Source organism: Momordica charantia (genome assembly GCF_013281855.1).
Source record: "Momordica charantia cultivar OHB3-1 chromosome 9 unlocalized genomic scaffold, Mcharantia_2.0 BLBB01000009.1, whole genome shotgun sequence".
Classification (NCBI taxonomy): Eukaryota; Viridiplantae; Streptophyta; class Magnoliopsida; order Cucurbitales; family Cucurbitaceae; genus Momordica; species Momordica charantia.
In genome coordinates, this window is record NW_028275167.1 from 24,269,340 (window position 1) to 24,321,616 (window position 52,277).

A 52,277-nucleotide genomic window follows, 5' to 3' on the forward strand; every position below is an offset into this window, starting at 1 on the left:
TATGATATATATTAATATAAATGTTGTTGTTACTATGGTTTGTATTAAGAGTAAAATAGAAGTAGAAAAAAAAAAGGTAAATAGAAGATTCAAGAGGTCTCTAATGATCCGTATAGTCATCTCCACCCCCTTACATCAATCCCGCGAGTCTCTTATCCATTTCATTCGATCACAGGAATTTTCCTTCATTTTATTGCATTTCGCTTAAGTCAAATTTTAAATGGAGGAGTTTCAAGATATTTAGAACTTGAGAAATCTTGACAAATTTAGTTAATTTTTTTATGTGTTGTACTGTTTGCGAAAATATCATTTCTTTTGATGAAGAAGAGAATATTTTTCTTCTTATATTTCTACATCTAGGTGTTCTAGAAATATCTGGGATCGAGTAAATAGTTCGATGGACGAATGGGTTCGATCCTCAAAAAAGAGGATTTGATTGCGTATCGAGGTAGCTACGTGCTCTAATCCTCTTAGCCACAGGCCACACCCCATCTACACTAGATATGTTGCTCGGATGGCCTAAAAAAAGATTTATTGCTGGCAATCCATGACAATTTGCAAAAGCAAAAATTTGGAAGTTTAACCGACGAAGAAAAAAGTAAAAGTCTAATATACTAATAATGAACCACCCAAATAATTATATACTTGATATACCAATGTGATACATATTATTTGATATAGGTATACCTGAAGTTTGGAAAGGGTAAAATTGGAATAAATAAAAAAATTGAAAATTAGATTTCAAATATTTTGCCAAATGTTTATACCAAATTTTGAGAGGACGAGTAAGGCAGATCTAGCCGATCGAGCTGTTCGAAGCAAGCTATATTGTGAGGAAAGATTTGCACAAAAGAAACAGACACACCGAAACTCAAGTCAATAAGAATTCGATCTATGCTTCTGAAGATGAGGAATCAAATAAGTGCGTATCATGTCTTCGTTTTGTTAGACCGTTTGTAGAGTTTGTTACATGGTTATAGATGGTTTAGCACGGTACCTCAATGTCTAACCTTTTTGAGGCTATCTGTAGTTTGGCCAAGCAATTAGGTACCACTATGGTCTAGCTTAATTGGTCAGCCACTGATTATTTTCAAAGTAACAAAAGAAGCTCACTTTGAGATGATCTTTCCTTATATTCTCTACTGGTAGTCGTATTTTGCCTTTAATCATTAAAGTTGTTGTTATATTTGCAAATATTTTAGTTACCCATTACATATTTTAGTTACCATAGATATAGCTGATGTAGTTAAGACATCTAAATATTTCGCCAATTTGAATATATAGCTTAGTACTTAAGACACCAATACGTTTTTCTCTGGTTGAAATTTCAAATCTCCACTCACATATTTATTTGTTGAATTAATATATACCATTTATAAAGTTAAATGTTGAAAGTTTGATGCTACCACTTGTGGAACTAAAAGAAATAATAAAATTTGGTTATAATGAGAGCTACAAGAGGGAACCTAAAAAAGAAAGGTAACATTAATAATGGTTGTTAGTATCTCTTTGGGGAAGAAAACCTGAGTGCCACGTGGTGGACAGTGATTCGCCAAAGGGAATATCCCCATATGAATTTCCAGGCAGGTCCATCTCGGCACCTTCCGAGGTGGAGGACTTGGCCATTAATTTTCTCATCAAGATCACCAATATTAAAGATAAATTATCCAGGTTCGATATACTCAACCCAACAAGTTCGACTGTTAGCTTTATGACTTCAATCAAACCAAATATTTTGATGATCACAAACCAAGTATAAACTAACAATTTGAGTATTTCAAAGTGTCCATAGCGTAGAGCTCGAAAAGACAAAGCCAATGCCTGTCAAATCACTCAAATTGGAGTTTAAACGAAGAAGTTATGGTAAAAAAAAAGTCAAGAAAAAAATCCTAAGTGGAGGTGACATGGACAAGTGGACAAATCTTACGTGGTGGGTGACATGGACAAGTGGACCACTCAGAAGTTGACATGTGGCATCAAGAGGATATATTTAGCTGACATCCAACAATCGAACAAATCAGAAGATGACATGTGACATTTTCAATTTCTAACAAATCCATTTCCACAAATTTCTCTCAATCTCCTCAATCACTCTCAATCTCCTCAATCACTCCCAATCTCAATAATTTCTCCATCTCCACCAATTTCTTTTAATCACCATAATTATGTTTTCATTTCATTTCCTTACTTCACTTCTTAATCTACATCATTCATCCTTTGTTGCCCTAAATCCAATGGCCAAAATTCATCATCGAAATTCTATTTAAAGCCACCAAATTCTACTATTCAACACACCAACTATCAAAGCAAAATCCTTTATTTTCAAATTCTCCTCTCAACCTTTGCAAAATCATCATTCTCTCCTACACATAACTTGTCTATCTTTTTGTGAGAGATTTATTAGAGTGTGGTTTTTTAGCCATTATTTGGTGCAAAATTTGTATAATCCACTTGTATTTTTGAATTATTTATTTTCAAATTGGGTTTTGTATTAAGGTGTGTGTACACCTTGGGTTGTGAAAAATTAAATTGGTTAGATCCTGAACCAGTAAAAAGGATATTGGATTTCCCTTTAGCTTAGGACAAAAAGAAGGTCGATTGGTTTGGTTCTCACCCGTAAGAGGGCCACTGCAGTAAAATACCCAAGAAGGAGTCTTGGGGAGTGGAGTAGGAATTTCCGAACCACTATAAAGATTCTCGGTGTCACCACTCTCTTCTCTTCTCTCTTTTAAATTCAGTATTTATCTACTTTGAATCTTGGTAGATTGGATATAGGTTTTCTTTAATATTTTGTTCAATATTTCCTCTTCTTGTTAATCTTCTTTTATTGATTGCATAATTGTTCATTACCTTGAATTTATTTTTAATTTTTAAAAAATGGTAAGCAACCCTATTCACCCCTCTCTAGTGTTGTCATTCGATCCTACAACAACCGATGTCGGAGCCTAAACCTATAAATAGAGGGCCTCATTTTACCATTAGGTATTGAATTTCTCCTCGAACTTAATATTGAGTCAGACCTGCTTACTGACTTGAGCGTCAGAGATTTTGCCCTCTTGTGCAGGTCTTCCCGTTGTATTCCAAGTTGGAGCTAGGACTGAGTTCGAGCTTGAATAAGGTTTGACATTGTGCAAATTCTCTGCGTAAACAGTGTCCATCTGATTGGTTTATAAGAGAGTCAGACACGATCAAATTGAATAGATCTTGTTGTGTCTAAGTCAAATTTGCATGCTTTGATAGAGGAATATAAATTATTAGAAGTGAAAAATAAAGATATATCATCTACTATTTTAAAGTTTACATACGGTAAAAAGAACTTAGACATGATGATGGGCAAACAACAAGCTATCTTTGATAAAAGTGGTTTAGGCTATAAACCTCATAAAAAACAAAAGAAATTTGTAAACTACTTTGTTAAAGAAAGCTCAATGTCTACTATTGTTTGCAATGCATGCGAAAAACTTGGTCATAAAATTTATGCTTGTAACTTGAGGAAAAATGATGCATTAAATAAAAAGAGATGGATTCCTAAATTTTTGCTTACTAACCCTCAAGGACCCAAACAAGCTTGAGTACCTAAAGTTACATCTTGAGTATCATCTTTCTTCTAGGTATGTTTGAGATCAATAAAGAACAAGTGGTACTTGGATAGTGGGTGTTCAAAGCACATGACCGGAAACCACACAAAATTCACACACCTAGAAATGAAAGATGGAGGGTACGTTAATTACGTTTGGCGATAATAAAAAAGGTAAAATCATTGGGAAAGGTAACATAGGTAATGGTTCAAAATTTATGATTGAGAATGTGTTGCTTGTTGATGGCTTAAAGCATGATCTTTTAAGTATTAGTCAATTATATGATAAAAGTTATAAAGTAGTATTTAATGATAAAAATTGCATAATTGAAAATGCTTGTGATGGAAAAATGTTGTTTGTAGGAAATAGAGATAAAAATGTTTATACTATTGAATTGAATGACTGCCCAGTTGATAATAAATGTTTGTCTGCTATGCATGATGATTCTTGGTTGTGGCATAGAAGATTAAGTCATGTTAGCATGTATTTGATTTCAAATATTTCCAAGAAATCTCTTGTTCGAGGTCTTCCAAAATTAAATTTTGAAAAAGACAAAGTTTGTGATACATGTCAAATGGGTAAACAAACTAAGTCATCCTATAAAGCAAAGAAAATGGTTTCTACTTCTAGGCCTTTGCAACTATTACATATGGATCTATTTGGACCTACTAGAGTTGCAAGTCTAAGTGGAAAACATTATGCTTGTGTTATAGTTGATGATTTTTCAAGGTTTACTTGGGTTTTATTTTTATCTCATAAAGATGACGCCTTAAAAGCATTTATTAGTTTTTCAAAGAAAATTAAAAATGAAAAAGGTTTTATGATTTAAAAAATTAGAAGTGATCATGGAGCAGAATTTGACAATGCAGCTTCTGAAAAGTTTTGTGATGAAAATGGTTTTTCTCATGATTTTTCTTCTCGAAGAACACCACAACAAAATGATGTTGTAGAAAAGAAAAATCGCTCTTTGCAAGAATTAGCTACTTCTTTGTTAAATGAGTATAATCTACCAAAATATTTTTGGGCTGAAGCTGTTAATACTGCCTCTTATGTGATGAACTGTGTTTTAATAAGGCCAATTTGAATAAAAATCCTTATGAGCTTTTTAATGATAAAACTCCTAATATCAGTTATTTCAAAGTTTTTTGTTGCAAATGTTTTATTTTGAAAAGTAAAGAGAAACTTGGAAAGTTTGAGTTAAAAACTGATATTGGCATATTTTTAGGATACTCGGCATGTAGTAAAGCATATAAAGTTTTTAATAAAAGAACCCTTGTAGTTGAAGAGTCAATGAATGTTGTTTTTGATGAATCTCATATTACTGCTAATCAAGTTTCAGCTAGTGATGAGTTAGAAATGCTTTTTGAGAATTTGAATTTAAAGATAATAACTCGGAAGCTGTAGTAAATGAGACTCAACAAGTGCCAGAGGAAACCCTTCCTAAGGATTGAAGTTTCTTAACTCACCATTCGAAGGAGTTAATTATAGGTGATATATCCCCAAAGGTAAGAACTCGATCTTCTTTAAATGCATTAAATAATGTTGCTTTTGTATCTCAAATCGAACCAAAGTCTTTTAAAGAAGCTGAAGTTGATGAATTCTGGTTAATTGCTATGCAAGATGAGTTAAATCAGTTTGAAAGAAACAATGTTTGGGAATTAGTCACACGTCCTAATGATCATCCTGTTATTGGTACTAAATGAGTTTGTAGAAATAAAATGGATGAGTCTGGTAATATTGTTAAAAATAAAGCTAGGCTAGTTGCACAAGGATATAGTCAGGAAGAATGAATAGATTATGAGGAAACTTTTGCTCCTGTTGCTAGACTTGAATCAATTAGAATGTTGCTTGCATTTGCATCTCATAAGAACTTTACTTTATATCAAATGGATATGAAAAGTGCTTTCTTAAATGGTTTTATAATGGAAGAAGTATATGTTGAATAACCTCCTCGTTTTGAAAGTGTTGAAAATCCAAATCATGTTTTTAAATTAAAGAAAGCTCTTTATGGTCTTAAACAAGCTTCTAGAGCTTGGAACGACCGTTTGAGTAAATTTTTGCTTGAACAAGGTTTTAAAATGGGACTTATTGACACTACACTTTTTTATTAAAACCAAAGAAAATGATATTTTGTTAGTGCAAATTTATGTAGATGACATTATTTTTTGTGCCACTAACACTTCATTATGTGAAGAATTCTCTAAGTGTATGCATAGTGAGTTTGAGATGAGCATGATGGGAGAACTCAAGTTCTTCCTTGGGCTTCAAATCAAACAACTTAGAGAGGGAATCATCATCAATCAAGAAAAATATACAAGAGATCTGCTCAAGAAGTTTAAGTTCGATAACGCCAAAATAGCAAAGACTCCGATGGGCACTACCACAAAGCTTGATAAAGATGAAAAAGGTAAAAATGTAGATATAAAAGCTTATAGAGGTATGATCGGATCTTTGTTTTACTTAACTGAGAGTTGACCGAATATTATGTTCAGTGTATGCGTGTGTGCTAGATTTCAATCATGTCCTAAAGAATCACACTTTCATGCTATTAAAAGAATTTTTAAATACTTGCTTGGAACTATTGACTTAGGTGTATGGTATCCTAAGAATGCATCTCTTGATTTAATTGCCTGTTTCGATGGTGATTTTGCTGGTAGTTTAACTGATAGGAAGAATACTAGTGGAATTTGCCAGTTTTTGGGTAGTTTTTTAGTGTCTTGGTTTAGTAAAAAGCAAAATTCTGTTGCATTATCTACTACTGAGGCTGAATATATTGCTGCTGCTAACTGTTCTTCTCAAGTTTTATGGATGAAACAAACATTGCGTGATTTTCGTTTAAATTTTGAACATGTTCCAATCTTTTGTGATAATACTAGTTGAATTAATTTAACCAAGAATCTCATTCAGCATTCTAGGACAAAACATATAGATATCTGACATCATTTTCATAGAGAACATATGCAAAATGGAAATATTGTACTTAATTATGTTTACACTGAAAAACAAGTAGCAGATATTCTTACTAAACCATTAAATGAAGAAGCATTTTGTATGAATAGACTTGCACTTGGTATCATTCGCATTTAATTGTCTAAACGTATTTGTTAGGGAGATAATTTTTCTGTATGTATAATTGAGGGGGAGAATTTTTTTTACCATGCAATAATTACCTTATTAAGGGAGAGCTGAATTTCATGGAAATTATTTTTGATAATAACAACAGGGGGAGAATAAGCCACTTTGAAAAATGTACTTTCTTGAGTGGTTTGTCATCATAAAAAAGAGGAAGATTGTTAGCTTTATGGCTTCAATCAAACTAAATATTTTGATGATCACAAACCAAGTATAATCTAACAATTTGAGTATTTCAAAGTGTCCATGGTGTAGAGCTCGAAAAGACAAAACCAACACCTGTCAAATCACTTAAATCGGAGTTTAAACGAAAAAGTTATAGTCAAAACAAGTCAAGAGAAAAATCACTCTCAATCTTCTCAATCACTCCCAATCTCAATAATTTCTCAATCTCCACCAATTTCTTTTAATCACATAATTATGTTCTCATTTCATTTCCTTACCTCACCTCTTAATCTACATCATTCATCCTTTGTTGCCCTAAATCCAATGGCCAAAATTCATCATCGAAATTCTATTTAATGCCACCAAATTCTACCATTCAACACACCAACTATTAAAGCAAAGTCCTTTGTTTTCAAATTCTTCTTTCAACTTTTGCAAAATCTTCATTCTCTCCTACACATAACTTGTCTATCTTTTTGTGAGAAATTCATTAGAGTGTGGTTTCTTAGCCCTTACTTTGGTGCAAAATTTTTGTAATCCACTTGTGCTTTTGAATTCTTTATTTTCAAATTGGGTTTTGTATTAAGGTGTGTGTACACCTTAGGTTGTGAGAAAGGTAAATTGGTTAGATCCTGAACACACATACTGATCTTGGGTTTCTCTTTAGTCAAGGACAAAAAGAGAGTCGATCGGTTTGGTTCTCACCCGTAAGAGGGTCACTGCAGTAAAATACCGAAAAAGGAAACTTGGGGAGTGGAGTAGGAATTTTTGAACCACTATAAAAATTCTCGGTGTCACCACTCTCTTCTCTTCTCTCTTTTAAATTCAGTATTTATCTACTTTGAATCTTGGTAGATTGCATATAGGTTTGTTCAATATTTCCTCTTCTTGTTAATCTTCTTTTATTGATTGCATAATTGTTTATTACCTTGAATTTATTTTTAATTTTTAAAAAGTAGTAAGCAACCCTATTCACCCCCCTCTAGTGTTGTCATTCGATCCTACAACAACCGTTGTCGGAGCCTAAACCTATAAATAGAGGGCCTCATTTTACCATTAGGTATCGAATTTCTCCTCGAACTTAATATTGAGTCAGAGCTACTTACTGACTTGAGCGTCGAAGATTTTGCCCTCTTGTGCAGGTTTTCCCGTTGCATTCCAAGTTGGAGCTAGGACCGAGTTTGAACTTGACTGAGGTTTGACATTGTGCAAATTCTCTGCATAAACAGTGTCCCTCTGATTGGTTTACAAGAGAGCCAGACACAATCAATACATTTTTTATTTAAATCTCATTTTGGTTCTTGAACTTTTACATAATTTCATTTTAGCCACTAAATCTTAAAATTGACCTGAATCGAGGGCGTTGAATGGTCCAATATAAGGTGACAAAATAATAGTAGGTAGAAAATAATTATTTTTCATATTCTAACCTTTTTTTTTTAGTTTAGTTAGGGGTGTGGTGGGGTGGGTTTCCGACCCTTCTACTTTTTAAAAGCTAATTTTTGTATTAACTAGTTAAGTTATGCTCAAATTAGCTTATACTTGTTGGAAAATAAAGGACAAAATTGGAACCAGAAGGTAAAAACGTTGTGTCGTGGGAGGAACCACTGCCGTGAAAGCAAAATCGGCACGACCTTGGTGCTAAATCATTTTACTACCGGTATGCTCCCCAATGTTAAAACAATCTCCAATTCAGACGTGCACTCGTCGGAATGGGAGTAGAATCAATCTTGTGCTCAGTTAAGATAATTGAAAGAGGTGGAAAAGTGAAGGAATAGAGTGGAGATTAAGATGAATGGGATGAAATGAAATGGCAGGGGAGTGAGCTTTTTATAGTGACGGGGTGACTCAAAATAGAATTGAATTTTTAAAAAATAAAAATTCAAAAATTATTTTGGCCACCCATGTGTCCTTTGACTGGTCATTTTAATCTCTAAACTTGACACGTTTGCTTGACTTTCTCATTCAACGTTAATCTATCTACATATCCAACAATTCCTCTGAGTTTGCCACGTGTCTTTGACTTTGTTGAAGAAATTTGTTCCAAAAGGAAAACTAGGCCCAAGCTGGACGGCGGCGGCGCGCGTGTGGGCCTTAATCTTGGATTGCCTCACACCAAGTTTATAAGCCCAATACTGAGTCTATGCTTATAAACCAATTTCCCAAAGGTTATTCTTCTGATGTGGGACAACAACAGGTTTTAATATTTGTCATTCCAAACAACCCCCATGAATGACAACATAGTAAAAGTAATGAGTAAGAAAAAGGATGTAGTAACTGAGCAAAGGATAAATAACTTAAGCATTAATATCTTTCGATTTGAATTAATGCATAGTGAAGTAGAACAATAACCTAAGTAATGAAAGTGAGTTACCTCTTAAACTTTCAGTATTTATAGTTGAGACCCCCACAACGCGTGTGAATCCTCGATTTTGATTCTGCGATAGTTGTCAAGTGCTTTTAATGGCCATGCACATACACCTTGAGTCATCCTGAAAGCTCTAGAAAGAGACTACTCAACTCTACTCTTTCATAGAAGGCGGCCTTACCTTCACAGTCACGTTTGTCACTTCATCAAGTCTATCATAGATAAACCACTCAAAACTGAGATATGAAGACTTTGAATATTATCCATCAAGTCCACGCATGGACCACCCAAAAAAGACTATGGATTCATAGTGTTTCACCATATTCATCAAGTCCATTCATGAACCACCCAAAGAAGGGCTATGGATTCACATATGCTTCACTACATCCATCAGTCCATACATGGACCACCCAAAAGAAGAGCTATGGATTCATGCTAGTGAGAAAACATCATGGCTTGAGTCTCATGCATCCTAAGGACTCTAGAATTACTCTCCTTGTTTGGCCTTTAGTGAGAGGATCTGCTAAGTTCCTCTCAGACCTCACATACTCCAAGGATATAATTCCATCTTTCAGCAACTATTTCACAACTCTATGTCTTAGACGAATGTGACGTCTCTTGCCATTGTACACAATATTTTTTGCAATCCCTATGGCAGCTTGTGAGTCACAATGTATAGATACATGTACAGACTTCTCCCACAGTGGCACATCTTCAAGAAGACTTCTCAGTCATTCCGCCTCTCGACCTGCCAGTTCAAGTGCTATGAACTCAGATTCCATGGTAGAGCGAGCAATACATGTATGTTTTGCTGATTTCCATGAGATAGCTCCACCGCCAAAAGTAAACACATACCTGCTGGTGGAACTCACTTCATCATTATCTGTAACCTAGTTTGTATCACAATATCCTTCTAGCACAGCAGGAAACTCGTTAAAATGCAAACAATAATCCATTGTACCCCTAAGATACCTTAGCAATCAATGTAGAGCAGTCCAATGATCTTTACCTGGGTTATGAGTGTATCTACTTAGTCTACTCACCACATATGCAATATCAGGTCTAGTATAATTCATTAGAAACATAACACTACATATAATCTTTGCATATTCGAATTGAGATACACTATCACCCTTATTCTTTTTAAGACTCATGCTGGCATCATAAGGTGTTCTTACAGATAAACTATCAAAGTGATCAAATTTTTTCAGCATTCTCTCAATGTAGTGTGATTGACATAAAGAATATTCATGATCATTTTTCCTTATTTTTACACCAAGTATTACATCAGCCTTTCCTAAATCTTTCATTTCAAAATGTGAAGAAAGGAGTAACTTGGTCTCATTAATGATATCTAAGTTCGAACAAAAAATGAGCATGTCATCAACAAACAGGCATATTATCACACAATCAGTTCCAAACAACTTTGACTAAATACATGTATCAGATCAATTTACTTTATAACCATTGTTTACCAAAGTGTCATTAAATTTTTCATACCATTGTTTAGGAGCTTGTTTTAGGCCATAGAGATTTTTTTAGCTTGCAAACTTTATTTTCTTGACCAGTAGCTAGAAAACCATTAGATTGTGTCATGTAGATCTCCTTTTCTAAATCATCATTGAGAAAAGCTGTTTTTGCATTCATTTGATATATTACTAAACTTTGAATAGCAGCCAAGGCTATCAAAAATCTAATCGTAGCAATCTTGGTTACAAGAGAGTACGTATCGAAGTAATCAATGCCATACTTTTGTGTGTAACCTACAACTACTAGTCTAGCTTTATATTTTTCTATTGTACCATCTGGTCTCATTTTTCTTTTAAAGATCCATTTACACTTAATAGGTTCGTTTCTTACAGGTAAATCTACCAATTTCCAGGTTTGATTAATAACTATGGAGTCTAGCTCACTTTTAATAGCTTCTTTCCATAGGCTAGAATCTAAGACATTTATAGCTTCTTGGTTGGTTTTAGGATCTTCATCTATCAAATACATGCAAGCGAACTGATCATCTATCTTGTCAAAGTTTTCTACCAGATAGGAAGTTAGAAAGTCAGGTCAAAAACTTTGACTAGCCTTTTGCTTTTTACTTCTCCTAGGTTCAAAATCTATTGTATCATTAGATCTAAGTTCAGAGTCTAGCATATCAACAGAAGTGGTGGGCAACGATATGCATGCAGTTTTTGATGTCTCACCAGATTCACCATCAGTTCTAATCATATGGAAGATATTTTCAAAAAATATAGCATCTCTATATTCACATATTGATTTGTCATTCAAGCTCATGAACCTATATGCAAAACTATTTTGAGCATAACCAATGAAAACACAATCAAAAGTTTTAGATCCAATCGTACGTTTTTTGAATGCTAGATATGCCACCTTTGCTAAGCACCCTCACACCTTCAAGTAGCTCCGATTTGGTGAATACCCTTTCTAGAGCTCGTATGGTGTCTTATCTAGCCTTTTGTGAGGGACCCTGTTAAGAATAAAACATGCAGAAAGTGAAACTTTCCCCCACATATCATCAGATAGACCAAAACTTAATAGCATGGCATTTATCATTTATTTTAAAGTTCTATTTTTCCGTTAAGCTATTCCATACTGTTGAGGTGAATATGGAGCAGTAAATTCATGTATAATTCCACTTGATTCATAAAAATCTTTAAGCGAATTATCACTATATTCACCTATCTGATCTTATCCTTTTTATTTTCCTATCTAATTGGTTTTTCTACTTCAGTTTTGAATTTCAAAAACATACTACTAGCTTCATCTTTAGATTTTAGGAGATATATTTTCGTATGTCGAGAAAAATCATCAACAAAAGAAATATAGTATTTTTTTCCACCTCTGCTAGTTGTGTTTTTGAAATCAGCTAAATCAGAATGAATTAATTCTAGGAGTTCAGTACACCTTGCAGTGACATGTTTAAAAGGTTTTTTTTTTAGCAAACTTTGCTTCTACACAGACATGACATATTTTAATTTCAGGCATATCGGAAGCAGTAATTAAATTTAGAGTCCTAAGCCTTTTAAATGATGCAATATTCACATGCCCTAATCTACCATGTCACACATCAAGAGACTCAACGATGTAAGCAGAACTAGAATTAATTTCATTTGAAGAAGTAGTGTTGAGAACAAACAAACCATCTGCTAAATAGCCCTTACCAACAAAGTCACCATTTTTGGTGATAATAACCTTGTTGGCCTCAAACACAATCCTAAGTCCGGCTCAGTTCAATAGACCTTCTGGCACCAGATTCCTATGCAGGGAAGGAACATACAACATATTACTTAATGGTAAAGTTTTGCCAGATGTGAGTTTCATGAGAACATTCTCTTTCCCAAGTACTCCAGTGTGACAGAGTTTCCCATGAAAACACATTCACCGTCGGCAGAGTCCTGGAAGTCATGGAAGAGGTCACGGTTCGAGCAGAAATGTCTGGATGCTCCTGTGTCAAGAATCCAGTCGGATTTGTTATCTACTAGATTCGCTTCCACAACCACAGCGGTAATGATGTCATCTGTCTCTGTAAGCTTGGCTTGTGGAGTAGTCATTTGATCTTTCCTATCTTTCCTCTGAGTGCACTGATAGGATTTGTGCCTGGGTTTTCCACAGACATAGTAGACCAGTTTAGTTTTCTCAATTCTTCCACCAGTATTTTTAGGTTGGAGACCTTTGTTCTTTTCAGCTCTATCCTTTGCAATTGTCTTCCCTTTATTTTTGAACCTGTCTTTGGAAGCACTAGAAGATTCAACCAAATTAGCTTTAACTGAATTTGAGGATTGAGAAGAGAGCTTATCCTTTAGCCTGTTGGCTTCCTCCGTGCGCACGTGACTGATCAGCTCTTGCAGAGTCAGGTCCTTCTTCTTATGTTTCAAGTGGTTGCGATAATCACTCAAGGAAGGAGGTAATTTCTCGAGCAACACATTGGCTTGAAAAATCTCACACATCTTTATGCCTTCAAACAACACACTTGCCACCAGGTTTTCGTACTCATGAACCTGGTCCATCACCGGTTTGTCGTCCGACATTTGACATTGAAGTCATTTACCAACGACGTACTTCCTTCTGCCTGTATCGTCTCCACCATATCTAGACTCTAACATGTCCCAAATGACCTTTGCAAATTTTTGGACTACAAAGAGATCAAAGAGAGAGTCGTTCATATGGTTGAGAAGATGCCTACGGACCGTTTTGTTGTCTTTCTCGAATTTGTCAGCTTCGACGGCAGTAGACGTCCCAGGAACAGCAGCAGCAACTGAAATGGTGGCAGCAGCAACGGCAGGCGGATCAGTGATGGTTGCGGTGACGGTAGCGGCAGTTGCAACAGCTGCGGCGGTAGTGGTGGCAACAGTAGTAACGACGACGGGCTAAGCAGCAATGAGAATGTAGTCGATCTTCTACTGCTCAAAGAAGATCAATAACTTTTGTTACCGTTGGCGATAGTTGGATTCGTCGAGTGGTTCCAATTTTGACAAGTCCGGCAGGACCTTCCCAGATCGGATAGTAGCCATTAGTAGAATTTTGCTTTCAACTGTTGGAAATTAAAGGACAAAATTGAAACCAGGAGGTAAAAACGTTGTGTCGTGGGTGGAACACTGCCTTGGAAGCAAAATCGGCACGATCTTGGTGCTAAATCGTTTTACTACCGGTATGCTCTCCAAGGTTAACACGACGTCCAATTCAGACGTGCACTCATCGGAATGGGAGTGAAATCAATCTCGTGCTCAGTTAAGATAGTTGAAAGAGGTGGAAAAGTGAAAGAATAGAGTGAAGATTGAGACGAATGGGATGAAATGAAATGGCAAGGAGTGAGTCTTTTATAGTGACGGGGTGGCCCACAATAGAATTGGATTTTTAAAAAATAAAAATTCAAAAATTATTTTGGCCACCTATGTGTCCTTTGACTAGCCATTTTAATCTCTAAACTTGAACCAAGCCCGAGCCCCAGCCTGATGGTGGCGGCGCGCGTGTGGGTCTTGGTCTTGGCTTGCCTCACACCAAGTTTATAAGTTCAATACTGAGTCAATGCTTATAAACCAACTTCCCAAAAGTTATTCTTCCGATCTGATGTTGGACAACAACAGGTTTTAATATTTATCATTTCCAACAATACTCCCTCGCGAGCTTTTTTTAGTGAAATTTTTAAATGGAAAACGAGGTGAATGTATAGAAGGGTTGTGAAATATTGAACTGTTTGGCTTTTGGGAAGCTGAGGGGAAAAGGTGGCAGAAAGAGGGGGCTGATATGAACTCAGTACCAACCAACACAGTTTACAGAAGAATAAATATAAGGAGATAGTAAATATAGCTACCTATATCATGTATTATTATTTATATAAATCCAAACACAGCTGTATAAAAGAGAGAATATAGGTAGCTCAGTTCTAAGTTAATTGTATTTGAGAGTTTCTATCGTGTCTGTTTAGTCTATATAATTTAAGAAAAAAATTTAGAAAGTTATTAACCCATTTCGAAGTTTCTATCGTGTCTATTTAGTCCATACAATTTAAAAAATTTTATAAAGTGATTAACCCTCGAATATTGAGTATAATAAGTCTTTATTTTGTTGGTCAATACGAGAGCATAGCGCAATAGATGAAAAAACGTATTACTATTCTAAAGGTGGATGGTTGGATTCCTCACCCCGTATATTGTTGATTGAACTAGAAAAAGAGGTCTTTGTTTGTTGGCTCCATTATTGTAGTTAACGGTTGCTAAACTTGCTTCAAATCAACTCTTCACCTAATCAGTAAATAATACAATTAGTGTGACGTAAACACTAGAACTAACGACATAGACTTATTAGATTCGAAATCAAAAGTTTAGACTTATTAGATTTGAAATCAAAAGTTTAAGGACCTATTAAAGAAAATTTTGAAGTACAAAAGAGTAGATAAACATAATCTCAAAAGTTTATAAGAAGCTATCAAATTGAGCTACATAATTGCTCAAACGATTGCAACAGAAAAATGAGATGAAATTTAATATTCGTCGTGCAACCTCTCAGATCTTGGCTAAATGATAAGGTCAATTTTGTGATATTTGTAATTTATTTTATCATCATATCTGATAACCATAAATTAAACCGGGTTAAATTACAAATTTGGTCATTGAATTATAATGATCATATATATAGTTTTTGTCATTAATTAATATGACATGTCTATGATTTATTCATATAAGTGACAAAAAGTAGTAGACAATTGAAAAATATAAAAGTAGCAGGCACTTAAAAATATACCCTCCTCTTAGAGCAACATATACAAAGTTTTTTTTAATGGACATTTATACATTTTGAGAATATTTCTAAAAAATAGAAATAATAAACCTAAATAGTTGTCAAATATTTAAGTTTCTTAACAAAATTGGAAACGAAAAATAGAAACGTTATTAAATGGATCCTTAGTACTTTGAAAATTTCTTCCATATAAATTCTTAGACTCGAGAGAAAAAAATCAATTGTCCATTTTTTATTTTTACGATGTCCTAATACTTTTGAACAATTTTCAAAACTACCTAAATTTTTCTTTATTCCTGCCATTAGCCTGATATATTAGGCAGTCAACCCTCATGATTCCAAATTGGACTCGAAATCGTCTCAAATTTCACTAATTTTCTTTCTTCCTCTCCCACACGCCACTCTCCCTCTCCAAATTCCACCAATTTTCTCCACCATCGCTCTTAATTTTCAAATATTTTTTTTCACACATTTATAAATTCCACTTTTGTCGAATAATTTTCTTTTTCTAAAAGATTTCTCTTCGAGTAATTTCATTATTTTTCTTCCTCCGTTCACTTTTATACTTCTTTTTTTTCTCCACTCATCCAAATTCCTTACTCAAATTATTATTTATTTAAATTTATTTGAAAATTGTAAAGATTGAGAGAAAAAACTAGAAAAAATTAGAGGAATGGGAAACAAGGGAGAGAAAAATTTGTAAAGATTCACAGATAGTATTTAGAAGGAGAGATAAAATTAGAGAAATTAAAAGAGATAAAGTGGATGATAAAACTGTTCCTAGACTAATAGTAATAAAATGATAAATTACACGTACATTGCACGTGATATTCATGAGTCCTACTAAATACATCAAAATCAAAACGTGGTACAACGAGCTGGTAATTGATATATATCTCGGAACTCCTTCGAAAACAGAAATCGGACTTCAATCGAAAATAGAATTTGTACTTTTTCTTTTAATATTTTCAGATATATGTTCAGCGTCATATTTGAAAATTGAATGAATGGCTTGTTTGAAAATTGCAGGTTCGCTGTTCAGCAGAGTATCACAACCAAAATCCCTCACCTTCTCTCCAAATTTCTCGTCTTCTTCTCATTTCCAGCGATCAAGAGCAAGAATTTTGGCCGCCTCAATGTCGAATGGAGCGGGCAATGGAGTGGTTCGCTTCAAAATCTCTCCCTCAACCGATTTCGTTATTCAGAAGGGGGATATCACGCACTGGTTCATCGACGGTTCCTCTGATGCCATTGTTGGTGACACACTCTCTCCCCCTTTCATTTTGCAAATCTCTATCTAAAGAATCGCCAATTTTACTGAAGGGTTTTTATTGATTTGCTTACTGGAGAGGATGGTAGGAACTGGTAAATTGAAACGATCTCTGCGTTGATTAATGATCAGAATGATCTTCAGTTCAGATGAGGGGTAGTGGAATTAAAAAATGTCGAGATGCTGTATTGTGGGATTTCTTCCTTTGTTTTAGTCATTTGCGACCTGGAGGTATCTAGACTTATCAATCAATCTACTGAGAACTATTTTGTAGAATTGTGATTGGGGTATTGTATAGATTAAGGTTACTGTGTACTCAAATTCATTGGAAGACCAATTTAGTGGTTCTAAGAAATAGGTCATTGGTGAGTACAAATTTTCCTCAGTAGTTTTTTGCTTTAAACTACAAAAGATAGTTGTTAAGCTGAACTTTGAAATGGCTCTCGATACTTCTTGGGATGATTGTTTATATCTGATGATTGAATACCTCTATTAACTTATTGTGTAACTGTAAGTGATGCAACCAAGCATCAAGGAGAGAAATCTCCAAAACTCTCAACCATTAGTTTTTTTTTTTTGTTACTTAAGGGATTGCTAATACAAGAGATTAACCTTTATATTTATTTAAGATTTAAGCCCACTAAGTAAGTAAACTAACCAACCAACCAACAAACTCAAACCCTTTTTTTTCTCTTTTTTATGAGAAAAATTACATATATTTTGTCATGTATTTTCTGATTTTTAGGATTCTCCAATACCTTGAAATCTATTATTAAGCTTTGGTTGCTTTTCTTTGGCTTGAATCTTGTGTAGGTTAATCCAGCAAATGAAGTAATGCTTGGAGGTGGTGGTGCTGATGGAGGTGTGGAGTTAAAAGCATTATTTTTAATTTTATAACTTGTAAGGTGAATTTGCAACCTTGAATTTTCTATACTCCTTGTTATGTAGCCATACACAATGCTGCTGGTCCAGATCTCGTACAAGCATGCTATGCTGTCCCAGAAGTCCAGCCTGGAATCCGTTGTCCAACTGGAGAAGCAAGGATTACTCCGTAGGCTGTTCTAGTTCAGTAATTGATCATGACCAACTGTTTCATTTGCAAATACTAATGTGACTTAAAAATGCAGAGGTTTTGGGTTGCCCGCATCTCATGTTATACATACTGTTGGACCCATCTATTACAAGAGTAGTAACCCCCAGGCTTTACTGAGAAGTGCATATAGGTTCTTGTTATGTATTTGCCCTTTCCTTTTCAGTTTGATTTACAATTCCGGACTTTAACATTTTCTGTTCCCATATTGATATAGAAATTCCTTGGCTGTGGCAAAGGAGAATAACATTCAATATATTGCCTTTCCTGCCATATCCTGTGGTGTGTTTAGGTAAGTTGACATGAAATGATTTCATTTTTTGCTGTAATTTCCTTTTAAGAGACAAAACAGTAGATATTTGACTTTATTTATGGGTATATTTTTTGCTTGGATAATGAGGTTGAATGTAATGGAATTTTACGTCTTTATATGTAGAGTTCTGTTTTAATCAGTTCCTTCGTGATTAATGCCGACAGAGCTTGGCTTGTCCACTGTTTTCTTTTTTTTCCTTTTATTTGTACTTGCTTCTCTTTAATGTAGCTATCTGTGATGGTTGATTGATCCAGATTCCTCATGCAAATATTTGTTTATTGATCTTTATTATACACTTGCAGATATCCTTATGATGAAGCTGCCACAATAGCCATATCTACCATTAAAGAGTTCTCCAGGGCCTTGAAAGAGGTAATGCATTACTCTATGGTGCTTGGGAAATGTATCCTTCTTTTGGTCACAATATTTTCTATTTTTGGACGTTTTTGGATTATTTTCCATTCTAAGTAAGTTTATAAAGGGGCTTTTGCCCTTTCCAGTATATTATTCTTTGGCCAAAAGCCTGAAACCTCCATGTCTTTGATACTCAGTACCCTCCCTACTTGCAAGTATTTTAGCAGCTGTTGTCGAAGTCTTCAAATTTTGTGGGTTCTCTCAACCTAGACTTCTTCTATCTCGTTATCCTTCTAGTCTCCATGTCAAGTGGGAATTTTAACTCCTCATTGCAGGTCTCATCTTCAAGTCAGGATGGTAAGGCTTTGGATTACTAACAAGTAACATGGATGATAGGTTGAATCTATATCTACGATTTATGAGAACTGAGAAGTTTTACCAACTTTTTGGATGATCTCTTCGGGCCCCCATATTTCCTTGTCATATGTTAGTTTTTACTTCCTCGAACAACTCTGTTGCTCTGGTGTTAGCTTTAGCTTGAGTAGCACTTGGTCTCCAGATCAGAACTTTAAAGGTTGTCGCTTCTGATCTGTCCATTTCTTTTATGTGTCTTGAATCTTTTTTTTGGGTAGGCTTGGACCACTTTGAAATTTGCTTACACTCTTTCCAGCATATGAGTGATCAATAAGATGTCACATTATAGGCTGCCGACTGCAAGTAATCTAAAGGGACCCCTTTCAAGTTGGGGAAATCTTTTGGCAATTAAAACAGGACCGTGCCACATCAAGCATGGACTCGGTTCTTTCGTCATGCATCAACAGCTTAGACAGCTTGGTCTAGAAGGTACTTGTAAATTTCCCATCTCTATCGTGGACAATCTTTTCTAGGATTCCCTAAAGCTTCACAACAAGAATAGTTGGGCTATCGTCTCAGTATAGACTACTTGATTGTGGGAATAAACGTGGTACACTTTGAAATTTGGTCACTAAATCTTGGATGTCACTCTTCTTGCTTCCAAATTGGTAGGAGAGTGTAAATCTCTAAAGAAAAGAGGTTTCAACCTGAAAGCATATTTTGAAAAAGCCTATGAGGTAGATTGGTCTTACCTTGACTTGACCTAGAGCAGTCCTTAGACCTAGATGGTAAAAGTAGATTCAAGTTTGTGGCTCTTCACCAACATTATTAAAGAACAAAGGAGACTGAAGAATTGAAAATAGCAGGGCTCTCCTCTTCACCAACATTCTTATCAACGAGAAATCAAGAGGTAAAATTTTGCTAGTAGTAGCCTTAGGTAGCGGACACCCCTCTCCCTTGTTATTCGTGCTGCTGCGAGTTTTCCTTTAGTTGCCTTATTTATCATTGTCGTGATAAGATCCTTAAAGGATTCGAGTAAGGAAAGTAGAAAACAGAGGTTTTTCATTTTCAATACGCATATGACACCATTAATTATTGTCATCTCTGAAGATGGTTTGTTGGAAAATTAGTTGTTAATTCTCGATCTCTTCCTTAAAACTTCTAGCTTCTCTATCATCCTGTCCATATCCACTATCATAGGCCTCGATGTATTGTCAGTTATGAGGAAGCTGCTTCTAGAGAGCCTGGTCTTGGTTGTAAGGTAGATCCTTTGTTGTTTAACTATCTCGGTTTTCCTCTTGGGGGTAACTCTAGATGTGTCTTTTATTGGGATCTAAGCTAGCCAAGTGGAGGAACATCTCAATCGCTACTCACTTTAGTGCAGTCAGTTCTTTCAAGTTTCCCACTCTGTTTCTTCTCCTCTTCCAAAATTCCTCGTGGAAAGAAAAATTGCTCTTCCACCGTGGAGGTTTATCCATGAGGATAATGCCCTTGAAGGTGACCAGTAACAAATCTGGGTCTTCAAGTTGAAGGTTGGCTAACCCAGATTCGTCAAGGCAGTAAATGTTGTCTTTAGCACCCAGGACAATCATGGCCACGTTGCATGAAGCTTACATCATTAAACAATATCTAAAAGAAACACAATTTCATTGGAGGTTCTTTCTGTGAAGAATTTACATCAAGGGAATCGAGTTCATTATTTTTCCTTGCCATTTTGAAAAAGAAAGTATGGGAGAAGTTCTAAGATGGTAACTTGTGTTACTGTTACTACTAATTCATACAATTTATCAGCAACTTGCAGTTACTTTATGGGAAAAATTCTTAGATTTTCACTGATCTTTGATGTAAACTTTTACACTCTTCTTTATCTCAATACAACATATATATATATATATATCAAATCCCACCTTTCGTGGGGTCTTTTTATCCAAGGGTTTTAGTAACCAGGTTTTAAAAAATGAGAACTCATATACAAATATGGATATATAATATTCATCACACAACCCACCTCTATGAAACAGATAGAGTCACAGATATCGTTATGATTCTAGTTTCTTATTGATCTCCTCAAATCTTGAATACATGTGCTATTATTTGCAGGTGCACTTTGTTCTTTTTTCATCTGATATTTATGATGTTTGGTTGAACAAGGCAAATGAATTGCTCAAGAACTAGCACAGGTTGCAACGGTATCATTCACCTTTACTAACTAAAAGTTCTAGTGTTGTATGGATCTGAACATAGTTATGCTTTCTTATTAAGTACAAATTCTCCGAAGGGGTTATTTAAAATAAACTTGGGATCCTTTCTCCAAAGAGTTTTCTTTCGAGTTTGGCAAATGAGCCCATTCGTAGAAAAACTATTGTTATGGCTATGTGGAACTTGACATATCAATGTTATGGCTATGTGGAACTTGACATATCAATGTTATGGCTATGTGGAACTTGACATATCGATGTTAATTAATATTTTGACTATTTGAGGACTTAGAAGAAATGATTTCAACCTATAGTAACCACCTAATTAGAATTTAATATCGTACTAGTTTTCTTATTAATCAAATGTAGTAGGGTCACACGGTTGTCTTAAGAGAATAGCTAGAGTAATATGTGCTAATCGGTTAGAATATCGACGAATATTATATATATGTATGTAGACTATTTGAGCCATGTTTTAGACGTGATATAACAATGGCTGAAATTATAGTTGAGTTGCTTTTTAGGGGAGGCAATCGTTTGTTTTTTTTTTTCCTTTAAATTAGAAAGATGCATATAGTATAGTCTAGAAATAATGAGATTTCTACAAAAGATTAAGTATATTGGGAGAGCTTTTCAAGGGTAAAATATAATCAGACTAGGTTAAGTTGATAAATAGCCAATACAAGTAGCATAATGTACAAAATAATCACTAATTGATGGGAGTACCAAAGTGACCAATTTTTTTATACATATTTTTATTTTCACTCACTCAAGTTTTAGGACTCTGAAATTGAAACTATAATAATTATTTCTTCCCATTTGATAAGATAATCATTTTGTTTGTTGTTTTCAATTTTTGAAAATTTAGTGTATAAATACTGTCTTCATCTATGATTTTTTTTTAACTACTTTTAATAATATTTTTAAAATCTAAGCTAAAATTTGAAAATGAAAAATATACTAAAGAAATTATGAGAATATAAACATTATTATATTTTTTAAAAATAAAAAATAAAAAATAAAGTAATTATCAAATGCTGAGTTTTTAAAATAGCTTTCTGTTATTCAAAGGTTAATTTTTCTTCTAACAGAAAACTTTTTTTTTTCTCTCTAATTAATGTTCTCTCTATGATATTTTTTGCTCTCTCTCTCTAAATTTACCCTTTCCAACTTTTATCTCGAAGAGCATTTCTTTTACCTCTAAAGATTAATTTTCTCTCTAACATATTTCTCTATCACTATCAGTCAATTTGTATTTAGTTCATGGTAATTGACAAGAGGTCATCAAGAGTTCGAATTCCTCACCACATTTCGCTGTACTAAAAAATCACTTTTAACTTTAAAAACATAAAACTAGAAATAGCTATCAATATCATTGAACTGTGCACAACCTTAGTAAATTCAAGTTGGACCTTCAAATTAGGGGATAATTTGACCTCCAATTATTTGTTTAAAAACATATCTTAAATAACTAGCAAAATTATCAAAATGGTTATTGTTTTAGACCAAGACGGATCTTCTCTAAATATTTCTTTCCATAGAAAAAATATTGTACTTATTTAGATCGAACAAATATATTAGAATAATTTAAAAATTAAAGCAATTTACTTGAAGCAAATATAAATTCACAATTCAAATCCCTTCCGCGACTACGTATATATTAATATTTATATATTCTTATATCTCATTTTTTCCTTTTCTCAAGAAATTGATATATGATATCAAGGGGGAAAAAAAAAGAAATTTATATATTTCTTTTCTTCTAATGTTGAATTGCAAAACTAAGCTCGACTCAGGGATGTAACTTTGACCAAAATGTCGTGTGTTCGAATTCGCACTCTCATATATTGTTGTACTAAAAAAATCTTGGTTAAATTATAAATTTGGTTCACATAATTTAAAAGTTTCAATTTAGTACCTATAATTTTGATTCAATTTCAAATTCGTCCTATGACTTGAAAATAAGCTTAAATTAGAGGAACTAAAATTGAAACTTTATAATTATAGGGATCAAATTTACCGAATTTTAAAACCCTTTCGCCACTGCGTATATATTAATATTTATATATTCCTTTTCCTATCTTATTAAATTCTTAGTAAAATCCAGATTTGGTACTCTGATTTGGGTATAATTTTAATTTGGCCTTCATGATTTCAGAAGTTTTAATTTAATCCTTATAATTTGAGTTCAATTTTAAGTTTGCCCCATTGTTTTAAAAGGTTCAATTTGATCATTGAGTTTAGTTCAAACCATTCATTATTTGAAGTTTGAATTAAAATAGCTAAATCGTAAATTGGCCACAATTAGTTAAATAGAAAACATCATCTTATTGCCAAATTTTTGTAATTTTTTTTTATCAAGAGGGTATTTAACTTCTTTCGACATTTCTATAGGGTGAATCAATATTTCTATAGTATTAAATAAAAAATCGACGAAATAGAAATAAAATATCGCTAATATGAATATAATATTAATATCTTAGTAACTTTTAACTTATTAAAAAAATTGAAATACTTATTTGCTAATTTAAATATTTTTTATGATATATTTTTTAAAATAAAATTTTATTGATATTTTCATGGATATTTCTATAAAATTGATTCTTGGATGTTTTCATGGAAATTAGAATCTTGAATATCGTATTACCGGATACGATTTTTGAAGTTGTACTAAAAGTATTAAATTGAAACTTTTATAACCCAACGGACTGAACCAAAATTATAAGGAATAAAATTTAAATTTAAAAATTTATTGGGAGCAAATTGACCAAATTTGTAAATCAATATATAAAAGTTTCACCGCTACAATTCTTTGAACTCTTCACTCTTCACTCTTCACTGCAGCATTTGCCCTCAAAGCCCTAATCGGCTCTATTCTATTTATTCTGAAACAAGATCCACGGCTTCGAAACTATGGTTAGATCTCTCACCATTGTCTTTATTCTCTGTGTGTTCTCCTTATAATTCCTTCTCCATTCATACTTTCTGCCTCTGGTTCTTCCAGACTTTCAAGCGCAGGAATGGCGGACGTAACAAGCACGGCCGTGGACACGTCAAGTTTATCCGCTGCTCCAACTGCGGCAAATGCTGCCCCAAGGTATTACAATTACTGTTTTGCTTTCACACATCTTTAATGGCCGCTGCGGAAATTGGTCCTTTTTGTGTTTATTTAGTTTTTTTTATGCTTTAGTGCAAGTATCGATGTTGCAACTGCGAGCGAGACAAACGGATTCGTGTCTACCGAGTTCTGCGGCTTTAATCTTGAATTTTGTATTATTTTGTTTTTTTTGAGATGGTTTCTGTGTTTTGCCTTACCTTCTGTATGTGTAGCTTTCTAGTTTTATATCAATGTTATTTTGTTATATATCAAGCTTTTAAATACGAATGTCTAAATTTCAACGTCGATAGAAAAGTCGAGTTATCAATTTCATGCAAATATTAATATATATTTCTAAAAACGTTATAAAAATACAAAATTTGTAAAAAATATTTAAATTAACACATTAATATTTCATCATTTATAAATAAGGTAAATGTTGACACCGTATTTGGTCCGGCTCAAATTTTATTATTTTATTTATTTATTATTAACATTAATATTAATATTTTATATTATAAAATTTTATTTGTTTTCATTCAAAATAACATATTTTATGTTATTATTTTTAAGGTAAGGTTTTAATTAAATTTAAAAATAGGTTTTGTTTTAAAAGAATTTGATTTATTATTAAAATAAATAAATAAATAAGATTTTATTTTAAGTAAATAAAAAGATTTGTTTAAATTAAAAAAAAAAAGGTTTTTTTTTTAATAAAACTGATTCTGTTTTACTCGTCAAAACTACTATAACGTGGCCTTTTCTCCGTTATCTTCCCTTTTTTTTCTCTCTTCAATTTTGACCCTCCCCATTGTTACCGTTACATTTTTACTTATTTAAGGAGGGGAAAGGGAACTGACACGAAGACAACGTGAGAGCAGGGGTAGCACAAATCTCATAGAAATTGGCTTTAAAAATTCAAATTTCCTTGCGCATCACACAAGTTTGAGAATTTGCCTGGGCGTCAAATCTGACTTTACTTCACTCTCATTGTCGAAATCTCCTCAAATTCCAATTCATACATGGTAAGTTCAATCATCTCACCCTATTTCGATTACATCAGTCAACTATGAAAGTTTTTTTTTTCCTTTCTTTTCTCTTGTCCCAAGTGGATCATAAACGAGGATGGGGGAGAGCATGAATCCCTGATTTTGGCAATAGAATACACAAGTTTTATAGTGGGACGAATTATTGAGTTTTCACCCCCTTTAACAGAGAAATAGAGATTCTCCGTGATGGTCTAATGGCAGTCTCAATTCACGTCCTCTCTGTCTCTTTCCATTTCCTCTTGCATTTTTTTAATCGGTTTCTCCCTTTATTTAAAAAGAATATTGATTCTTTTTTTTTAAATAAATTTTGTTTTAAAGTTAATAAATCTAAAATCATACGTATGTAAAGTTTGTTTTTAGAAGATTTGTCATTTAAGATTTGAAAATTTTGAATAAGATATTTTAAATAAGTTTGTTTAAATAAGATTTTTTATTTTTATTTTTATTTTTTTTTGTATAAAACAGTTTTATAGGAATACAAAATAAAGAGTTTTCTTTCTATTTAAATTTTCGTTTATACTTTTGTTTTCCTTTTTTTTTAAATAAAATTAAAAAATACAAAGGTTTGTATTTTAAAAAAGAGCATAATGTGTATCTTAAGGCAATATCACATTGGCAATGCACTAGGGTATTGACATACATGACACAAGTTCAAGTCTTTGATTGCCTCATTTTTTATCATTGTTTTTATTAAATAAAAGTTTTTTTTTCTTTTTAAATAAATTTTTTCGTTTATTTTTTTAAACAAAATTAAAAAATAAAAATTTTATATTATAAAAAACGATTTTAAATTGCATACTAAGGTCTTTGCACATTGGCAAGAGCTTTGGGTATTAACAACCATATTAAAAGTTCAAGTCTTTATGTGTGCCTTCCAATATTCTCGAGGTGTCGGCTTTCGTGCAACTCATATCTATTAATTCATATTTTATAATAAAATGTGAATTAATATAATATGCGACATTTAAAATAAGAAAAGTATTTTTTTTTGGACCAAATAACATAATGGGATAATTTTTGACAAAATGTGGTACCGTTTTCAAACGGGTGTCGTAGGGTGCTAACACATTCCCTATGCTCAGTCGACTCCCGAACCAATGATCTGTTTTTGCAGACCTTGTTTTTATTTTTAGGTGACCAATCACACCTCGTAGATGATTGGTGGCGACTCCAAACCCTTATCTCGAAAGAGACCCTTCAAGGGATGACGTCGGCCACTCCGCGTCGCGATGACGTTGCGACAGCTTGGCGACTCCGCTGGGGACATTTGAGAGTCAAGTCATTTATTTTGTCATTTATTATCCTATTGTAATATGTTTTTGGGTTCATTTTTTTGTTTGTTTTTTTTCTTCATTTAATTGTATTATTATTTTATTTTGCATCATCATGCATCTCACACACATTCACAAGCCTCCTACCCGGGCTTTACCTTTTAGGATTAGATCGGAGACTGAGTAGTGCGACCTTCGTGGAATTGCGGTTCCCGTGCAGGCGCATGAAATTCTCCACTCAAGTCGACCATACTGCCAAAGCATATGGAAAATTTGGGGGCCATTATCCTTTAGGATGCATTAGTACATAATTTCACATCATATTCATATTATATTTATGTCGGTTGTTATGTTATTCATAGCATTTTGTTTGTTTTAATAAAAAATTTAGGGTTGATTTGAAGTTTTAACCATAAAGCTTTAAATGAACCACTCTTTTAAAAAATAAAGGAAAAGAATAAAAAATAATTTACCTTACTTCTTCCTAGCTATTTGTTTAAGTTTTGGTTAGAAGTGTTGCCTTTCAAAGGGATTTTAAATGTCCCTATGTAGGCCCACAAAAAAAACTTTTAAATTTATTCGCTTCTATCCAAAACTTAGGAGTTTGGTTTTTTAACCCTAGACTTTAATTTTATGTACATATTCATGTCTCTCTCTCTTAGGATGAGGTTTTTTTATCATATTCTTGGAGCAATTTGTAGCACATTTAAATAAGTTTTTTTCCCCGTAAGGAAAATTAAACAAAAAAAAACTCTATGTCTTTCGCATGCATCATGTCTCATAGGTCAAAAAATTAAAAGAATATATCTCGCATTTATCATTTTACATGTCCATCGTTCTCACGCATCACTAAAAAACCTCTATATCATCTTATGCATGCATCATTTCACATGTTCATAATCATTTCAAAATTTTCCCCTAATTTATATCCAACATTTGCATAAAATCGTCACATGCATATCAATTTATATCTTAAAAAAATCAAAATCTGTGCATTCTCCATTACATCATAATTAACACGAACTCTTAGAAAAATAGCTCAAGAACCACATATTTACTATTCTTTATATACAAGGTACATAAAGCAGCATAACATGGAAGAATTTAATGCTGAGCTAAAGAAAATTAGAGACGAAATCCACGATCGAGTCATCGAAGAATTGAATATTGAGCTAAAGAAAATAAGAGACGAGATTCAAGAACAAGTCATGGAGGTGCAGAATGTAGAGCTAAAGAAGATGAGACAAGACATCGATAATATTCAAGAGCAAGTCATGGAAATTTTAAATGTCTTAAAGAATATTGTTACAATTGGGGATACTTCTCAACCTAACAATTTAGTCGAACCTCGTAATAATTCATCACCTAGGGTCGATCCACCTCTTTGTCAATCAACAGATGGATTCCCCCAACACAGTTCGTCACATGACACTCAGCTTTCCAAGAAAGGCCAATAAGCTCCTACAATCTGTCAGGTTGAGTTTGCATTCCAAGATGGTCAAACATCAAAGGCTAATTTAAAAGGTAAAGAAAGAGAAAATGCTACCAATAGAAATGCTGAAGAAACTACAGGGAAAGAATATGTTCGATGGGGAAAAACAACAGAACAACCGCCAGTGCCTTTAATTAATAAAGAGCCACACCTTGAAACGATTAGAAGCTCTTTTAAAAGGAAAAATAAAGTTCAGGCAGTAGTTTTGAAGCGCAAGGGGAAGTACCAACAAGGATTTGTGGCATACAGTCTTTCTACGGTACCCATAAACTCATTGACTCTGTAGGATGATCCACAAACATACCTGACAATCATAGTAGTCGGAGACAACTAAAGCGAGAGAGCTTTCATTCGATCCCAATATCCTATACCGAGTTGTTATCCCAATTATTTCAAGGTAATCTATTAGCTCCCGTACCCGTAGAGCCATTACGACCACCTTATCCAAAGTGGTACGACCCGCAAGTCCGCTGTGATTACCATGCAGGAGCTGTAGGTCATTCAACTGAAAACTGTACTTCACTAAAGCATAAAGTGGAGGTTCTAATGAAGACGGGATGGCTAAAGTTTTCAAAGGAAGATGGTTCACACATGAAGCATTAGAATCATGAGTTCACGAGACTATCAATGTGGATTTAATATTTTCCCACTATCAATAAAGTCTATTTCTTATTTGAAGTCATCTTTGAGATTGCTTGCTAGTGTTAAAACGACAATGAAGCTTTAGTCACCCATGATTTAACTAAGTACTTGTAAAAAAGAATGTGAGTATGTGGAAATTGAGCTATTTTTCTTAAAAAAAAAAAATCAAAGTCATACATTCACTCATGCATCACTCATATCATATCATTGGTGGAAAAAAATAGTTTTCTTTGAAAATGCTCTCAATAAAAACTACATGATTTGAGATTTTCAATGATATTTTTTTTATATGGTCTACTCTTATAATTCTTGTTAGTGGAGACCTTAGCAAGAATCATAAACCAACTATAGTAAGTCACTTTGAGGAAACAAAACAAAAAAAGACAAAAAATAAAAAAATAAAGGTGAAAAACGGAAATTAAAAAAAAATGAAAAATCAAAGTTTTCAACGAGATATAATTTTTTTTCAAAACTCAAGCTTCGTTCTCGGGCTAAATCTTAACCCAAAGCAGCTTTATGTTAGCCTCCGTATTTCTTCTCATGTGCAAACCAGTAAACCATCGTACTGGGACAATGATGCCTTTTTCAGGTGAGAATCCAAAATTACTCACCCCTTATAAAACCTTGAGTTTAGTCTGTTTTAAGCCTAATCTACCTTGAGCCTAGCCTACCGATATATGATAAATAAGATCAACATTGAGAGTTGACCATTTACTGCAAAAGATCCTTTGCTCAGTTCATCACATACCATTTTATCCAATTCACCATAAAAGCTTTTTACTAAGCCTGCCACATCTAATTGCGTGACAAATGTAAAAATTATCCTCCTATTGTTGCCGTGAGAACTTTGAAAGTAATAAAATAACATTGGGCTCTTATGATTGACCGCTTCATGAATTTGTACTTGAAGTTGCTCAAAATTTCCCTAGTCTGACTTCCTTCTTTCCCTTTCTATTGTTCTCCTATCTTAATCCTTCGTCTACTTTCTTCTTTTGAGTAAAAAGTGATTCCAAGACCGAGGATAGTGATTTTGAGAATTGGGAAGTTAGCGACCTGACAAATAGTCTCAAGATCTCAGTCTCCTTTGATGAGTTTCGTCTGAGAGCAATTTTTACTAGAGCAGTAGCAAAGACATAATTTGGAATAGCAGTAGAGGCGACTATGCATTTTTATGTATGATTGCACTCTATTTTAGTTCAATGACTGGGGCAATCAACAGAAATCTACAACAACAATTTCAAAGGCTTCAAGGTCTTTTTTGCAAATCTCCACACTAGGGCAAATTTAATCATTACTATATTGGGGCAAAAGTCGTCATCTACTACATTGGGGCAAAACTATCATTTGCAAGCTGGGGCAGGGTCATGAGACAAAGGCCATCTTCAGACTGAGGAGATCTCATTTCTCTCGCACGAAATCTTTCAATTTTGAAGGTTCTTCACTGCACAAAGTGGGTTATTATACAACATTCCATACAGAACTTCATTTTTAAATTGAAGGCTAAAAGGAGCAGTCATTTACATTCAATAAGTAGACTGCAACAATATTGCCGTGAAGAACGACACTTCAGAGCTAATGCTAAAAAGATTTTTACCTTCAAAGTGGACCACAAAAACATTTCCGTGAAGAATAACATGTGGTTAGAAAGATGATTTCATCAAATTTCTCCAGCTAAGCTCAAAGAAGGAGTGAGGTACATGAGATAAACTCTTGGGGAGTTACGCAACCAATTCTCAAAGTTATTTGTCCAAAGAAATTGGGTCATTTCTACTCTTCTATTCATTTGATCCTACTGTAATCTCTCACCCAAGCTTTTAAAAATATATTTCAATCTCTTATTGTTCCAGAGATTTGACAAAATATCCATGAATTCTTGGTTTCCTTTTCTTTAAAAAAGAAGCCTGCTAACTTTTATTCATTGTCAAGCTTTATTGCAAAATCATGATTTCTATCCTCCATTACTCCTAATGTTAAATTAATTTTTTTTGTAACCGATCTTTTTCTTGTCAATTATAAGGTTGAGTTTATGAAGCAGTTTAATCAAACAAGATGTACAATGCTATGAGTTACCTTTGATTGTTCTCTAAATTGGCACATGAGATACCTTTACAAAATCATCCCTACCAAACCTGATATGGTTGAGAAATTACCTTTATGTGTATATCTTTTATCAGGTTAAGGCATTCATAAAAAAAAAGGAACAAAAGAAAAAGAAAAATGAAAAGTGAAAAAGAGTTGGCAGGTTTCCTCCATTTTGACATTACCTTTTCTCTTTTGATTCTTTGCTAAATCATTGCTAATAAGAAGGATGAGAGTATACAAAAAAGTAATATCTTTGCAAAATATGGAAAAACTTCTTGTTCTCTCAACCATATTTTCACAAATCATGCATTCACATCACTTGCATACATATTCTTTAAAAAAAAAAAGTTTTCATATCATGGTTAGATTATGAAATTTTAAGTATCATGCATTGTGCATTCATAATCACATTTCATTCTCAAAACAAAAATTAGTATCATGCATACATGTTGCATTCTAGCTTTCAATAAGCATATACATGATGGCATCATGCATTGAAGATCAAATCATTGGTTAAGCTAAATAAAAAACAGATCATATGATGTCACACCTTTTCAAGTGATAAAAATAAATGTAAAATAAAATGGAGCATTATTCATGACATTGGGGCAATACACAGTTGTAGATACACCCATCCATCATAAGATAGTCGCATTAGAGGTCGCGCAACAGCTTCCCAGGGAGAGTTAGAGCTAGTTGATAGGTCACACTCAATTGTCAGCGACAGGGTACCCAATCTTCATTAGCTACTTCTGGCAGGAGCTCTTTATACAAAGGGATGCAATTTAATATAAGTACAGTTTTCCACCGCATCCATTCCTATCTCATACTTTATGATCTTTAGGCATTCTAGTCATTGACTCCTCACGTCGCTACGAGCGTTTCTAGGACGGACCAGCGCCTCACCTGCACAGGTGCTTACGTAGTGTAGTATTGGTTTGTTAGGATGAATTGGATTGTCTAACCTCTCACTTCGAAGTCAGAATTTCGCTACGATAAGTACTCCATATTGCCATTGGAAGTTCGCATTAGCATGAACACGTGGTGTTAGTCTTATTGTCATGTGTCAAGTGCATATCTCATGCACTTAGCAAGTTTAAAAGAAACTTTAAACCCTACACTTAGGTGGCATATCCTTATTAGAAGAGAAAAGTTTTACCACCTCGGTACTTCCACTGTCTACCGAGCCAACGCCTGTTATGGCCGAGCCAACAAAGATCTCCTTTGGTCTCGTTCCCATTATTTGTTTGAACTCACCTAGATGTGTCTCGCTTAGCCTCATATTCCGACAAACTCCACGATAGCATGTCGTGATTCACGCTTACCTTAAAGAGCCGTCAGAGACCTTGTCGAGAATTCTATCGGAGACCTTGTCGATATATAGAAACCTCTATCCCAAGTACGCAAACGTTGTATTTTCTCTCAAATACAGCTCGGATTCTTTTTTACTTGAGCGTCGGAGTATATTCTTTTGCAGGTCTCTTGCTCAACACATTTCATCTCATCCTTAAGGTCATAATTCCGTCCAAGCCGAGCTTGTAAGCTTGGTAATCTTTTGTGATCAAATATTTATCTTCGGTTAAATCGAACCCGATCCAAGTCGAGGTCGAAGCCTGTTGTTAAAGCCAGGTCCGTTACATTTTACCTTTCGGTTAAATCGAACCCGATCCAAGTCGAGGTCGAAGCCTGTTGTTAAAGCCAGGTCCGTTGCATTTTATCATTCGGTTAAATTGAACCCGATCCAAGTCGAGGTCGAAGCCTGTTGTTAAAGCCAGGTCCGTCGCATTTTATTATTCGGTTAAATCGAACCCGATCCAAGTCGAGGGCGAAGCCTGTTGTTAAGCCAGGTGTTGGGTTTTATGTCCTAAAACTCATAGTTTGAAAATGACAGATATACTTTTATCATTCAATAGAGTTGTTATTGAAGGTTTTAATCAATAAGTAGTTATTGATCCAATAAAATGTTCTTACTATATCTAAATCCAATAAAATAAAGGATCCTAGATTGTTATCTGAGACTCAAACTCTATGTAAGAGACATAAATATGGATAAAGTTTGAGTTAACAGTCTAAATGGTCTATAGTATAGGAATAAAGTTGGGCGCCTTATTCTGGGGACACTATGGATGCGATCCACTTTGTAGCTAGTACAAACGATGTGATCCTAATTCGTTCATGTGAAGACATGCGAGTGGGGGTGTCCCGTGCAAAGAGTTTGCATAAGACCGGACCATGAGATAGTCACTTTTACTTTATAACACCGTTTACTGTTTGAAACTGATTATCTCAACTTTGATGGCCTAGGTAACTCGATCTTAATCCTGAGCTAACTATGAACTTCTGTTTACTCGGGATTATCCTTAGATCTGCATGGGTGAGAGCAGCTCAACAGCGCTGGCTCAATAAGCCTCCCATTTCAGGGGTAAGACCCGGTAGATAGTTAGGGACATAGGGTGCAAGAAGGAATTCACTTCTACCCAATTTTGGGATAGTAGAAAGGTTGTTCTCTTAAAGGCTGAATCCAGGTCTTGAACAATTGGCGCCACCCTCATCAAAAGATTTGAGAGGATTTTTTGATTTGATAGTTGGACTACAAATCATTGTTCATCAGAGGATTAGTGGGACTTAAGAAACAAAAGGTAATTACAAGGGTAAAGCGGTATTTTGACCCAGCTGTAATTACGAACAACCTGTGAAGGGTCGACTTACCGATCATGGTTATATCAAATGGACATAATATATCTACAGTGAGGAGAGTGCAGCTACGGGCTTTAGTGGAGTGACCGCGTAGTTAACGATTGTTGGTTAACTAGGTTAAAGAGTTTAACCGGTTAATCTCGGATCGTTGGAGCTCATGATCTGTAGGTCCATAAGGTCCCCTAGCTAGCTCATATAGGAATAAACTTGGAATAATTTGAAGGAATAATTCAAATCGTACGAATTAGGTTAATCATATGAGATATGATTAAGTAATTGATATATGATATCAATTTGAAAAATTTGGACAAAATATTTAAATAGAATTTAAATATTAAAATTATGAATGCAGATTCATAATCGGAGGCATGGATTTCATCAAACATCGGATTTTGGAAAAAGTCAAATAGTTGACTTTTACCAGAGAAAGTCAAAAGTTGACTAAAGTAGATTAAAATAATGTTTTTAACCAAGTTGGTGGAAAATTCCACTAACTTGTTGAGTGGAACATTTAAATAATCTCAAAAATTCACTTTTTGACACTTAGCCATGCATGCATAAGTGGAATGTGTGTTGTAAGTTTTTTGTGAACTTAAACATGCATTTTGATACTTAGTCATGTCATGCATGAGTGAAATGTGTGTTGTAAGCTTTTGGTGAACTTAGACATGCATTTTGACACTTAGCCATGCCATGAATGAGTGGAATGTGTGTTGTAAGCTTTTGGTGAACTTAGACATGCATTTTGACACTTAGTCATGCCATGCATGAGTGGAATATGTGTTGTAAGCTTTTGGTAAACTTTGACATGCAAGAGTTGCATGTAATTTGCATATTTAAGAAGGCTTTTGTTCAAACATCAATATCTCTTGGAACCTTTGGCCATTTGATGTGTTTTCCAAAAGCTTACATAACTCCTTTTAGCTCCACTTTTCTCTAATTTTTTCCTTCTCTAAAAAGAGTCCCACCACTCTATTCCAAGCCTTGAGAATAGCTAGGAAGATCTCTTGGTGGTCCTTCATTGGAGCTATTTGAAGATTTTTGAAAAGCTACAAAGGTTTGTATTTTTCTCTACTTATCTCTAAGCATCATAATGTATGATCATGCATGTTTAATCCTAGGTTGTATTATGCATCTAGATTGTTATTTCGATTCTTGCTCACTTCCGCTGCGGATGTATGTATTTTCTCCATCACCAGGTCCGTTTGCATTTTATCATTCGGTTAAATCGAACCCGATCCAAGTCGAGGTCGAAGCCTGTTGTTAAAGCCAGGTCCGTTGCATTTTATCATTCTGTTAAATCGAACCCGATCCATGTCGAGGTCGAAGCCTGTTGTTAAAGCCAGGTCCGTCGCATTTTATTATTCGGTTAAATCGAACCCGATCCAAGTCGAGGTCGAAGCCTGTTGTTAAAGCCAGGTCCGTTTGCATTTTATCATTCGGTTAAATCGAACCCGATCCAAGTCGAGGTCGAAGCCTGTTATAATAGCCAGGTCCGTTGCATTTTTTCATTCGGTTAAATCGAACCCGATCCAAGTCGAGGTCGAAGCCTGTTGTTAAAGTCATGTCCATTGCATTTTATCATTCGGTTAAATCGAACCCGATCCAAGTCGAGGTCGAAGCCTGTTGTTAAAGCCAGGTCCGTTTGCATTTTATCATTCGGTTAAATTGAACCCGATCCAAGTCGAGGTCGAAGCCTGTTATAATAGCCAGGTCCGTTGCATTTTTTCATTCGGTTAAATCGAACCCGATCCAAGTCGAGGTCGAAGCCTGTTGTTAAAGTCATGTCCATTGCATTTTATCATTCGGTTAAATCGAACCCGATCCAAGTCGAGGTCGAAGCCTGTTGTTAAAGCCAGGTCCGTCGCATTTTATTATTCGGTTAAATCGAACCCGATCCAAGTCGAGGTCGAAGCCTGTTGTTAAAGCCAGGTCCGTTTGCATTTTATCATTCGGTTAAATTGAACCCGATCCAAGTCGAGGTCGAAGCGTGTTGTTAAAGCCAGGTCCGTTGCATTTTATCATTCGGTTAAATCGAACCCGATCCAAGTCGAGGTCGAAGCCTGTTGTTATAGCCAGGTCCGTTGCATTTTATCATTCGGTTAAATCGAACCCGATCCAAGTCGAGGTCAAAGCCTGTTGTTATAGCCAGGTCCGTTGCATTTTATCGTTCGGTTAAATCGAACCCGATCCAAGTCGATATCGAAGCCTGTTGTTAAAGCCAGGTCCGTTGCATTTTATCATTCGGTTAAATCGAACCCGATCCAAGTCGAGGTCGAAGCGTGTTGTTAAAGCCAGGTCCGTTGCATTTTATCCTTCGGTTAAATCGAACCCGATCCAAGTCGAGGTCGAAGCCTATTGTTAAAGCCAGGTTCGTTGCATTTTATCCTTTGGTTAAATCGAACCCGATCCAAGTCGAGGTCGAAGCCTGTTGTTAAAGCGAGGTCCGTTGCACTGTTTAAATTAAACCTGATCCAAGATCGAGGTTAAGGCTTATATCAAGTACAGGTCTTTTGCATGTTCGAGATCCCGCCTAATGTCAAGCTGGGTCTGTTTCTTTAATAAAAAATTTTTGCCTCCCAAATACTTTGTCTTTTTTCCTTTGTCTACCCTTTTAGTTCTGCAAGGATACACAAAGGGGGCAAGCTGTTGACACCGTATTTGATCCGGCTCAAATTTTATTATTTTATTTATTTATTATTAACATTAATATTAATATTTTATATTATAAAATTTTATTTGTTTTCATTAAAAATAACATATTTTACGTTATTATTTTTAAGGTAAGGTTTTAATTAAATTTAATAATAGATTTTGTTTTAAAAGAATTTGATTTATTATTAAAATAAATAAATAAATAAGATTTGATTTTAAGTAAATAAAAAGATTTGTTTAAATTTAAAAAAAAAAAATTTTTTTTTAATAAAACTGATTCTGTTTTACTCGTCAAAACTACTATAACGTGGCCTTTTCTCCGTTATTTTCCTCTTTTTTTCTCTCTTCAATTTTGACCCTCCCCATTGTTACCGTTACATTTTTGCTTATTTAAGGAGGGGAAAGGGAACTGACACACAGAGAAGACAACGTGAGAGCAGGGGCAGCACAAATCTCATAGAAATTGCTTTAAAAATTCAAATTTTCTTGCGCATCACACAAGTTTGAGAATTTGCCTGGGCGTCAGACTTTACTTCACTCTCATTGTCGAAATCTCCTCAAATTCCAATTCATACATGGTAAGTTCAATCATCTCACCCTATTTCGATTACATCAGTCAACTATGAAAGTTTTTTTTTTTTCCTTTCTTTTCTCTTGTCCCAAGTGGATGATAAACGGGGATGGGGGAGAGCATGAATCCCTGATTTTGTCAATAGAATACACAAGTTTTATAGTGGGACGAATTATTGAGTTTTCACCCCGTTTAACAGAGAAATAGAGATTCTCCGTGATGGTCTAATGGCAGTCTCAATTCACGTCCTCTCTGTCTCTTTCCATTTCCTCTTGCATTTTTTTAATCGGTTTCTCCCTTTATTTTTAAATAAAAGAATATTGATTCTTTTTTTTTTAAATAAATTTTGTTTTAAAGTTAATAAATCTAAAATCATACGTATGTAAAGTTTGTTTTTAGAAGATTTGTTATTTAAGATTTGAAAATTTTGAATAAGATATTTTAAATAAGTTTGTTTAAATAAGATTAGCTCATCTCGAATCGTCGAATGTTTAGCGAATCGATCGTATTTTTATTTTTATTTTTTTTGTATAAAACAGTTTTATAGGAATACAAAATAAAGAGTTTTCTTTTTATTTAAATTTTCGTTTATACGTTTGTTTTCCTTTTTTTTTAAATAAAATTAAAAAATACAGAGATTTGTATTTTAAAAAAGAGCATAATGTGTATCCTAAGGCAATATCACATTGGCAATGTACTAGTGTATTGACATACATGACACAAGCTCAAGTCTTTGATTGCCTCATTTTTTATCATTGTTTTTATTAAATAAAAGTTTTTTTTTTTCTTTTTAAATAAATTTTTTCGTTTATTTTTTTTAAACAAAATTAAAAAATAAAAATTTTATATTATAAAAAACGATTTTAAATTGCATACTAAGAGCTTTGCACACTGGCAAGAGCTTTGAGTATTAACAACCATATTAAAAGTTCAAGTCTTTATGTGTGCCAGATGTGGTACCGTTTTCAAACGGGTGTCGTAGGGTGCTAACACCTTCCCTACGCTCAGTGATCTGTTTTTGAGGGATGACGTCGGCCACTCCGCCTCACGATGACGTTGCGACAGTAAAAAATGAATTATATTAATATTATGTCGACAATAATGATATTTTATTGATATTTTTCATATGTTGACATTCTTTTTCCAATACCGTGGAAACGAAATCTCGACAGAAATGTCATTTGGTGTTTAATACCCTGCTACATATTTAATTTAGAAATACTTATAAAAGTGATTTGGTTTCTTTGGAGAGTGTTAATTTTAACCATGCAATTCCGAACAGCATTCCTAAACTCACTATTAGTCTTGGATAAAGAGAAATTTGAGTGTCAATCGTGAGACAGAGGAGCTCAGTTTTATTTGAGCGAAAATTTGGGAGAGAATTAAATCTAACTTCATGAGTTTTGATTGACGGGAATAGGACAAGGCCATTAAGAGGTTTTTGGTAAGGAACATTGTGGAGCAGGCTGCTGTTAGGGATGTCCAAGAAGCCTGTGTCTATGATCGTAAGTTATTATCTCCACCCCGGCTAGTCTCGTGGTTGCTTGATTTCATGTATCAAAGATGTTTTTGTTCACTGTCTGATATAGATTTTTGTTTTCTGTATAGAATATACTCTCCCTAAGCTTTATGCTAAGATGCAGTACTGTGTTTCCTGTGCCATTCACTCACATGTTGTGAGAGTTCGTTCTCGTACGGATAGAAGAAATCGGCAACCACCACAGCGCTTCATTAGACGCAGGGTTGGCCTCTTTACATAACATCTATAGCTTTGATTCATAATGGAGTAATCGTATTTATAATGCATCATAATGTGTCTATCCTTATTTACTACTTAATTGTTTATCCACTTTTGATGAGCTCAAAATTTTAGGATGAGTTTGCTGTTAGAGTATTTGTATGATTATATACGGAGACTTGAAGGATACTTTTGCATTAAATACTTATTATATACTACGTATCAAGAAAATTATCCATCAGACATCATTTGGTTCAAATGGTTCCCCTACATTTCTTTCAGTTTGATATGTTAAAGCTCCTACTGATCTGGATTATGTACAAATTTGATTCGAATAACGATACCAACTATTTGGAGAACCATTGATGCTCATGTAGAAGATTAACATTACTTAGTGCATCTAAACTATGCTCATTATTGTTCATTGGCTCATTTATTTGTGCTTAAGCCTGTTTACTTACAAGTAGAGATATACTTGTTACATATTAATGATATTATTTTGAGTCTAAAATTTTATTCAACAGTGCTCTGGAATAGCCTATGATTCTTGTTACATTATTTCGTGTTTGTTTGTTCAGGAGGATCAGCCAAAGCCTGGCCAGCCTGGTCAAACACCTCGTCCTGTTGGAGCCGGAAATCTTGCTCGTGTATGAAGTAACCTTTTTTTATATGGCTTCTATAAGCAATTGGCAGGGATCCTTTGTTTTATAGTCATTCTCTTTATAATTCGGTCCTTCCTTTTGTGGAAGAAAGTGAATTCTAGAATCAATATAGAAACTTACTCGACAATTTTGCAACTTTTAAGGAGATAAAAGGCCACAAGTGAGTAACTTCATTGTTTTCCTTTTCAATTCCTTGTTCGGATTGGCTGTGCAACATTCTGTTTCTCGTGCTGAAAATCACTGACATGTTGCCCTTATGTCCATAGTACATGGTAAGATGATAAAGATTAAGGAGGTTAAGGATCCTACATTGAAAAGAAAAGGGATCTAATAATGATTTATAGTAGATATGAGCTACTCTCCTTATTGTCAATTAGTTTTGAGATGAAATCGCATGTGTTGTGGACCTGAAATTGGTGGTAATTTAGGGTTCATTTAGTAACGTTTTCGTTTCTTATTTCTCGTTTCTAATTTTTACAAGGAATCTTAGCATTTTGCAACTATGTTTATTGTTTCTCATTTTTTTGGGAACATTCTCAAATTGTATACAAATTTTGCAAACAATCAAAACAAACTTTTTATTTTTTTTGTTCTTACTTCCAATTTGTTTCAAATCATAAATAAAAAGACTGTTTTATCTTATTTGAATTCATCGATTTTGAGGCTATATAATTCATTTTTTTTAATTAAAAATGAAGAAATGTAAACTTCACCAAATGAGTCATTAACTTTTAAATCTCAATTTCTATCCTTTAAAAAAATTACATTCGAAATGCTATTCTTGATCTACTTAAATTTAGGGAGTAGGTGTTGGAATAAAACGATTGGTGGATATAAGCCATTAGATGTGGGAGAGGAACTATCAAAGAAACTAAAAATTATGGTGAGTACACAATGTGGTAGTCACATTCAATATCGTATGGTCGTTAGGATCGATATGACTTTTGTCACACGGGTTCCAATGTTTGAGTAATCAAGTGTAGAGAGGAGGATATTTAGGCATACATCTAAGGTTTCGTTTACCTTTCTATTAATAGAAGTTGAATCTTAATGTGCCAAGGAGATCTGGACTCTTGGGTTTGTGTGTTTCGCAATGGGTCCAATATCGAATCTAGGGTTGAGACAAGGTAAACTCGAATCAGACTGCGCGAGGTTAGGATAGGACCATCGGGGTTCTCGGTTGGGGGTAGAGAACTCTTCGGTGTCGAGAAGGTCTGGTCGTGTGCGGGGTTAGGAGAGAACCATCAGGGTTCTTGGTTGAGGTCGAGAACTCCTCGGTGTTGAGAAGGTCTCGACGTCGAGGCCTGGTCGGCACAGAGCAATGTTCGACGTTGACCCTAAGTCTGTTATGGTTGGCCTAGGTTGTCGAGTTTCGACCTCTTTACCTGGAAAACCAGCTCCTTCCCTAGCCCAACCTCTATCTTCTGCTCGTTCTATCTGATCTCGCTTTATCTTCCTATAACAAATATTTTTTTCTCGAGGGAGAATAAATAAATGTTCTTTTTAGTTCAATATGGGTGTGGTGGAGATTTGAACTTACGGGAGTTATGCAATTTCAATGAAATCTTATTTTGATTTGACTCTAATCAACTTTATGTATTTTTCAATATGCAAGGTATATTGACACTTACGTCACCTCAAAAGTGTCAGTGAAGAGTGAGTTTGTTATGTTTTTTTTTTGTTTATTATTTTTTTTATATCTTTCATTAACAAGTGCTTAAATGGTTGGGAAATTCTTTCCTTCCTCTCCTGTCAACTGAAGTGCCTCAGTCCAAGGGCCCCTACGACTCCACAACTCCATTAACTGTGGACTAGACAAGTCTAGCACGAGAGATCTCCAAGAAGAACCTAATGGAAAAACCCCTATAAATAGGGCAACATGCTAAACCCAGAGGTAAGCTAAAAAACATACTTTATACTCTGCAAACGACTTCTCCGCTCCTAACTTCAGCATCGGAGCTCGTGTGACAGGAGTCACATTGGTTTAGTGTTGTTCGGTTTTGCAGGTTATCTATCCCGTGATTATCGAGGTTTATTGCGAATTTGGCGAGAACCCAGGAGGCCAAATTCCCGCATTAACAACTGGCGCCGTCTTTGGAGACGATAAAAAAATCGTATAGTCAAACAACATGAATTCATAGGGAAATCCACGATGCTCTAACGAGGAGTGCCACTCGAAGAGCAACCTGAATTTGGATATCCCTCTATTAGAAAGGATCAAGGGCGAGACCAGTCGACAAGTTCTCAAGCAGGTTCTAAGAGAGACCGATCGGTAAATCCCAGAACGTAGAGGATAGCTGATCGAGGTTCTAAGGCAACTAGAGGACAAGTTGGCCGCCCTAGAGGAGAAAGTTGGGGGAATGTATCAGAACATAACCTTACTCCTCCAACAATTGGAGCAGCAAGAAGTGAGACTACCTCTGCTCATCAGAGACCCGCGGAAGGGCAAATTCCACTGAATTGGACGAGGTTGAGGAGTCGACCAATAATGCTCAAAGCAAGCTGAAACTATGAGGGAACGACAAACGGTGAATCAGAATCTTTTGTCGATTAGGTCAAGAGTCGACCACGAGACAGTTGAGGTGTGCAATACACAATGGGAGCAAGGACCGTCAAGATGATCGAGAAGACCTCGGGCCTGTTGATCTCGACAAGGAAAATCCACTAGATCGACTTGAACCGTCATAGAAGCCGCTGAGTCAGAAAGAGAAGAGGTTCAATCTTGAGGAGTTTATAAACCAGGCAAACTCTCCGTTTACGGAATAGATAATGTGAGAGAAGGTTCCTCCGAAGTTTAAACTCCCAATCATAAAGCAATACGACGGTTCGGTAGACCTGGTTGATCACCTCGACGCATACTGCGAATAGATGGATATTTACGGCCTGACAAAGGCGATTAGGCATCAAATTTTCTCCTTTACCTTGAACGGCTCGACTCGAGTCTGGTTTCGACAACTAAAAAGAGGGTCAATCTTAAGTTTCGAAGAATTGGCTAGGGCGTTCGTCACTCAGTTTGTGGGAGGACGAAATAGAAGCCGACGAGTGGCATACCTCTTTACTATAAAGCAAAGGTCGACAGAGAGCCTCAATGAAGAAAAGCTACAGGTCTAGGGTTTGACAGATGCAATGTCGCTTCTGGCTTTCATGTCTGGCGTAAAGGATGAACACCTAACATTCTTGTTTGGGAAGAATACCCCAAGTACCTTCTCGGAGGCATTGAGCCGTGCCCAAAAGTATATGAGTGCTGGGAAGTTTTTCATTCAAAACGGGATCTCAAGGGAAGACAGCAGGGATCAAGATGGGAGCAAGCAGACAATAAACGGGATCGAACTAGCCAAAGGGATCCACCCAAAAAATTCGAGAAATTTACCTCGACAACGGTTTCGCTTGAACAAGTCTTAATAAAGATAAAAGACCAGTTGCTCAAATGGCCTGAAAGGATGAAAGCGCGACCCAACAAAAGGATTAAGGGATGATATTGCCTCTTCCATCGAGATCATGACCATACGACACAAGATTATTTCGACCTCAGGGAGGAAGTGGAAGATCTCATTCGAAGGAGATACCTCAAAGAATACGTAGAGGACCCTAAGGCAACCTCGAAAAATGAGCACGATGACAAGTCCCCTGCCAGAGAAATAAAAACGATGTTGGGAGGCCCTGTAGAAAGAGAATTTGGCAGAAAAAGAAAAGCGAGTGCCCGAGAAGCTAGAACGAGCCTAGGTCAATATGAAATTTATCACACATTTCTTGCAAGACAAGCCTCGAAGATCGAATTCTCAGAAGATTAGGTAACCCACTTCTTTCACCCACATAACGATGCACTAGTTATCACTTTAAAGATAATTAACACAAAAGTGCATCAGATTTTGATTGATGGAGGCAACTCAGTAGACATAATATCCCTAATAGCCTATAAATCCATGAGGTTAGGAGATAGGACATTGAAGAATAGACCAGCCAGGTTGGTAGGATTCAGTGGAGAGCGGGTCGTCCTAAAAGGAAGTATAGAGTTACAGTAGCGTTCGATACTAGAGTGAAAAGTATTATCAAAATGGTGGAGTTCCTGGTTGTTGATTGTTCTTCCTCCTACAATGTGATATTGGGAAGGCCAACTATACATATAATGAAGGCGATACCTTCCACCTACCATCAGTCTATGAAATTTCCGACGCCAGGAGGTATAGGTGACGTTAAAGGGGAACAACGAGTGTCGCGTGAATGCTACTACACCTCGTTGAAGAGTAACAACAGAGGACAATAGAACCCCTATCTCAGGATAATCATTACTGCTTAAACGTTTGTCTTTCAGATAGGCAGGGTTTAGGGTTTAGGGTTTAACCATGCAGCAAATTCAACCTAAGCCTATTTAAGAAACAAAAGTTTAAGCAGCAATCCTGAGATAGAGGTTCTATTGTCCTCTGTTGTTGCCCTTCAACGAGGTGTAGTAGTATTCACGCGATACTCATTGTTTTCCTTTAAGTTCACCTATACCTCTTGGCATCGAAAATTTCATAGACTGATGGTAGGTGGAAGGTATCGCCTTCAGCATGTGTATAGTTGGCCTTCCTAATATCGCATTGTAGGAGGAAGTATAGTCAACGACCAGGAACTCCACCATTTTGGTAATGCTTTTCACTCCACTACCGAACGTTACTGGTAACTCTATATTTCCTTATGGGACGACTCGCTCTCTACTGAATCCTACCAACGGGACTGGGCTATTCTTCAATATTCTATCTCCTAACCCCATGGCTTTATAGGCTGCTAGAGATATTGTCTGCCGAGCTGCCCCCATCTATCAAAATTTGATGCACTTTTGTGTTGGCTATCTTTAAGTGATGACCAGTGCCTCGTTATGTGGGTGGAAGAGGTAGGTTACCTCATCTTCAGAGAATTCGATCTTCGAGACTTGCCCTGCAAGAAATGTGTGATAAATTTCATATTGACTTAGGCTTGTTCTTGCTTCTCGGGCACACGCTTTTCTTTTTCTGCCAGATTCTCTTTCTGCAGGGCCTCCCAACATCGATCTTATTTCTCTGGCAGGGGACTTGTCATCGTGCTCATTGTCCGAGGTCACCTTAGGGTCCTCTACGTATTATTTCAGGTATCCCCTTTGAATGAGATCTTCCACTTCTTCCCAGAGGTCGAAACAATCTTGTGTTGTGTATTCATGATCTCGGTGGAGGAGGCAATATCATCCATCACTTCTTTATTTTTTGTGGCGTTTTCATCTTTACAGGCCATCTGAGCAACCTCTAGCCTTTTATCTCCATTAAGACTTGTTAAAGCGGAACCGTTGTCGGGGTATACTTCTCGAATTTTTTGGGTGGATCCCTTTAGCTGGTTCGATCCCGTTTATTGTCTACTTTCTCCCATCTTGATCCCTGCTATTTTTCTCTAGTCTTCACGCTTTACTCGGCACGTTTTCCCTCGGGATCTCGTTTTAAATGAAAAACTCCCTAGCACTCATATACTTTTGGGCATGGCTCAATGCCTCCGAGAAGGTACTTGGGGTCTTCTTCCTAAACAAGAAGGCTAGGTGTTCATCCTTTACGCCGGACATGAAAGCCAAAAGCGACACTGCATCGGTCAAACCCTCGACTTGTAGCTTTTCTTCATTAAACCAACCCACGTAAACTTGAGATTGACCATCTTTTCAGTTGTCGAAACCAGACCCGAGCCAAGCCGTTTAAGGTAAAGGAGAAAACTCGACACCTAATTGCCTTTGCCACGCCGTAAATATCCATCCATTTGCGGTATGCGTCGAGGCGGTCAACCGGGTCTATCGAACGGTCGTGTTGCTTTATGATTGGGAGTTTAAACTTCGAGGGAACCTTCTCTCCCATTATCTCTTCCATAAACGGAGAGTCTGGCTGGTCTATTATCTCCTCAAGATCGAACCCCTTATATTTCTAACTTAGGCTTCTCTGACGGATTGGGTTGATCCAGTGGCTTTTCCTTGTCAAGATCGACAGACTCGAGGTCTGCTCGGTCATCTTGACAGTCCTTGCCCCGATCATGTATTACAGACCTCGGCTGTTGACCTATCGATCAAAGATTCTGGTTCGCTGTTTGTCGTTCCCTCCTAGTTTCAGCTTGCTTTGAGCATTATTGGTCAACTCCTCGATCTCATCCAATTTCGAGGATTTGCCCTTCAGTGGGTCCCTGATGAGCGGAGGTAGCCTCACTTCCTGCTGCTCTAGTTGTTGGAGGAGTAGGGTTATGTTCTGATACATTCCCTCATATTTCTCCTATAGGGCGACCAACTTGTCCTCTAGTTGCCTTGGAACCTTGATTGGCTCTACATTCTGGGATTTGCCAATCGGTATCTGCTCGGGAACTTTTCGACTCGTCTCGCCCTCGACCCCTTCTAATAGAGGGACATCCAAATTCAACTTTCTCCTTAGGTGGCACTCCTCGTTAGAACGTTGTGGAGTTTCCCTTGAATTCATGTTGCTTAACTGTATGGTTCTTTTTTATCGTCTTCACATATGGCGCCAATTGTTGATGCAGAAATTTGGCCTCCTGGATTCTCGCCAAATTCGCACAAAACCTCGATAATCATGGTATGAATAACCTGCAAAATTGAACAGTACTAAACCGGTGACTCCTGTCACATGTGCTCCGATGCTTAAGTCAGGAACGAAGAAGTCGTTTACCAAGTATAAGGGATATTTTTAGCATACCTCTAGGGTTTAACATATTGTTCTATTTATAACGGTTTCTCCATTAGGATCTTCTTGGAGATCTCGTGTTGTCTAGCCCATAGTTGATGGAGTTGTGAAGTCGTGGGGATCCTTGGATTGGGTCGCTTCAATTGATTGGAGAGGAAGGAAGGAATTCCCCAGCCATTTGCCCATGCCCTGCTCGGCGCCGAGTAGGGGTCGGGGTCAAGCCCTGGCCGGCCCATGTGACTTGGGTCCCCTTGACCTTTGTTTGACTGTTTTGTTCAATTGGGCCTCTTCGGTTTGACCTAGGCCCACTCTTTCTTTGCTTACCGAATCTCATCATTTCTTTCAGTTTGACATGTTAAGCTCCTGCTCATATGGATTAGGTATAAATTTTATTCGAATGACGAACCAACTATTTGGAGAATTATTGATGCTCATGTAGAAGATTAACATTACTTAGTGCATCTAAACTATGCTCATTATTGTTCATTGGCTCATTTATTTGTGTTTAAGCCTGTTCACTTTCCTGTAGAGATATATTTGTCGAGTCTAAAATTTTATTCAGTAGTGCTCTGGAATAGCCTTTGATTCTCGTTACATTATTTCGTTTGTTTGTTTGTTTAGGAGGATCAGCCAAAGCTTGGACAGCCTAGTCAAGCACCTCGTCTTGTTGGAGCCGGAAATCCTGCTCGTGTATGAAGTAACCTTTTTTTTATGGCTTCTATAAGAAATTCATAGGGATCTTTTATTTTATAGTCATTCTATTTATAATTTGGTCTTTCCTTTTGTGGATAAAAGTGAATTCTAGAATCAATATGGAAACTTACCCGACAATTTTGCAACTTTTAAGGAGATAAAGGCCAGCCACAAGTTCATTTACTATGCTGAAAATTACTAACATGTTGCCCTTATGTCCACAGTACATGGTAAGATGATAAGACCAAGGATAAGAATTGATGACTTCTACTGTGTGTTGTGGACCCATACTTGGTGATTTAGAGTCCGTTTGGTAACGTTCTCAAATGCTATTTTTTATTCTTGTTTCCCACTCAGGGAAGGTAGGGATGTGTGGGAATGAGATTGTGAGGTTAGTTTGAGATCCGTTACTTTTTTTTAGTACAACATGTGGGGATGGAGGATCAAACTCACAACCTCATGGTTAGAGGTATATGCCCACTACCGTTGAGCTACACTCACTTTGACAGTTTGGGATCCGTTACTTAAATTTAGGGAGTAAGTGTTCGAATAAAATGATGGGTGGATATAAGCCATTAGATATGGGAGAGAAACTACCATAGAAACTAAAAATTATGGTTTAATCATAGGTTTGAGAGGCGGTACACAATGTGGTACTCACATTCAATATTGTTGATGTAGAAATTTGGCTTCTTATCATTCCTCCAAATTTGCACAAATCTTCTACATCTGAAAAGGGATCGATGTGACATGCAAAACTTTATAGCGCTAGGACCGACGTGGCTTTTGCCACACGGACTCCGATGCTTAAGTTAGTACCGGAGTAATCAAGTGTAGAGAATAGGGTATTCAGCCATACCTCTAAGGTTTGGTTTACCCTCATATATAGAAGTTGAATCCTAACATGTCCAAGAGATCTGGACTCTTGGACTTGTGCGTTTCGTAATGGGTTCAATGTCGAATCTAGGGTGGAAACAAGGTAAACCCAAATTGGGCTGCGTGGGGTCAGGAGAGAACCATCGGGGGGCCGAGAACTCCTAGAAGCTGAGAAGGTCTCAACGTTGAGGCCTGGTCGGTACAGAGTAGTGCTCGACGCTGACCCCAGGTCGGTTATGGTCGGCCTGGGTGGCGGGGTTTCGACCTCTTTACCTGGTGAGCCTGCTCCTTCCCTGGCCCAATCCCTGTCTTCTGCTCGTTCTATCTGATCTCGCTTTATCTTCTTATAATAAATATTTTTTCCTTCTTTCGAGTCTTGCTCGAGGGAGAATAAATCAATGTTCATTTTAGTTCAATTGGAGTGTGGTTGAATAAATCAATATTCGATTTAGTTCAATAGACGTGTGGTGGAGATTTGAACTTCTGGGAGTTGTGCAATTTCAATGAAATCTTTCCAATTATCATTTGACTCTTCAACTTTTTTTGTTCATCGAGATGCAGGGTATATCAACACTTACAGAGCAAGGTTTCAGTTCATACTCCTCATTAGGATTAAGTAATAAGTTTGGCAGGAATAAATTAATCTATATTACAAATCGCCCCTAGAGTGTGTTAGTGAAGAGTGACTTTGTTATGTTTTTTTGTTTTTTTTTTGTTTTTTTTTTCTTTTAGTAACAATTGCTTAAATTAACAGTCTCAGTTACTTTAAAATATTTTTTTGAATAACTATATTTCTCGGTGTTATGTTCAAAAATGAATTTTAAAGTAATATAATTTTTAAAAAATATAATTTTATTTATTATCAAATATGGTTGATCTTTTAAAAAATATTTGTAGTTAAATAAAATTACTTAAGAAATTGTACTAGAACACTCTTAATTAGTAATTCTTTTAAAGTACCGGTAAAAAAGTGAATTTATTTAGAAATAAATGTTTTTTCAAAGTCATCCCAAAGACTTTAGATGTATGTTTGGGAGTGATAGTAGAATAATTGATTTTGCAAAAAAAGCTATTTAGGTATATTGATTTTTCAAAATTATCATTCAATTTAAAATAATTTTAAACTTTCATAAATTAATTACTTAATTTGCCAAACATAATCACCGAAAAGAGAAGTGATTTCACAATGACAAAAATGACTTTGGCATGACCAAAATCAATCTCAAAGCTAAAGACATGTTTGGTAACGTTTCTGTTTCTTGTTTCTCGTTTTTAATTTTATTAAGAAATCTAAACATTTTACGACTATGTAGGTTTCTTATTTCTCATTTTTAGAAACATCATCAAAATTGTATAGAAATTTTGGAAACAACACAGACGAGTTTTTTTCGTTTTTTTGTTCCTGTTTCTAATTTGTTCTAACATAAATAAAGATTTTGCTTTATCATCCTTGAATCTATGAATCTTGAGGTCTTCACATTCTATTTACTTTATTTATAAAAAAAAAAAAAAAGAAGAAGAAGAAACAAAAACAAAAAATGGAAATGGTACCAAACGAACCAGAGAGGAATTGATTTTTTAAATAAACTTTGTTTAGTAGCTTGATAACCTCCATGACATTTAATTTGACTAGAACACGTATGCTTAAACTTTGTTATTTTTTTATGTTTTAAAAAATTAAGCCTATAAACATTGCTTAATCTATGTGTTTGTTTGCTTTGACATATATTTTAAAAGATGTGCTCAAATTTCTAAGTTAAGTTTTGAAAACTAAAAAATAGTATTTTAAAAAATTTGAATAAAATTCTAAATGTGTTTTTAAAAAAGACATACAAAGAAATTGGCAGTAAAATGAAATGATTATGAAACAAGCCTACTAATCAATGCTCTTGGACCTTCCACGGTCTAGGTTTAGCCAACTCATAAGTTTTCATTTGATTTTTTCAAATAATTGATTTAAATAATTAAATTAGTGTACACATGTCAATCAAGAGTGGTCACACAAACTATCACTCATTTAAAAATGAATTTATGTCAATTAATGTTATCACACTTCCAATTTTTTAGTACAACACGTGGGGTGGGAATTGAACTCACAATCTCTTGGTTGAAGATATGTCAATTACCGTTGAGTTATACTCGTTTTAGCTACCACACCTCAATTATAACAGTAGTTTGTGGTAAATTAAATCAACTAACTTTTAATCAAGTAATTGAAAGATTTAATCAAGTGATTAACTAAATAGTTCTGGTAGAATTATATATATATATGTTATAGTTACAATACAACATTATCTCTATTATTAATTTGAGTTTTTTTTAGTTAAATAATATGTATGCGGGGATGGGGCAGATGGTCAGCCACCTACCCCCTCCTCTCTTCCTCCCCATAGAGTTCATTTTTTCTCAGTCATCCGACTGAGTTCTTTTAGAGGGTGTTTTTTTTATGCTTTGTTCCGTTTCTTCCATGGTTTTTTTCCAAGAAGTGAGTAGTATGGATCGAAATATATTAGGAAAATCTCTTGCTGTTATGGAGGTGATTTTCAAAGAGGATCATTCTTCCCCACTGGTTTATGTGATCGCGGACGGTGGCTGGGTGTCAGGATCTCCCAGTTGGATGTTGACAGTGTCATTGCGACTGACAAAATCAAAGGTAGCATTGTTATGTATGGTCTATGGCTTCGTCATCTAGAAGTTTTGAAGAGTTATCAGACACAAAATTAGAGAGGGCACCTGCTTGCGATCTCTTGGGATACCTCTTCATCTTTGTTGCATCTTGGTTCGAAGAACTTCTATGGCCAAGGGGCAAGGAAGACATAGCAGAAGGTGGACGACGACGAAGGTGCCAACGACAATCAACTCGAACACCGTTTTGGAATCTGGGGAGGTTATCAATCTAAATTATATTAAGATCCATGACCAATGTGATTTGGGGAATTTGCCTAATCTTTCCTCATATATCATGGTGGGCAATAAGACAACTTTGGAGGCAATTATTTCCTTTCCAATTGTGAATATGGAGCCATAATTGATAAGATACCTCCATTAATTGAGGATGTTGAGAAAGTGTTTAGTGGGCTAAAATTTATATATGTTTATAGTTAGTTGAACATGCAAGCTGTTTTATTGGTCAAGTGGGTCATTTCTAATTGTTTTTCTGTCCTTTGGGACAATTGTTTACCTTCGTATCGTGACAGTGTTGCGTAGTCGTCATTCTTATGATGTAACTCTTAGTGGTCTTGTTTCTTTTTGATGCAATGTTTATTTGTTTAAAAAAAATAGTATGTAGAGAGAAAAGATTCAAACCTTTGATTTTTTTAGAATATATATTTTAATCCATTGAGTTAGCTTAGGTTGATGTTATTAATTTGAGTAATGAAGTACATTTATTTGATTAAAATTTAAACATATAAAAGTTCAATTGATGTGTTCGAATCTAACTCACACTAATTATTTTATAATAACAAACTACTTTGATCTAATTATAAAATTTTTTAATGATTGATATTTACACAACAAATGTTTTCAAAAATCAACACATCAAATAAATAAAAAAGGTAATTTTATTAAATAAAAAAATGAAAATGAACGATAAATAAAATGTGAATATAGAGAGTTATTTAATAAGAGAATTTGTATTATAAAGAGAGACTAAAGTGTATCTCGAGAGAGAGATTAAAAGAGGAAAAAAACACGTGTACAAGTAATGAGAAAAGTCGATAAAAGTGCGTTTTGTGATGAAAAGTTAGCGAGAGAAATTATGAGAATATAAATAAATGAGGCCTAAAAATGAAGAACAATTTAAAAGAAATGTGTCACGGAGAGATTATTCTAAAGACTATAATTAAGGTAGGAAATATATTTTTTTCTTAATATTTAAAAGCATTTTTCCATAGTTAATGTATGGTTGGAGATGTTGCACTAAAGTCATCCCATCCTAAACTTCTTGCTGCTTCGAAGGTGTGTACTTATTTTAAGTTGAACAATGATAGGGTGAAGGATGGAATTGTTAGATTTTGCAAATATTGGAATGAAAGATGTTTCACGTTGGAAGAGTATAAGGATGGTCTCTAGAAGTTGTCCTACCTCGAAAAAGCACAAGGAGGAATGTGTTCTAACTACTCATGAACTTGGATTTTAATCATTCCAATTGAAATTCTTTTAAGCCTGATATACCATGTTTTGTGTAATTCGGGTTGGGAGTGAAATATTGTAATAAATTTTTACATAGTAGATTTTTCCCTTGTGAACAGTCGTTTTTTTATCCAGTTTGGAGTTTTTCCACATTAATTCTTGTGTTTCTTTATTTTATTGCTTTCTTTACATTTCTCTTAGGTGATTTTTTTTCCATCATGAATCACATCGATATTTAAGATAATAATAAGTGTCTTATTTATATATTAAACTAGACTGATGGACTAAACATGTAATTTTTCGGAACATAAAACAATCAATTTGAATAAATTTTAACTATAGAGGGACAAATGTACGGTTGAAGATATTACCACTACTGGTGTCCAATGAAAGTCCTCCTCTCCCCACCTAACCCCCCCTTATTATAGTGGTTGTATTTATTGACACGATTGAAATATGTAAGAAAATCGTTAACACAAGTATAACTTAATTGGTTTGGTAATGGTCACGAATATAAATTAGAATGTTAATTGAGTCTATGTTGTATGTTTGACTTTTCGTGAAAAAATTACATCTTCAACGAAAATAAATGTGTATATATTGCATCATATTCATTCAATTAAAAAACTTTAAAAATTATTTTGAGTTAAAATTTTGGAAAAGTTGCAAACTCTCTTTAGAGTTATCACGACAGTTGTGTAATGGGTCTTGACAATGAAACCATTGCAATTAGACTTTTGATGTTATAAAGATAGTCTAAGTATAAGAGTTGTTATAACTAAACCGTAAATCTTAAACCCTAAAACTACCTAATAAGTTACTAGCGTTGTAGCAATTATGCCCTCAACTTATGAAACTGTTACCAAT

The 52,277-nt window shown here is 35.1% G+C and overlaps 3 protein-coding genes across 6 annotated transcripts in view; all 3 read left to right on the top strand.

Annotated features, from left to right (window-relative positions):
• Positions 1-21, top strand: part of EXPA8 (expansin A8) — a 4,290-nt gene extending 4,269 nt beyond the window's left edge. Inside the window, exon 3 of the mRNA XM_022291056.2 lies at positions 1-21. This exon is cut by the window's left edge and continues 586 nt beyond it. The gene's annotated coding sequence lies outside the window, so the exon portion shown is untranslated.
• Positions 22-16,441: 16,420 nt separating this feature from the next.
• LOC111015968 (appr-1-p processing enzyme family protein) lies at positions 16,442-21,324 on the top strand. Its single transcript, XM_022291183.2, has 7 exons — positions 16,442-16,748; positions 17,579-17,627; positions 17,714-17,816; positions 17,893-17,988; positions 18,073-18,147; positions 18,471-18,540; positions 20,977-21,324. Exons 1-7 carry the CDS (start codon positions 16,503-16,505, stop codon positions 21,049-21,051), a joined length of 714 nt encoding a protein of 237 aa, XP_022146875.1. The 5' UTR covers positions 16,442-16,502; the 3' UTR covers positions 21,052-21,324.
• A 2,540-nt stretch (positions 21,325-23,864) lies between these two features.
• LOC111015877 (small ribosomal subunit protein eS26x) lies at positions 23,865-47,155 on the top strand. 4 transcript variants are annotated; one of them, XM_088118137.1, is made up of 8 exons: positions 23,865-23,990; positions 24,079-24,171; positions 38,051-38,135; positions 38,239-38,372; positions 38,947-39,015; positions 46,329-46,397; positions 46,503-46,574; positions 46,636-47,155. In XM_088118137.1, exons 1-7 carry the CDS (start codon positions 23,988-23,990, stop codon positions 46,503-46,505), a joined length of 456 nt encoding a protein of 151 aa, XP_087974263.1. In that variant the 5' UTR covers positions 23,865-23,987; the 3' UTR covers positions 46,506-46,574; positions 46,636-47,155. The 4 variants fall into 4 exon arrangements, with proteins under 4 accessions (XP_087974263.1, XP_087974262.1, XP_087974265.1 ...); XM_088118139.1 differs by lacking the exons at positions 23,865-23,990; positions 24,079-24,171; positions 46,636-47,155 and adding exons at positions 34,286-34,461; positions 34,604-35,336; positions 36,455-36,637 and having other exon boundaries at positions 46,329-46,574; XM_088118136.1 differs by lacking the exon at positions 46,636-47,155 and having other exon boundaries at positions 46,329-46,574.
• The last annotated feature ends 5,122 nt before the right edge of the window (positions 47,156-52,277 follow it).

Bases quoted from the DNA above. Each gene is read 5' to 3' on its own strand.
- LOC111015877 (XM_088118136.1), top strand. The intron at 24,172-38,050 runs GTATTACAATTA...TGACGGGAATAG, and splicing joins GCGGCAAATGCTGCCCCAAG to GACAAGGCCATTAAGAGGTT. The intron at 38,373-38,946 runs GTTGGCCTCTTT...TTGTTTGTTCAG, and splicing joins AGCGCTTCATTAGACGCAGG to GAGGATCAGCCAAAGCCTGG.
- LOC111015968 (XM_022291183.2), top strand. From the start codon at position 16,503: ATGGCTTGTTTGAAAATTGCAGGTTCGCTGTTCAGCAGAGTATCACAA. The intron at 16,749-17,578 runs GTTGGTGACACA...AATCTTGTGTAG, and splicing joins ACGGTTCCTCTGATGCCATT to GTTAATCCAGCAAATGAAGT. The intron at 18,148-18,470 runs GTAAGTTGACAT...ATACACTTGCAG, and splicing joins ATATCCTGTGGTGTGTTTAG to ATATCCTTATGATGAAGCTG.